The following is a 72089-nucleotide window of genomic DNA, read 5'->3' as shown; positions in this document are numbered from 1 at the left end:
GAACATGGTGGGTGCTAAAAATTACATTGGTTGGCCCAATTCAATTAATAGACGAATGACCACTTGGGGAAGGGAAGCAAAGTTGCAGAGTGGATTCAAGCTTTGGAAGGATGGTTAGACTGATAAACTTCCAAGTCCCTCTGACTAAAAGATTCCATGATTGTGTTTATTTAGGCAAATAGTCTTTAGTAATTAAGTTCAGTGGCTACTCTGTATTTTTGTATACTGTTTTTAGAGTTAACCAAGCTCTTTTACATGTATATCCTACTTTATCCCCACATTAGCTCTCTAAGGCATAGAAGGTGGGGCAGCTGAGATCAGACTATTGAGTATTTTTTCAATGTTACATCAGGTAAACAGCAGAGGCAGGACTCCAACCTATGGTTTAAAAGATATTCAACTTCTTCTTTATCAGGTAAAATAATTCCAATTTTATCAGCCCTTTCCCAAGGGTCCTGGTTTTAAATCCTTCCCACAGCTATCTTAAAGAGCATAATTAGCCAACTATGGAAAGTAGAAAGAATAATACTTTTTAGATCTTTCATCTCATTTGCACTGATTATTAATAAATTTTCTCATGTGGTTATATACCTTCCAGGGACATGGTGTTCTGAATAATTAAAAGAGTTGCTAAAACTTGTTGAGAATGTGTATGTGTCTGATGCGGTTAGGCCTTTTACCTGCCTTATCTGAGTTTATCCTCACACAGTCATATGAAAAAGGTACCATTATTATCCTAATTTTACCCCTGCCAACAAGAAAATAGAGGGTAATTTGCACAAAATTACACAATTAAATGTCAGAGCAGGGATTTCAACTCAGGCAGTCTTACCCTAGAAACTGTGCAGAAAAACTTTTTTTCCCCCAGGTTTATTGAGATATAATTGACATATTACATTGTGTAAGCTTAAGGTATACAACATGTTTATTTGATAAACTTATATATTGCAAAATGATTACCACCATAGCTTTAGCTAACACCTGCATCACATCACATAATTACCATTTCTTTCTTTTTTTTTGTGGTGAGCATATTTAAGATCTACTTTCTTAGCAACTTTCAAGTATATAATATGGTATTATTAACTTAATCACTATGCTGTACATTGGATCCCCAGAACTTATTCATCCCAAGTTTGTATTCTTTCACCAACAGCTAGAAACTGTACTCTTAAACCCTACATAATTTTAAGCTGCTGTGACAATCCCTCCCAAATCTCCCATCAAATAAGTCACTGATTAACTGAAACGCTGAGTCTCCGGATCTTAAGTGTGGCCTAGTGTAATCACCGCACATGTGCTGGACAGGATATGGACAGTAGTATCACTGTCTGGTTCTATTACTCGCTGCTTCAACTCTGACTTATCTTCCCTGGCTTTTCAATACATGGAACAGACAACAAACATTGCAAAAGTAACTTGCAAATTCAATCTGCCTAGTTCATTTAGGTATTGGGTATTATCCCATGAGCCCTGCTGGGTCTTGGACCCAACTCTAGTTAATGCAGGCAGTGTCACTGGCCTATTACCGCATCTTATAAATAAGAATGGCAACTAAAGTAACGTGGAGAAAATAGCTGATGTCTAATAACATCTTGGAAAACACAGCTTTCTGATTTTCCTTTGCACGTGAACTAAAGAATCCTTCTAAAGTTAAAATCCTAGAAGGAGAATATTGTCAGCGTTTATCCTCTCATGAAAACAGTATTGACACTACTTAGGCTTGACTTAAGGAACATCCTCCCTCACAAAATATATTTCTAGATAATGGCCTTGCCAGAGGTCTTTGAAGCAAGCATATGAGCTTATAAATGCAAAGGTAAAGTTATACACTACAATTTTACCTGCTGTTATTGCTGGCTTGTGAAATTGTGTTTATTATTTTCTCCTTAATACTCCTCTGTATGTTTTAAGTTTGTCAGTGATTCAACATTACCCTTGTAGTCACACATACGTTATTAAAACAAGAAAGTGCTTACCCTAACCATGCACTGAACTGTGCAAACCTATAGAAGAAGAATATTCTTTGACACTAGAAATGGTAGAATAAAACACATAATGAGAGCATAGCATGGATTTAGGCGCTACTAGGATCTAAAGATAAAAAGCTGAAGACATAGTCTCTACTCTGAAAAAAACAAGTCTAACAATTCTTATTCAATTTTCCTCCTACCTTTTCTTCTGTTGCTATTAATATCGCATCATTCACTAAAATTTGTCAATCTCTAAGCTACAATCTTTTCTGTTATTTCTTTCAACACTTTTCACAGATGTTATCAGGGATAATATCATATTTATTCTACCTTCATAATTTTCCAAATACTCCTTCTCTACTTTATTCCTAGTTCACTAGTACCCCATTAATTATTGCTACAATTTTCTAATCATAGAATATTTTAACTAAAAAATAGGGTAATTTTAAATATAGATTCTAATGTCTTTCTGGAAAAAGTAGAACTCACCAAAATTAACCTTCTTGACTCTTAACTAATAAGTGGAAATACCACGTCTTGAACAATTTCTCGTGACTCCAGATTTAGTGATCTCTTCACCACACCATAATATACGGTATATAGAATAATTATAGATTATTTACAGTTTTGCTCTGTGTTATACTCAGATGATACTATTTTTTCAAAGCATACCCCATGTTTTCCTGCTTTTATAATTTGCTTAGACTGTTCTCTCTAATTGGAGTATCTTTATAGTCACCATATTATCTTCAATTGTAGAGATATGACTCACCCTTCAAGATTCAGACTACATAACACCTCACCTTTGGAGCTTTCATTGTTTTTTTTCCTAGCTGGAAATAAGTTATTTTCTGAACTTCCATAAAAAATTTTTCTTACCTGTCTTACAGCACTTTTAAGATACTACCTGGTTCAAGGTATTTTAGTATCTCTTCTATCTATCAGTATTCTTTTATGTGTTTTGATGCTAGATCTGTATCTCACTAACCTTATATCTTCCAAGCCTCCTCATAAAAGGGAAGCATTATAAAGCCAGATAGTTCTGTTTTAAAGCTTAAAACAGTGTGAACTACTTAATTTAAGGGTCCTACAGTTTAAAACAATTGTCAGAAACATCTTTATCCTGATTATTCTCAGCTGGGTGAAATAAATGCCTAACAAACACTTGGAGACACATGACAAAAGTGAGGAAATCAAAAGAGAAAAAGAGGTGCCCAGGGTGAGTAGGGGTGGCTTGTTAACACTGACTGTCACCCAATAATACCTGAGTCACACATACTCTGAAATTCAACAGGCAACACATCGGCCTTTATTCTCTCTTGCTGCAACTGACAACGCTGCCGATTCCCCAGCTTCCATCCACCCACGTGAATCCAAATACGACTCCTACTGCTGCTCCTTGTCCTACAGCTGAAAGCATCACTGATTATAATTTAGGGTCACCTGGGCACTCCTGCACTGCTCCTCGGGAACAAGTGCCATGAGTGACAGATGTTAGCTAGAGTCTGCACTTTTCAGAGATGGAAGTAGACCTCTGAGGCCACCATTGCAGCAGCACACACACTAACTTTACAGGACAGTTTCCCCCCCTCTTGAAATAAGCAAGTGTGAGAACTATCAATATTTTTTTTTTCAGACAAATTACACAGAGAAAATTTTACCCAAGGGTCTGGCACGGGCTCTCGAAGCCCCTTTTAGAAGCCATGAAGAATAAGGTGCTTCTCTTTCTCTCCACACATCTTCCCATTAGGATTTGTTCACAGATATGTTGAAGATAAGACAAAGCAGAATTATTTAACTATAAAATTTCTTCCAGATAAAATACGTTCTAAACATATAGGGGTAGAAAAACCATAATTCTTTGTACAGAAGAAGCCTTTGCAGTTCAAGATAGTCCCCTGACTTGAAATGTACATGAAACAACAACTCCAAAATCTCAACTGACCTTTCCTTCCCATGCCAGAATGAATGTAGTCTTTTGCAAGGAAGAAATTTCTAAGTTTGGATTTCATCTGTTTCTGTTAATCAGGTTAAGGTGACCTAAGTGTTACAAATGCCCCTTTCAACTCTTAGTTTTCATCCCTGCAAACCTCTGTTATTGGAAGTTTCTGTGGGTGGCTGGAAGTGGGGACCTAGAAAAACAGACTCCAGAAGATCTTAGTGAGCAAACTCTGATTGCTTCACAAAAGTCAGGCTCAGTAGCGGGAAACGAAAATCCAGTTTTGTGGCAAGATAACACAGAAGGTGCTGAAGACTTTAAAGTTCGTGGCATAATTTAATTTAATATGGTAATGAGAAATGTGAGAATTAAAAAGAAAAAAGAGCCAATTATACATAGGAAGGGGGAAAAACCCCTTTAAATACAGAAAGTTGCTTATAAGATTTTCCTTTTGGTTAAATCTAAAGTACAGATTTGCCTAAAGAACAGAGTTATGGCTTTGGGGCCATTATATTCTATTTGATACATCTTGATTAATAAATGGTACTTAAAGGTAGACTCAAAATCTCCTACGTTTGAGAAGTGCCCCATCAGTTAAACAAAAGGCCTTCAAAGGTTTAAATTCACTGGTGGGGATTTTATACAGACTCACCCAAAGCACTGCTTTAATCCTGATTTTTTTTTTTTTTGCTAATAAAATAAAATAAAAATCCTTCCTGTGATCAGAGACACAGATCAAATCCCAAGGATTAAGATTTAAATGAGTGAGCAATCAAACTAGGCACTCTGACAGAGGTTTAAGATGATAAAGGAGTTGGACGCATTAGCACTGAAAGAGACTGAATGTAAGCTTTTAGAAATATTATTGATTTTCCTCCAAAATAATAATGGTTCTGAACTTATAAAGCTATAAAAATCTCTGTGAGAATAAAGTGATCACTGGGACAGCTGAGGCCCCTATTTAAATTTCAGTGAGTGAACATAATGCACCGTCACTCTTGGTTTAATTTCACACATTTTATTACAAGCACGATTTTCAGAATGCCATAAAACTGCTACAAATTGGCATGTATGAGGACATTGGTACTAGTTAATTGAATTCCACGGCTAATGTAGGACTCACTGACTAAGGCGTCTGAGTTTTATTTTTTTACGTTAAACACTGCGAATTTTTAAAAATTAGCTTCTTTTCCAGCCTTAGTAGAAGAATATAAAAATACTAGTGATGATGATGGTGAGGCTAATTATCCTTAGATAGAGACACATCATACCATCTTTACTTTTTGTGATTCAGATATATAATTTTTGATATATTAACCATAGAATAGTGATCTTTTTCCAAAATTCAAGGTATTCCTGTAGATATCTTTTGTAAACCAAACTTCTTATACCAGTCTATTTTCTTGTTATTCTCCAAAGTAGAACTTAGTAATTAAAAGTTCTGGTTAGCTGGCTTCCAATTGGTTCAAGGTTGACTATATGATCCCCTGGAATTGATAAAGATAATAATACAATAAGTGGCATAAACAAAGAAATTAGGAACTTTATCAGAGAGTGCTTTACATCAAATGACCTAAAGTTAACCTTGAGTCCAATCCTTCTGCTGTTATCAGGGATGAATTTAGATTAGGTACAAAGTAGGTCCTGAAAGTTTCGTTCCATTGTTGTTAGGTTTTAGAAAGTGAGGAGGGAATATGGAACAAAGATCAAATATTTGATATCTTTCATGAAAAACGATGTGCATAAAAGTCAAACAAAATGGGGGGTAACGTTTGTAGTATTACAATCCTAGACTGTGTAAGACCATGCAGATCTAAACTGTCATTTTATATTGCCAGTTATGTCAAACTGAAGCCAGGATAGATGAGAAGGCAGAGGAGAAATATTCTCTGTAGTTTCCTGACAGAGGCAACAGGGCAGCCTTAACACAAGAGTGTGTCAGGATAGGGGTGGGAGCTGAAAGCACAGCATCAAGTGGACCTCTTCATACCTGCCTACTTACCTTTGTTCTGGAACAGCTCCCCACATCTCTCTCTTTTTCAACTCATGTGGTGCTAACTTCACCCCAAGCCTTCAGGGATGAAGATACGACTAGGCTGTGCCAATGACAGCATCACAGTTTGTGCTGAAAGCAAGGAATGATTCTAAGAAGGGTAACTGTGTATAATACGAGCTTGTGATTACTGAGGGGCTTGCAGGGGCTGCTCCTCCACCAGCTTTTGCAGAGTTGGTATTTAGTGCTATATCACGTAGGTATCTATCCATCTGATTTGTCTCGTCTTCCTTATCATTACTGCTGGAGAAGAAATCTTGAAGTCAGGAATGCTGGACTGGGGAAAAAGATGTTCTCTCCTGATGCTCTAAGTAGGGGTTCCGAGAAATCCAGGAGGCTTGGTGTTTAATGTGCCCCTGCCTTCATCCTGGGAGATGGGATCCACCAAGAGGGAATAGTACGACATGTAGTCGACAAGTACAGCAAAGCAATCTAGCAAGGAATGGGTAACATCTTGAGAAGTCTTCACTTTTGTATCAGGAGCCATAAAAAGATGTCTACTGTGTTAGTACTTGAGGTACTGACCAATATAGCACCACAAGAAAAAATGAAGAAAACATATGTTTGGAAAGGAAGAAATGAAACTGACATTTATCTCAGGTCACAATTGTCTACATAGAAAATCCCAAAGAATTAAGATTGCTGAATATAAATTCAGTGCACAAAAGTCAAGAGCATTCTTATACACCAATAACTAGAAATGTATAACTTTAAAATGTCATTTATTGTAACAAAGAAAACTATAAAATACCTAGCATCTAACAAAAGATATGTTAAGACCTTTGCAGAAATATATGTATAAGCTCTATTAAAAGACATAAAATAAGACCTAAATAACTAGAGAGATACGCCACACAGAAAGACTGAAAAATGCAAAATCATGAAGATATATTGATTCTTGACAAATTAATCTATAAATTCAAAGGAAATAAAATCAAAATGCCTGCACAATTCCTCATGGAAATGACAAAGGGTTTCTAAAATTCTCATGGAAAAGAAAATGATTATAGACAAAACACTCCTAGAGAAGATCGATATAGGTAGCTTGCCTTCTCAGCAATCAAGGGTCATTATGGAGCCATAGTAATTAAGGTCAGTGTACTGCTGGGCCAGGGACAGGTAAACAGAACAATGGAACAGAAGAGGGAACACAGAATCGATGGTGCTGAGCAAGTGATTATTCAAATGTACGAAAAAAACATCATGTTTCCTACCTTTTGCCATATACAAAAGTAAATTCCACATTAGTTAAGAACTCAAATTTGAAATGTGACTTTCAGAAGGAAGTATTTAGATCTAGAGAAGAAAAGGACCCCTTTAATAAAGATACAAAAAAAACTGCAATCCTTAAGAAAGAAAAACAATAAATTTACTACTTTGGAATTCAAAAATATCTGTATAAAAACATAATAAGACCATTAAACTGAAGTGGATGGGGAGAAGATGTTTACAATACTTACTAATAATCAAAAGCAAAGAGTCTCTGGAATATACTAAAAATTTTTTAAATCTGTAAAAAATAATAGAAAGATGGATAAAGGATATGATTGGGTAAGTTAACAAAAAGGAAAGCTAAAATTGCCAAATTATAAAAAGGTACTCCATCTGACTCATAAATAGGAAAACTCAAATTTTTTTAAAAGATGGCAATTAGCAAGTGAGTTTTGACCTGTTGTATTTCTGATCTGGGCCAGTTAATCTTTCCTTAGGCAACATGGTAGTCCTCCAGTCTGGGAGGTCACATGTTGATACAGAACTTAGTGTGCATACCCAATCAGCATCGTGCACTATAGCCCAGAACTCCTGGGCTCAAGAAATCCTCCTGTCTCAACCTCTCACGTAGCTGGGAGTACCGACAGGTACCACCCAGAAAAGGAAAAATTATGGAGAAAGTACAAAAATCAGTGGTTCCAAGGGATGGGGTGGCAGAAGGGATGAATAGGCAGATCAAAGAGGATTTTTAGGGCAGTGAAAATACTCTGTATGATACTGTAATGATGGATAAATGTCATTCTACACTTGCCCAAACCCATAGAATGTACAACTCCAAGAGTGAACCCTGATGTAAATCATGGAATTTCGGTGATAGTGATGTGGCAATGTAGGTTCATTATGGAGGGGGATGTTGATAATGGAGGAGGCTATGCATGTATGAGGGGAGGAGCTTATGGGAAATATCTGTCTTTCTCTCAATTTTACCGTGAACCGGAACCTGTTCTAAAGAAAGCAGTCTTAAAAAAAGTCAAAGATTGAAAATCATTACAGTTCCAAACTAGGAGGCAAAGATACTAAATTTTATTATAAAATGCTGGAAACATGTTCTAATGTCTAAATATATGTCATTATTAGATATATTCCTAATAGTGGATCTTTAAAACCTGTAACTTGATATGTGCTTAATATTTTTGAAGAAAACGTTAAATATTAAAAAAAAAAAACCATGGTGATACTATTCACTAATACTACCCATTACATTGGAAAAGAAAAAAAGTCTGTTGACACCAATGTTGACAAAGATGATGGAAAGCAAGAACACGTATAATGTGTTCTTGTATAAATGGCGGTATAATTATAGAAAGTAATTTGGAAATTGCCAGTAAACTTGAAGAAGAATATAATGTGTGACTCAGCACTTCTCCTTCTTTTACCCTAAAGAAACATTCACGCATTTTCAGAGGGAGACACATACAGAGAAGATAATTACAGAGCTGTTTGTGATTGTGAAAACAAAGTGAAAAAATGGCCGCACCACCCCTCTGAGCAAAATAGAATACCTTAGTAACCAAGAAGGAGAAAAAAAAATATTGGGTAGGCAAATAACAATGTCTGATGCAAAATGTGTTCATAAAAATTATAAATTTGTATGTTTAAAATTGTATATAAATTAGATCATTCTGAATCTATCTTTTGAAACATGCTTTTCCACTCAACGTTATGTTTTTAAGATTTATCTATGTTTATATATGAAAATGTAGCTCATTTAGGGACTTCCCTGGTGGCGCAGTGGTTAAGAATCCGCCTGTTAATGCAGGGCACATGGGTTCGAGCCCTGGTCCGGGAATATCCCACATGCCAAGAAGCAACTAAGCCTGTGTGCCATAACTACTGAGCCTGCACTCTAGAGCCCGCAAGCCACAACTACTAAGCCCGCCTGCTACAACTACTGAAGCCCGCGCACCTAGAAGCCCGCGCTCCACGAGAAGCCACCGCAATGAGAAGCCCGCGCACAGCAACAAAGACCCCAACGCAGCCAAAAATAAATAAATAAATAAATAAACTTATTATTAAAAAAAGAAATGTAGCTCATTTATTTTCATTGTTGATGGTATTCCATAAAGCTATTACAACAAATTCTGACTTCTATTAGAGGATTTGACATTCTGTACATTTAAAATCGTAGAATTAGAAAACAATAATGATGATAATAAAACAACAATAATGGCTGCCATTTATTAAGCCTTCACTACATGCCTGGCATTATGCTAAACACTCTATGCCATTACATTTTATCCTCAGGACCCTCCTACACAGTATTATCAACCTCATTTCACAGATGACAATACGAATCTTGCAGTGGTAGGACATTTGACAAAGGTCACACACTTCATACCTTAAAGAGACAGAACTTAAACACAGTCCTGGTTCCAGAACCTGCACTGGTAACTAACATACCATCCTAGGAGTGCATTTCCCTTCTTGACAGCAGGACATTTTCATATAAGCTTCTAAGTTATTTTTAAAGACCTCCATGAAATTGCAATATCAAAGATAAACAAAATCTGTATTTTAAACCCATCATGGTTTTTATACTGTGACGATTCAATTCTTCTCAGCATATTTGAGGCAGTCTGTTATGCTGAGCAGGCAATTGTTGCACTTTCTCTTTTTATCTCACCCTTGGCAAGCATTTTATAGAGAGAAGTTGGATTAAAAATGCATCTATATGCTGACCATTAATTCTGTAAAAGACTGCATGTTAAGAATCTCAGCTGGCAAAGCAAAGGATCTCCCATCATCAGGTAAAACTGCTGACGGAAGAGGTGTTCTTTGTAGCTTGGCTCCCTTCCCGAAGCCTCTGTCATAATTCCTGTTTCCTGCTTTCCTTCTATTACAGTGAATATCCTTGGGATTGCATCTGGTTTCAAGTGACTTCCTCTATTCAAAGGTGTCAGCTACTAGCAACCATGCTAAACTCCAACACCCTGTGACTCTCTGAACTTCGTGGATGGAACCAGGGTGATATTCAGTTTCAAGCTAAACTAATCAGATTCTGGCTCCCCTGAATTTAGAAATTCTAAATAGAGGAGAGTCAGAGACTGATAGATGTTAGTAGCTGAGTCACTTTAAACAAACTAGTTGAAACAATCTAGGAAAAAGGCCCACAGATTCATAATATCAAGGTTAGAGATCCAATCTGGTTTTGGTCCTTTCTGAGATGCTGGGTCAATTTTTCCCTATACGTATTTAATCTAAGTGAAACAATCCCTAATCCTTCCTTTCTATCCTTCACCTATCTTCAAAAACATGAGACAAGGACTAAAAACATTTTCATATACATTATCTTAATTGATCCTTAAAACAAGTCAAGGAGGTTGGAACATTGGATGGGTTATACAGATTATATAAATGAGTAAACTGAGGTTGGAGAGGTACCCCTTTCACAGAGGGGAAGCAGGAATCTGGCTAAAAATTCACTATGGACAATCTGCAAACAGGATGTTGGCTATTCTTAGAAAGAACCCGGCTTAACTCTTCCTGAAATGATTGGTGATCTGCCAGCAACGCTTAGCAAAGATTTATGTTTCTTTGGGCCCTTTAAAGATTCTTCTACCAAATATCAAGAGACCTGGCTTTAACAATAAACACTTAGTAGTTAACAGATTTTATTATCATCACATAATCTTCTCCCCTCTATTCTCTTTGTATCAAAGTGAAGCCTCAGGCATCCTTCCAACCTTTTTCTGCCAGGGCTAGTATTTACCTTTCATGAATGTCCTTGGAAAAACATGTTGGATACAGGAGAGAGACTGGATCTCCCTGTTACCACTTACCACCCTCAAGACTCCTTCAGCCCTACAGTTGAGAAGCGATAGCTGGGTCAATAGGAATCACTTCTCAAGAGTTTCTAGATACCGAGTAGACTCTAAATGTCAAAAGAGCAGAATTTTTTTTTCTTTTGCACCCAATGCTATACTCTGAGCCCCTAGCACATAATAGGAGTCAATGAATATTCAATGACTGAATAAGTGAATTCTAAGTACTGCTGAACCAAGCAAAAGCAGAACAAAATTTGCAAGGAGGTCAGGATTAGAATACCCATTTTTTACTAAATATTTCTGTGTCTTAAGCAAGTAATTAAACCTCACTGAGCTCCAATATCAAAATGTAAAAAAATGCCTTCTAATTAACAGGAACGTGTGAGTGTTAAATAAAATATGGGGATGTGCCTACTCTATAGCATGTGTTCAATAGATGTGTTGAATGAATGAATAAATGTATGCATACACAAATAAATGATTTATCTCAATTTAATCACTCAGAACCAAAATTTTACTTCATAATAATAGAGAGGTAAAATAGAAATATGACCTTAATTGCAAACTTCTACAGACCAGAGCTAACCACATATTTCTCTCTTCAGAATGTCTCATTGGCTATCACAGTAAAACTCAAAATCCTTACACCTGGTTCTTATTGTCCCTGAGACCCTACACTGAGCTGCACCCAACTACTCCCAGATACCGAAATGCATACTATGCTGTCTCATGTTTCTCTGCTTAAAATACCTTCTGCACACCTATTCTTCAATTATCTACTTTTTAAAGACTAAACTTGTGTGTCACCTCCTCTAGGAAGCCTTCTCAGATTGCTCCTTCTAGCCTGGATTAGGTCTCTTCTTTCCTGTACCTATAGAGTCCTTACCTCTTTCATTATATTTGCTAACTACAATGGGAAAGGGAGAGAGGGAGAGAGAGATAGAGACAGAGAGAAGGAGAAAGAGAGAGAGAGAAGGAGAGAGAGAGAGAGAGAAGGAGGAGAGAGAGAGAGGAGAGAGCTCTTACAACAAACAAAATCAAACATTACAACAAAATCAAATATTATATTTTTTCCTTGTCTCTCCTATGAGACTGTGAGTTCGTTGAGCCCAAAGACTATACATTATTCAACCTTGAATTCTAAGGATTTACTATTTATCCACAAAATGGAAGCTAGGTGCAATGTAAAATTTATTGAAAGGAGAAAAAAAAAATTTCTATTTAATAAACAAAATTATAGGCCAAGTAATGGACTACATTTAGATATACAGAAATGAACAATGCAGATATAGGCCCCTTAATCTCATAGAGAACATAAATAATAAACATAAACTGAATGTGATGGTTATCTGGAAAGGGGAGGGACAGGGTACTATGCCACAGTTGTTCTATGGCAACAACTAACCAAGGAAGTTAACTTAGTCTATGGAAGTGATTCTCCAACTTCACAGCTCATAACAACTGCCAGGGGCATTTGCTCAAAATGTAGATGCCTAGCCCCTACCTTCTTACTCAATAGGTCTGGAGAGAAGCCCTGAAAGCTAAATTTTAATACACACCTCCAAGTGATATCAATACAGGTGATGTGAAAAACACACTTGAAAGAACACTAATATGGGGGCCAGGGTTTCCTTGCTGAGAAAAGTAATTTTAACTTGAGATTTGAATAGTGAGTATGATTTAGCCAAGTTTAGGAGTTTCTGGCAGAGGAAAACTATGTGAAGACCTAAAAGAGAAAGAGGGGAAAATCATCATAATGCCCCAAATAAGAAGTTTGAATGATAAGTAAGGGACAGAGGAGAATGAATAGGTCATATCAAAGGTCTGAGAGGCTGTGTTAAGAATATTGAACATTAACCTAAAGGCAAGAGAAAATCATAGAAAGGCTTGAAGCCTGGCAACTTCTCTGTGACTCAGCTACTTTATAATTATACCATCATCATCGTAGACTCTTTGTAAGGATCACAGTGGAGCAATGTCTGACATAGAGTAAGCATTTAATAAGTGTTATATATTATCATCATGATACTGCTTACATTTGGATCATTTTAAAATCTCAGATAAAGCTGTGGATGGGGTTCAAACTAAATGAAATGCTGAATAAATTATATGGCCAAGCAACTTGGTGAGTCTGGAGAAAGCAGGGGCATTAAGACAGTAGTGTGAATGCCAAGAAAATAAGCATTATTTAAAGAAACAAAAGGTCTCGTAGGATGAGCAGAAATTTCTCAGGCCACGAATTCTTGAGAGCAAGACATAGGACCAGAAATTATTTACTACTGAAACTGGCACAGTAGGCACTGTTTAATTAGCAGAATGAGGAGAGTACTTAAAGCTGGCTTTGTGAGAAGAGTTTAATTACTGTCTTGGAAACTACAACCCGTAAGTCAGTAAGAGGTGGCTCAGCAAGAATGTGGCTCTAAGTCTAGACCTAATTCTCAGTCAGGCTGAGTTAAGCCATTACAATGCTGGCTGATCCTTGAATATGTCCTAGGATTTCTCATCACTTTTCCTCAGGTGAATCCCAGGAGAATGCACCTTAGGATTGTGGGCTACTTGCATCTCCTCCCTTGTCCTCCCATCTTTCTATCTTCCAAGTGCTCAGTATAGACCAAGTGAGCAAAATCACGTGCAAGTGAGCAGCATCCAGCATTTGGCGGCTCTTACCTGAAAGCAACTTAAAACACTCCCTTCCAGGTAGCAGCCAGAGATGCCTAGCTTGGAGAAAGCTGGCCTATTGGCATGAATTTTGTGCATCAGAAAAAAAAATGGGTGATACATTCCATGTTTTCTATCTTCAGTTATATCAGTAGTTATTAACCATGGCTATTATCTGGAGAGGTTTGGTTGTTTCTTTTGTTTTGTTTTTTGTTTTGCTTTGTTTTGTTTCATTTTAAGATGACAATATTCCAGCCATAAGAGAATCCAGAGATGCCAGATGAGAATGAGAGTATAAAGGTTCTTATTTCATAATTATGGAGTCTGGTCCAAGATCTGTTTTTGAAAGTTGGCCAGATGATTGCTAATATCCAGCCAGAGTTATAACCACTGAATTATGTAAAGTTTGCTTAAGGCTCTCTTGGTTGCACGTACAGAAATGCACTCAAAGCAGGAAATTGATGCAAACTTGGATTCTCAAAGCGCTCAAGCAAGTGACATTAATGAGTAATGCAGATATGGTTTGGGGGCTCTACAGAAAGCTGGGGAGTGTAAGACCCACGCAGAGGGGTAGCACTTACTCAGCTACAGCCAATTGTCAGGATGTGGAAATGCTTGCCCGGTGTTGTCAGATCTTCTCATTTTTCAAGAGCAGCTAAAATTCTGGAAGTCTATATTATGTAAAAATCCTGACACTTAAATGTTGACAAAGAATTTTTAAAATGTTTCATGGGATTTATGCTGTAACATAACACTTAAAGTCCCGATTCCAAAGTGACTCTGATAGCCCACCTAGCATCAGGCATCCAGCCCTGGTCTTTTGATTATGACCAATGGGTATTGTCTCTTAATAAATGGCTATCACTCCTCCTGGGGAACTAATGGGCAAGCAGTTTTCAGACAAATAGGAGAGGAATTAAATTACTCAAGTGTATCCATTATAAAGACCCAGAAAATTCAATCTTGAGACTAGTCTGGTGTATTTCCTAATCCAGAAAGCTAGAGCTCAGTGAGTGAAAGTTACAGAAAGGGAGACTGTGACTCATTAGAGTTCCCCACAAATACAACAGACTTCCTCAGGAGATGCTGAGTTTTCAGTCACTGCAGCATTCAAGCACTGGTTGAAAGATCACCTAACGGAGGTGTCCCCATATGTGCCCATCCGATGACTAGTATTGCCCCTCCCAGTCTAATGTTCTATGACTATATATCCACTCTGCCTGATCAAACTATGAATATCCCTAACTCCCAGTCTTGTGGAATTGAATGTCTCCTACAAGAATGTACAGCTTAACTTTTTCAATCACAAGAGACTTACAGTAGAGATAATAATCATAAGTAAAGAAACCTGTAGGAATATGTTCCAATATACGCAGGAGAAAACTTGCTTTCAGTATAACAGGCTTCCCATTTTATCATGTGTTAATTTTTCCTTAACACTTCCTTTTAAATCCTGGCAATTCCCATCACCAGAGGAGATCGCTAATCTCGCTTTTAACAGAGAATCCTTGTCTCCATCCAGGCCTTCCTACAGGATGCATGAGAAAGAGGAAGAATCACCTCTGACCACTCTGCCAGATTATAGGTCAGGATGGAAAGGGGCTCTCTCTGAAAAGAAAAAGATGACCAAAAGCTCTTTGCAATAAAAAGAATGATTTCCAGACTCCATGACGATTAAGCCAGTTGCAAAGTTTCCAAAACAGAGATGCAGCCTGCCAAATATGTCTGGAGCTCAGAGGATAACATCATAATTAAATTTATAATAACACTAAAGACTGAATGCCTCTATTCATTATCTTATTTAACATTTGCCCCAAACCTTGAGAATAAGCATTATCATCCCCATTCTATACTCGAGTAAAATGAAGCTTAGATAGACCCTAAGATAAGAGTGGTTTGGGGGCAGAGACCTGGGTTTGTGTCCTGACTCTCCCAGTTACTAGCTACATGATATGATATGATATGATATGATATATGATACGATACATGACATTTCTTAACCTCTCTACACCTTAGTCCCTCATTAGTAAGGAGAAGATAATAATGGTTCCTACTGAAAAGGAATTTTGTGACCATTGAATTAAGTAAGATTATCTTGGCACATAGAAAACTCTTGATAAATATTAGCTGCAGCTGTAACTGCCAGTAAATGGCAAAATTGAAACACTAACTGATGCCCAAATCAGTTGTCTTGGCTATTAGTCTCCTTCACTATGGTTTCAGACTCTGTCAGAATAACTTCTCTACAGGGAAATATACCACTTGTTGCACTGGTTTGATCTGAATCTCTTCAACTTAGTGGACCAGACACCTCTATCTTTGGGACTGACTTGCTATTTCTATTTATCTAGAGGACTTTGATACAAGTCTTGGCCACTGACCCATAAATGGTTTGATCTCATCTCTGCCCTATATGTACGTCCTAGGTGTATCAGTTATCTCTCACCATCATAGTGCTGTGTAACACAACCACAAAAGCTCAGTCTACAATCATAAACATTTTTTATGCTCACAAGGCTATGAGTTGGCTGCATCTTTCTGCTGTTGTGGGCCAAATCTGTCTGGATTACCCATGAGTCTGGTTGGCTGCCATATTGTCTGTGGTCTGGCTAATCTAGAATGGCTTTACCTGGGATGTCTCTCCTCCAGATGGACTCCAGTCATTAAAAGGGGAGCCCAGGCTTGACTTCATGCAGAGCCAGGGATCCAAAAGAAAACAGAAGCCCAATAAGCCTCTTGAGATCTAGGTTCAGACCTGAAATATAATTTCACTGACATTCTATTGACCAAATAATTCATAAGACCAGACCAATTTTGGGGACTGAGCAACTAGGTTCTACCCTTTGATGAGGGTATCTGTCAAGTCACATTGCAAAAGACATTACAGAAATGGTGCCACTTACGAAATCTATTACACTGCTCCATCAATGCTTGGGGTTATCAGTTCAGTGGCCAGACCTTTTTTCCCAAATGGGAAGAGAAGGCAGTGAATCTATTATGGCTTGGTAGAAGACACTGGAAATATTTTCAATCATGAATTTCAAAATCATATATGCAATGGATTTTTTTATACTCTTATCTCAAATGTATTTGCTCTTCCAAAAGAAATATCAAGGTATACTTTGATAGTTAGTACCAGAAAAACTAGTGAGTACCAAAAATCACTGCAAGGATCACCTTTAAAATAGGGAGAATGGGAGGAGGTCATAATGGCTTCGGGCCTTTTTAAATTCTACCAGTATCAAGGAATTTTCCCCTGAAGCGAGAAGATCAATCTTTCCATTAATCTGGGAGTTTCATTCTCATTCAATTACATAGTCACCCGGTCCAGGAAGAATCAAAATGTTATTGACCTATGATTTCTAGGAACAATTAATACAAATCTATTGGTTTAGGATTATTTGGGGTCCTCAACATAAAATAACCCTGTTAAATATCAATCCAAAACTTGAAATAAATTTGTTATGAAAATTTAGTAGCTTAAACTTTGACTCCTGAAGTATGGTGTCCACATAAAAATTCGCTAATTTCTCAGTTTCCCAGGCCCAAAATTCATAAAACACATAATCTCAGCTGTAGAACAAAATCTGCCTTTAATTTACTAGGGGACATCAGAAATTATTCAACTCTCTTAACGGCTTTTCTTATACCAGTATAAAGTTCAGTCTATTTAGCAAGTACAGTATTAACAATACAGCTTAATAAGTGCTTAAGGCTGTGTAGAAGATGATGCAATACCTACCCCTAAAAAGTTAAAAGTCTCAAAGATTTTATTTTCTCATAATTTATCATAGCTGTTCTTCTATCTCTATCTCCTTTAGTTCATAATCTGGCTGTCTTTCATTGGACGATGACGAGATTCCCCTAACTGTTCTTTCTGCCTCCAGGCCTAACTCTTTACAATCCGTCCTCCACACTGCTGCCAGAGTGATCTTAGAAAACACAAATCTGACATAGAAAACCACAATAGCCTCCTACTGACCACAGATTATGTCCAAGTTTCTCTCCATATTGAACAAAGCCTTCCACAATTTACCCCCCGTCCGACCTTATTCTTAGTTCACCTGACTCCTATCCCATTTCACAATCCACAGATTTCTCTATTCAAAACTACTTGTCCTTCCATGAACACATGTCTGCACCAGAGCCTTTCTTATGTTTAAGCCCTCTTGGAATTCCTCTCCCTGTTATCACCCTTTCCTCCTTACTTCTCTCCATTCTCTACCACCTAATAAACATCTTCTTGTGTCTCCTTCGAGGCTCACCTTTTAGGTCTCTCTTCTTCCCAGGTAGTATTGATTAGGTCCTGCTTTGTATACCCAATGTGTCCTGTTGACATTTCTATCATAACATCTATATCTGGCTGTGCTTATTCCCATGCCCTAGTCAATTGTAAATAGGATTTCATTCATACTTGCATCTCCAGCATCTGGCACAGTACCAGATATGGAATGTGTACCCTTGGAATGTTTCTTTAATTAATGCACGGACAAATGAGTGAATAAGTGAATACATGTTGTGACAATGAGACATATAAAGATATTGTCTTCAGTGTGTTGTACTTGTCCTACATATTAAATATCAATAGGCAGTATGGCCAGTAAGACGGGGAGGGTTTCAGATGAAGGGGAGGAGGCTCTGGGTTAAAAAAAGGATATACGACTTGAACTAGGTCCTGAAAAGTAAGTAGTTAATTCATATATAGGGAGAGAACTGGGAAGAAAACTCAGATAGAAGAGAAAGAGTAAGAGAAAAGGTGGGGGCCTTCTACCTGCGGGCTTCCTGTGGGACACTGGTGACACATAAATGGGAAGATAAATTAAAGTGCGGTTTTGTATATTAAGCCTTTGTAAATTGAAAATTATATATACATATATATATACATATATATGAATAAGCCACGCTATACTCTATTTTGGTTTAAGTTTACTACTTTGTTCCTTTCTACATGCTAGATCTCTTGCACACTGGTTGGCATAAAAACCAAGGAGGCCTCCAAATTACAGCCTTTGGAATTTAATGAGAACAGAAGAAACTGATAACATTATTCTGCTCTCGTTAAGATCCTTTACTTCTAGGGGATTAATGTGGACAGAGGCCATTCGGGATTCCTCTCGGATTGTTAGCCACCAAATGAGATATCAGGCTGCTAATGGCTTTTACACTCTCCCTCAGACAGCCTGTACATCTCTGACCTTTCAAAGTTTGGCAACATGAGATGTTTTTCCTTTCCCTCAGGGTTAGTGAAACTCTCAAAGACAAATAAGAGAAATGGAAAATCAAATATTTGCCCCAAAAAAGAAGCCAATCACAAAAGATCATGGATGAATCAGAATAGGACAAATCTATCCCCACCACTGGAAAAGCAACTATTTTCTCAAACAACTCCATCTTATAATCTGCAAAGCCTTGGAAACATGATCTATGTATCACTTGATAGCTACCTATTAATGAATGATGTATTTCAGTAAAACATTAATGCAAGTACTGAGAAAATGGAGGATTTTGAGTAATAACATCTTCTGATTATTGTTTCACTCAGGGCAATCAAAGTCTCCTTTCTTTTCAATCATCATGAAAAGTACTGTAAACTTCATTAGTATATAAAACACTGAATAACTCATTCATTGAATGAGTACTATTTTTTATTTTCTAAAGAAAATAGAATAACCTTTTTATTTTGGTTGATGAGTCGGGATTTTATTAGTATATTGGGGGATGGTGTTCTGAAGAATAACTACCATTCTCCATAATTATACATATTTAGAAAATAAAGAGATGGAAGCTTACAGAGTCTCCCTGATTTGGAGGGAGGCAAGGGGATAACAAAACCGTGTGCTTAAAACTACAAACAACCACTAAATCCATGACATCATTTAGAGCCAAACCCATATTTTGAGGGTTTGGGTTGGATTAATTTTCAGGTACTTGAGACTGAACTGCATTAAGAGAAAGGTAGGAGGGGAACATGATGGGTCCTGCAACTCACCAAGTAAACATCAGTGTCCGTCCAGTGTGGCTCCCACAAAAAGCACAACTAAAAGTGAACAGGAACTCTCTAGGACTTTCTTTCAGAAGGAAATATAACCATTCATCTAGATGGTAATGTTCACTAATAATTTAAACAGAAATTTTCTTTTCTTTTAATATAGTCTTAAACCACTTAGGAATGCAGGTAACTGCAATAACACAGAGTCATCCATTCTGGAATGTTTATATGGGAAAGTTAATTTTCTCCTTCAAATAAGACTTTTCTAAATTATGTGTATGGATCTGAGGTTCACAGGATGCTGGGGAAGAAATAAGGACTCTCCTGGGACTTCCCTGGTGGTGCAGTGGTTAAGACTCCACACTCCCAATGCAGGGGGCCTGGGTTCGATCCCTGGTCAGGGAACTAGATCCCACATGCAAGCCGCAACTAAGAGTTCGCATGCCACAACTAACAGTTCTCATACCATAACTAAGGAGCCCGCGTGCCGCAACTAAGGAGCCAGGCGAGCCACAACTAAGGAGCCTGCCTGCCACAACTAAGACCCAGAGCAACCAAATAAATAAATATTAAAAAAAAAGAAAAGAAATAAGGACTCTAACTCAGATGTTTATTTCTTAAACTCTCATAAGAGATTAGAGTCTGGAACAATTGAATCAAGTTATATACGTATCTGTGGAAGACTGTATTTACCAAAAATGGCTCCAATAACATCTCCCATCCCACAGCCTCTTCTTACAATGTGACCTTGACACTCAACATCTAGTGGAGTGGCAAGCCCCTCCCCTTGAAACTAAGCACACTTTTGCAGCTGCCTCTTAGGTCTCAGCCAATAGCCCATACCACCTGCCAGACATGTGAGTAAAGATGTCTCTGAATGATTCCAGACCCCAGCCTTTGAGCCACTCCCAGTCTCTTGAGTCATCCCAACTGGATCCCAAGACTCCACAGAAGAAAGACAATCTGTCATCACTGTACCCTATTTAAATTCCTGACCCATAGAATCTGTGGGCATAACAAAATGGCTGGTTCCCCTGCTAAACTGGGGGTGGTTTTTTTCAATTCAGCAATTGATAACTAGAATAACTTCAAATCTTAATCTCACTCTTTCATTTACTCCTTTTATAAATATGTATTGAAAAACTACCATGGACCAGGTATGGTGCTAGACACTGGAGATGAAGGAGCTCAAAAAGGCAGATGTGATCCATGCTGTCATCAAGATTACATGCTGACTGAGGGGAGACAGATGCAGACAAGATAATTATAGGCTGGATAAGTGCAATTAAGGAAATAAACAGCTGAAAAGTTACTTCATGGTAGGTGGGATACTTGGATAGAGGTCTTTGAGGAGGTAATATTTCAGCTGGGACCTTGAATCTGTTTTAGGCTACGTCTTGTTTTACACGTATGGAATACGTGGCCCATAGTAGGTGGGAGCAAGGACAGGGATCCAGGTCTCCAATTCCTATTTAAATGTTCTCTGCTGGTCCAGCCTCTTCTACAGAAGGGAACACTAACCTATAAAGAGATCTTCGTTTTTCCATGAAAGAAAGTATGGAAGCACACAGTCCTTTCAAATTATTTTCTTTGTGTCAAGGCTTCCAAAACTATTTGGGAAGGAGAATAGTAGGAATGACAGTTAACATTTACTGAATAATAATTCTGCTCCAAGCATTGTGATAAACAGCTTCTGTTTTTCAATGACAGTACTTCAAAGAAATATTGCAGACATGAATCATTGGAGACAAAAGCTCAGCCATGCTGAGGGAGGGGTCTGCAAAATGGAGGAAACAATCTGAAAGATCTGAGTAGAGAACCAACAGAAACCACTACAATCCACCTCTTCCAACACTCAAATGGGCTCACATCTTATCCTCTCCTGGTTTCTTCAAGATGGTAGTTGGCCATAGTTTCTAGAGAAAAACTGATAGTAGGAGAGTTAGTGATATGAACTACAGTCTCCTCTGCTGCATTTAATTCTGAGGCCTTAATTTACATCCAACATCTCTCTCTTCTACATCCATGTGGGATTCTTTCCATTTCTGGCTAACCCTTGTGCTGGTCTAGGTTGTCTGACTAGTGGAATAACCCTGACATTCATCCCTGAGGGGTAGGAGGCCCTGATTACTATGCATTTATCAGGATGTGGTTGCAGTAATAACCCATTCATGGATAAAGCTGGGCAGGAGGAATGAGGAACGAGAGATACTTCAGTTCAATGTTTTCAAAATATTATCCTCAATACACTTAAATTCCTAGCAATGAAGTGAAGTTGGGGAAAAATTCAGAAGTGTTCCTGCTTGCCTCTATGACTTTCATTATTATGCTTCTATAACTTTACTATACATTGTCATATGGAAGGGGATTAGAACTGTTCTGCTTATTGCCCAAGGGGAAGAATTAAACCAAAGTCAAAGATACAGGGAAACAGGCTTCAGCGCAATAAGCAGTAAGTCCTTTCTAAAAGTCAAAGCTTTATAAACCTTGAAGTAAATTGACATAAGAGGATATGAATTCTTTATCGCCTTATATTAGTATGTCTCAGGAGAAATCACTGGGAGGAAACCCCCTTAAAGGACTTCTAACCCATGAGTCCAAGATTTTAAGAATTACTACTTCGTTTAACATCATGTGCAAAACCAGAAAAAGCTAGTTAGATAGATGTAAGCAAAGTAAATGTGACATTTCTATCTGAGGCCTGGTTTCCCCCAAACCAGAAAAAAACAAACAAATGAAAACAAGAGGAACTGATCAGAAAATGGAGTTACGGAAAAAGAGATTTAAGCTTGTTAAATTTCTGACTCGGGTGTCTTTCTATTACCAACCCAGAAACCTTGCCATCTCAGGATAAATAAGTGTAATAAGACATTACATAAGATAACCAAGTAAATAAGGTTTATAAGGTATAAGATAACTAACCTTAAAAAAAAAATTAGGGGGGAGCGGATTCAAGATGGCAGAAGAGTAAGATGCAGAGATCACCCTCCTCCCCACAAACACATCAGAAATCCATCTACATGTGGAACAACTCCTACAGAACACCTACTGAACGCTGGAGGAAGACCTCAGACCTCCCAAAAGGCAAGGAACTCCCCACGTACCTGGGTAGGGCAAAAGAAAAAAGAAAAAACAGAGACAAAAGAATAGGGATGGGACCTGCACCAGTGAGAGGGAGCTGTGAAGGAGGAAAGGTTTCCACACACTAGGAAGCCACTTCGCAGGCGGAGACTTCGGGTGGCGGAGAGGAAGCTTTGGAGCCACGGAGGAGAGCGCAGCCACAGGGGTGCGGAGGGCAAAGCGGAGAGATTCCCGCACAGAGGAGCGGTGCCGACAAGAACTCACCAGCCCAAGAGGCTTGTCTGCTCACCCGCCGGGGCGGGCGAGGCTGGGAGCTGAGGCTCGGGCTTCAGTCGGATCCCAGGGAGAGGATTGGGGTTGGCGGCGTGAACACAGCCTGAAGGGGCTAGTGCACCACAGCTAGCCGGGAGGGAGTCCGGGAAAAAGTCTGGAACTGCCGAACAGGCAAGAGACTTTTTCTTCCCTCTTTGTTTCCTGGTGCGCAAGGAGAGGGGATTCAGAGCACTGTTTAAAGGAGCTCCAGAGATGGGCGCAAGCACGGCTATCAGCGCGGACCCCAGAGACGGGCATGAGACGCTAAGGCTGCTGCTGCCGCCACCAAGAAGCCTGTGTGCAGCACAGGTCACTATCCACACCTCCCATCCCGGGAGCCTGTGCAGCCCACCATGGCCAGGGTCCCGTGATCCAGGGACAAGTTCCCCGGGAGAACACACGGAGCGCCTCGGGCTGGTGCAACGTCATGCCGGCCTCTGCCGCCGCAGGCTCGCCCCTCATCCGTATCCTTCCCTCCCCCCCCCGACCTGAGTGAGCCAGAGCCCCCGAATCAGCTGCTCCTTTAACCCCGTCCTGTCTGAGCGAAGAACAGATGCCCTCAGGCGACCTACACGCAGAGGCGGGTCCAAATCCAAAGCTGAACCCTGGTAGCTGTGCGAACAAAGAAGAGAAGGGGAAATCTCTCCCAGCAGCCTCAGGAGCAGCAGATTAAATCTCCACAATCAACTTGATGTACCTGCATCTGTGGAACACCTGAATAGACAACGAATCATCCCAAATTGAGGAGGTGGACGTTGGGAGCAACGATATATATATTTTTTCCCTTTTTCTATTTTTTGTGAGTGTGTATATGTCTGCTTCTGTGTGTGATTTTGTCTGTATAGCTTTGCTTTTACCATTTGTCCTAGGGTTCTGTCTGTCTGGTTTTTTTGTTGTTGTTTTTTTTTTTTAGTATAGTTTTTAGCACTTGTTATCATTGGTGGATTTGTTATTTGGTTTGGTTGCTCTCTTCTTTCTTTCTTTTTTTTATTACTTAAAAAAATGTTTTTACTAATTATTTTTTATTTTAATAACTATTTTATTTTATTTTATCTTTTTCTTTCTTTCTTTCTTTTTTTCTGCCTTTTATTCTGAGCCATATGGATAACAGGCTCTTGGGGCTCCGGCCAGGCATCAGGGCTGTGCCTCTGAGGTGGGAGAGCCAAGTTCAGGACATTGGTCCACCAGAGGCCTCCCAGCTCCATGTAATATCAAATGGCGAAAATCTCCCAGAGATCTCCATCTCAATGCTAAGATCCAGCTCCACTCAATGACCAGCAAGCTACAGTGCTGGACACCCTATGCCAAACAACTAGCAAGACGGGAACACAACACCACCCATTAGCAGAGAGGCTGCCTAAAATCATAATAAGGTCACAGACACCCCAAAACACACCACCAGACATGGACCTGCCCACCAGAAAGACAAGATCCATCCTTATCCACCAGAACACAGACACTCGTCCCCTACATCCAGGAAGCCTACACAACCCACTGAACCAACCTTAGCCACTTGGGGCAGACACCAAAAACAACATGAACTACAAACCTGCAGCCTGCAAAAAGAACCCAAACACAGTGAGTTAAGAAAAATGAGAAGACAGAGAAACACACAGCAGATGAATGAGCAAGGTAAAAACCCACCAGAGCTAACAAATGAAGAGGAAATAGGCAGAATAATGATAGTAAAGATGATCCAAAATCTTGGAAATAGAATGGAGAAAATATAAGAAACTTCTAACAAGGACCTAGAAGAATTAAAGAGCAAACAATGATGAACAACACAATAAATAAAATTTAAAATTCTCTAGAGGGAATCAATAGCAGAATAACTGAGGTAGAAGAACGGATAAGTGACCTGGAAGATAAAATAGTGGAAATAACTACTGCAGAGCAGAATAAAGAAAAAAGAATGAAAAGAATTGAGGACAGTCTCAGAGACCTCTGGGACAACATTAAATGCACTAACATTCGAATTGTAGGGGTCCAAGAGGAAGAAGAGAAAGAGAAAGGGACTGAGAAAATATTTGAAGAGATTATAGTTGAAAACTTCCTTAATATGGGAAAGAAAATAGTTAATCAAGTCCAGGAAGCACAGAGTCCCATACAGGATAAATCCAAGAAGAAACACGCCAGGACACATATTAACCAAACTATCAAAAACTAAATACAAAGAAAAATATTAAAAGCAGCAAGGAAAAAACAACAAATAACATACAAGGGAATCCCCATAAGGTTAACAACTGATCTTTCAGCAGAAACTCTGCAAGCCAGAAGGGAATGGCAGGACATATTTAAAGTGATGAAAGGGAAAAACCTACAACTAAGACTACTCTACCCAGCAAGGATCTCATTCACATTTGACAGAGAAATTAAAACCTTTACAGACAAGCAAAAGCTAAGAGAATGCAGCACCACCAAACCAGCTTTACAACAAATGCTAAAGGAACTTCTCTAGGCAGGAAACACAAGAGAAGGAAAAGACCTACAATAACAAACCCAAAACAATTAAGAAAATGGTCATAGGAACATATATATCGATAATTACCTTAAATGTAAATGGATTGAATGCTCCAACCAAAAGACATAGACTGGCCGAATGGATACAAAAACAAGACCCATATATATGCTGTCTACAAGAGACCCACTTCAGACCTAGGGACACATACAAACTGAAAGTGAGGGGATGGAAAAAGATATTCCATGCAAATGGAAATCAAAAGAAAGCTGGAGTAGCAATTCTCATATCAGACAAAATAAACTTTAAAACAAAGACTATTACAAGAGACAAAGAAGGACACTACATAATGATCAAGGGACCAATCCAAGAAGAAGATATAACAATTGTAAATATTTATGCACCCAACATAGAGGCACCTCAATACATAAGGAAAATACTAACAGCCAAAAAAGGGGAAATCGACAGTAACACAATCATAGTAGGGGACATTAACACCCCACATTCACCAATGGACAGATCATCCAAAATGAAAATAAAAAAGGAAACACAAGTTTTAAATGATACACTAGACAAGATGGACTTAACTGATATTTATAGGACATTCCATCCAAAAACAACAGAATACACTTTCTTCTCAAGTGCTCATGGAACATTGTCCAGGATAGATCATATCTTGGGTCACAAGTGAAGCCTTGGTAAATTTAAGAAAATTGAAATCATATGAAGTATGTTTTCTGACCACAACGTTATGAGACTAGATATCAATTACAGGAAACAATCTGTAAAAAGTACAAACACATGGAGGCTAAACAATACACTACTTAATAACCAAGAGATCACTGAAGAAATCAAAGAGGAAATCAAAAAATACCTAGAAACAAATGACAATGAAAACACGACGACCCAAAACCTATGGGATGCAGAAAAAGAAGTTCTAAGAGGGACGTTTACAGCAATACAATCCTACCTCAAGAAACCAGAAACACCTCAAATAAACAACCTAAACTTACACCTAAAGCAATTAGAGAAAGAAGAACAAAAGAACCCCAAAGTTAGCTGAAGGAAAGAAATCATAAAGATCAGATCAGAAATAAATGAAAAAGAAATGAAGGAAATGATAGCAAAGATCAATAAAACTAAAAGCTGGTTCTTTGAGAAGATAAACAAAATTGATAAACCATTAGCCAGACTCATCAAGAAAAAAAAGGAGAAGATTCAAATCAGTAGAATTAGAAATGAAAAAGGAGAAGTAACAACTGACACTGCAGAAATACAAAGGATCATGAGAGACTACTACAAGCAACTATATGCCAATAAAATGGACAAGCTGGAAGAAATGGACAAATTCTTAGAAACGCACAACCTTCTGAGACTGAACCAGGAAGAAACAGAAAATATGAACACACCAATCACAAGCACTGAAATTGAAACTGTGATTAAAAATCTTCCAGTAAAAAAAACGCCCAGGACCAGATGGCTTCACAGGCAAATTCTATCAAACATTTAGAGAAGCTTAACACCTATCCTTCTCAAACTCTTCCAAAATATAGCAGAGGGAGGAACACTCCCAAACTCATTCTACGAGGCCACCAGCACCCTGATACCAAAACCAGACAAAGATGTCACAAAGAAAGAAAACTACAGGCCAATATCACTGATGAACATACATGCAAAAATCCTCAACAAAATACTAGCAGACAGAATCCAACAGCACATTAAAAGGATCATACACCATGATCAAGTGGGGTTTATCCCAGGAATGCAAGGATTCTTCAATATACGCAAATCAATCAATGTGATACACCATATTAACAAATTGAAGGAGAAAAACCATATGATCATTTCAATAGATGCAGAGAAAGCTTTTGACAAAATTCAACACCCATTTCTAATAAAAACCCTCCAGAAAGTAGGCATAGAGGGAACTTACCTCAACATAATAAAGGCCATATATGACAAACCCACAGCCAACATCATTCTCAATGGTGAAAAACGGAAACCATTTCCACTAAGATCAGGGACAAGACAAGGTTGCCCACTCTCACCACTATTATTCAACATAGTTTTGGAAGTGTTAGCCACAGCAATCAGAGAAGAAAAAGAAATAAAAGAAATCCAATCGGAAAAGAAGAAGTAAAGCTGTCACTGTTTGCAGGTGACATGATACTATACATAGAGAATCCTAAAGATGCTACAAGAAAACTACTAGAGCTAATCAATGAATTTGGTAAAGTAGCAGGATACAAAATTAATGCACAGAAATCTCTTGCATTCCTATACACTAATGATGAAAACTCTGAAAGTGCAATTATGAAAACACTCCCATTTACCATTGCAACAAAAAGAATAAAATACCTAGCAATAAACCTACCTAAGGAGACAAAAGACCTGTATGCAGAAAACTATAAGACACTGATGAAAGAAATTAAAGATGATACAAATAGATGGAGAGATATACCATGTTCTTGGATTGGAAGAATCAACATTGTGAAAATGACTCTACTACCCAAAGCAGTCTACAGATTCAGTGCAATCCCTATCAAACTACCACTGGCATTTTTCACAGAACTAGAACAAAAAATTTCACAATTGGTATGGAAACACAAAAGACCCTGAATAGCCAAAGCAATCTGGAGAAAGAAAAATGGAGCTGGAGGAATCAGGCTCCCTGACTTCACACTATACTACAAAGCTACAGTAATCAAGAAAGTATGGTACTGGCACAAAAACAGAAATATAGATCAATGGAACAGGATAGAAAGCCCAGAGATAAACCCACGCACATATGGTCACCTTATCTTTGATAAAGAAGGCAAGAGTATACAATGGAGAAAACACAGCCTCTTCAATAAGTGGTGCTGGGAAAACTGGACAGCTACATGTGAAAGAATGCAGTTAGATCACTCCCTAACACCCTGCACAAAAATAAACTCAGAATGGATTAAAGACCTAAATGTAAGGCCAGACACTATCAAACTCTTAGAGGAAAACATAGGCAGAACACTGTGACATAAATCACAGCAAGATCCTTTCTGACCTACCTCCTAGAGAAATGGAAATAAAAAGAAAAATATAAACAAATGGGACCTAATGAAACTTAAAAGCTTTTGCACAGCAAAGGAAACCATAAACAAGACGAAAAGACAACCCTCAGAATGGGAGAAAATATTTGCAAATGAAGCGACTGACAAAGGATTAATCTCCAAAATATACAAGCAGCTCATGCAGCTCAATATCAAAAAGACAAACAACCCAATCCAAAAATGGGCAGAAGACCCAAATAGAGATTTCTCCAAAGAAGATATACAGATTGCCAACAAACACATGGAAGGATGCTCAATATCACTAATCATTAGAGAAATGCAAATCAAAACTACAATGAGAAAAAAAAAAAAAAAAACTACAATGAGGTATCACCTCACACTGGTCAGAATGGCCATCATCAAAAAATCTACAAACAATAAATGCTGGAGAGGGTGCGGAGAAAATGGAACACTCTTGCACTGTTGGTGGGAATGTAAATTGATACAACCACTATGGAGAACAGTATGGAGGTTCCTTAAAAAACTAAAAATGGAACTATCATATGACCCAGCAATCCCACTACTGGGCATATACCCTGAGAAAACCATAATTCAAAAAGAGTCATGTACCACAATGCTCGTTGCAGCTCTATGTACAATAGCCAGGACATGGAAGCAACCTAAGCATCCATTGACAGATGAATGGATAAAGAAGATGTGGCACATATATACAATGGGATATTACTCCACCATAAAAAGAAACGAAATTGAGTTATTTGTAGTGAGTTGGATGGATCTAGAGTCTGTCATACAGAGTGAAGTAAGTCAGAAAGAGAAAAACAAATACCGTATGCTAACACATATATATGGAATCTAAAAAAAAAAAAAAAAAAATGGTCATGAAGAACCTAAGGGCAAGACGGGAATAGAGATGCAGACCTACTAGAAAATGGACTTGAGGACACGGGGAGGGGGAAGGGTAAGATGGGAGAAAGTGAGAGAGTGGCACGGACATATATACACTACCACATGTAAAATAGATAGCTAGTGGGAAGCAGCCGCATAGCACAGGAAGATCAGCTCGGTGCTTTGTGACCACCTAGAGGGGTGGGATAGGGAGGGTGGGAGGGAGGAAGACACAAGAGGGAAGAGATATGGGGATATATGTATACGTATAGCTGATTCACTTTGTTATAAAGCAGAAACTAACACACCATTGTAAAGCAATTATACTCCAATAAAGATGTTAAAAATAAAAAGAAGAAAAGAAAACAAAAATTAAAGAACCAGCAAACATCTACTTTAAAGAATAGTTTTGTGTGAAGCACTGGGTTTTGTATGATGCCACAAACATCCCCTAAACGCTCTGTCCAGGGTTTGATTGGTCCCATACAAACACTTCTCATTGGATAGAGTAAAACGTGAGTTCCTGGAAAATGGAAAAGATACCAAGATGTATGGCAGAAATGCACTGGAAGTCAAACATAAAGTCCAAACACTGCCACTGTGTAGTTATTTGAGCTTACACAAACATCTGACCTCTTGGGATTTAGACAATACAATCTCCAGCTTCTGTGCAAGCTTTAGTGTTCTGTGCTTCAAAGTACAGCTTCAGACCAGTCCTGTGCTATAATCTAGTTCCAGAAATCTATATCTGAGCTGTCAGTTCATGAAAAGAACATATATAATTATAAAATGAACAGTCTTAAGTTTCTAGGTTACCTCATTCTGGAGAATTCTGCCCTACTTTTAGCATGGAAGGAGAAATTTCATAAGAATTCTTATGCCTTAAAATGTTTTTACACTTCTGTCATCATAATAAGCATGAATTTTATTCATTCTTATAGAATCCTCACTTATTCTAGCATATGAGGTAACGCCAATTGTTCTAATTGTTGGGAAATCATAGTGATTCCCTCTACTTATTTTGTCTTCCTCAATTCTTTAAACTCTTCTTTCGTAAATATACGAAGTAGAAAAAGACCGTATTTGATAGTATTCCAATCTACATGAAGCTCCAATCTTCTTAGCACAAAAAGACTTGGTAAATTTTTGAATGCAGGAAAACAGTTTAATGACCATTCAGATTCACTAGCTGTCAGGTACAAAAGAAAAACAAGTTATTTCCTAATGTTTTGGCTTTTAGGGTATTGCCTCTGGGATTAATGTATACACTCTCCCCTTTACCTACTCTCTTCAACTGGCTAACTCCTGCTTATTGCAAAGATCTCAGCTTAGACATCACATCTTGCAGGAAGTCAAGGCACCCTTTGTTTAACCCAATGGTTCTCAACTGGGTGCAATTTTGCCCCTCCCCTCAGAGGACATGTGGCAATGCCTACAGGCATTTTTGGTTGTCACAACCTGGGGGAAGGTTGCTACTGGCATCTAGTGGGTAGAAGCCAGGGATCCTGCTAAACATCTTACAATGTGCAGGAGAGCTCCCACAACAAAGAATTGTCTGTCTGAAATGTCAGTAGGGCTGATATTAAGAAACCCCAATTTAAGCCATCATAGCATTTGTCACACTGTATTGTATTTGCAGGGTTTATGCACCTGAGAACAAGAGCATGCCTTGATTTCCACTGCATGTTCCTTGCGTACCTGGGACTCATTAGGCAGATGGTAAAAACGGAATGACGGGCCAGCTGATTAATAAAGGAAATTACAAATAGTATACAAGGAAGCAAGAATAAGACCATAGCATATTCATTGTTAACAAAATATTTTTTTAGATTGCCTAGTTAAAATGTTCACAGTTTACAAAGCGCTTTAAAACCGTGATCCAACAACTCAGCTAGGCAAGTAGAGCATAACTTAACTCAGTTTTTACAAAGAAGGCACCAATTCTCAGAGAAGTTAAGAGGCTTGCAAATGTAAATGATAAATAATCTAGCACTGGAGGTATCTTACAAAGCCTTTACTGATTTGTGACAAAGTTTTAGGCACTTAGAAATAACCAGTTGGTTGTGGAGTGGATGTCACACTGTCCCTTTTATACTGCCAAAGAAAAGCTTTAGCTTTGTTCCATAGGAGCCCAATAACCAGTCAACTTCAGCTGACAAAAGCAACCAAGTGCCACTGACTCTTGGGAGGTTTGGCCTAATAAAAGAGTGCAATTATGGGATAATGTGTCACTTCGCAATTCCCTTACAGGTGGCTCAAAGGCACCAGGGACATAGCCTAGGTAATGATGAAAATAAACTGCTCCTTGTTAAATCTCTAATCAGCCAGATTGCCTGCACGTTTAGAAACACAGAATATATAGAACGTAGTTTTCCAAAGGAAATTCCCTTGATTTGAAACTCATCTCTGCATACTTATTTGCTGCATTTCTTTGGGCAAATATCTTAACATCAATGTATGTGCCTCAGTTTCCTCAACTGTAAAGTGAGGATTATAATAACAACCATTTCACAGGATAGTTGAGGGGGTGAAATGTCTTCATACACATGAGGCACTTAGAACAGTGCCTGAAATGAAGTGTGCCCAATAATTTTTATCAATCTACTATCTATCTATCTATCTATCTATCTATCTACCTACCTACCTACTTACCTACCTATCCATCCATCCATCATCTATCCATCCATCTAATTTGATGCAAGTGCTATCTTGTTGAAGTTTACCATAGGGTAAAAGACCCCATACTCTGAGGGAATTTCTCTATGGATGTGACATCCATCAATCCATCTGTCTGCCTATATATATATCATTGATCTATCTTATCTGTCTATCTATCTACCTATCTAATCTATCATTCATTATTTCTGTATCCTTTCCCAAGTAAAGAATTCTTCCTGGAGATAAATAAGCCACATCAATATGCTTTGTGTCTCATACACATCAAATGTCTATGTAAAAACCTACCGAACTACTCTGACTAATGTAGTCAACACATGTATTTCTTGGTTCCCCTGCATCCTATTCAACTTAACTTCTTTGGTAACAAAGCAAATTTTGGGGGGGAGAATTGTCTTACTCAAGAATGCTATGGGAACCTTTCATATCTCAATTTACCTATTTCTGTAACTTTTTTACAAAGCAAATGTATTACTCTGGCAGAAAAAAAATCAGTGTTACTCATACTCAAACAATATAAAGAGTCTTTTTAAAAGAAATTGCCACTGACTCCTTCTCCAGCCTTGACCTATATTATGTTAATTACAGTGTTGTATAAATGCACACAAACATAAAATGAAGCTAGGTATTAAGGCATTAGGTTAAATAAGTTGAATGTAAAACTAAAAATGGGATAAAATGTTAATGACAGTGAAAAATTGGTACTGTTGGGTTTAGTAGCATGTGGCAAACAGTGAGCTGTGCCACCCAGATTGCCCTTCAAGGAAGGACATGCTGACCAGCTGTGAGGACTGTAGGCTCCGGCTGTCACCTTCTTCAAGGTCGGCCTCAGCTGCAGCCTCCCGGCCCAAGGTCAAGCCTTTCCTGGAGCAGCCTGCATCTGGCAACTGTGCAAGGTTGGGGTATAAAGGCCCCCCATTTCAGCTTGATGGGGGACAGCTCTGACAAACAATGCTCACCCCAGAGCTCCCTGCCAGGTTGGCTGAGGTACTACTGGTCTGCATCAGAGTTCAACTCCTTCACTCTATCCAGACCTGTTCTCTCTTCCTTTCTTCTACAGAGACTGATCTCAAATAAACATCTTACACCCCAAGCTCTCTGTTTCCAGAGAATTTGATCTACAACACGATAAAAAGAAAAGAGCCTATGCTTCTATATTTTTAGTTTGATGACACAAATACCAGAAATGAACATTTAATGAACAGCACAAAACAGTATTAATAGACTCAAGCCTGTATTTGCCCATCTTCAATGGAGCAATGAGTGAGGGCAACTTGTGTGCTTAAGAATACAATCCTTTGTGTGTTTCTGTTACTCAATAAGCTATACAGCTACACCTAGTAATTAAGAGCTCCAGCAGCTCATCTTTCCATTATGCAGAATAGAAAATCTTTAATGAAATATCACACAAAAGAAGATTCCAGGCAACTGAAAACTGCAAAGCATAAACAATTGCTGGGTGACAATATTGCACTAAACAGGCAGTTATTTCAATAAGGCATTGTACTAGCTACCAATTATTTCATAAAACATTGCACACAACATGGATGATAATTCCAAAACATACCTCACAGGATAATTATTTAAGGCTGTTCAATAAATGTTTACTCCAAATTGGCAATTATTCCTTTAACAATGATGATACATTCAGAAGGAGTTTGCAAAACCTGGCATAAATAGATAGGCTGAAAGAAACTAGCAAGTACCAGAGTCTAATGTTCTAAAGCTTTTAAGAGAGTAAACACAAATGAAAAAAAATTTTTTTTGCTCAACAGCCATTTCTCTTCTATTTAATCATCTCTTCAATTCACTTATTCATCAAATACTTAGGTGTCACCTACTTTATATCTTGAGCTGTGGAATGAAAAGAAAGAATCCTGTGGTCAAGGAGGTGCTTGCAACCTGTTAGAGCCCGACGTGATTGACATGTATTTCAAGGCAGGCATGAAAATTTGCCCCTGTCTCTCTCCCCATCTCATCCCCTACCCACTGCCCTTTCCTCCAGCCATTCTGGACTGTTTTCTTTTTCTCAACTCTCCAAATCCGACCCTAGTAGAAGCCATTTGCCCCTGCTGTCTTCTCTGTCTATACCTGCACTATCCAGTAGGGTAGTCCCTAGCCACACGTGGTTATTGAGTACTTGAAATGTGGCTACTCTAAATTGAGATGTGTTTTAAGTGTGAAATAAACACTCGATTTTGAAGACTTTGTACAAAAGAATAATGTAAAATGCACCACGAATAATTTAAGATAGTTATGGGATGAAATAATATTTTGGAAATATTGGGTTCTATAAAATACACTATTAAAATTAATTTTATCTGTTTCTTTTTTAATGTGGCTACTAGAAAAATTAAAATTACTTATGTGGCTCACACTATATTTCTATAGGACAGCTCTGGTCTAGAACATTCTGACGTGTTCATGTTTTCTTCTTGGCATTCTGGCATCAGCTCATTGTCTTCGCCTCAAAGAGGTTTTTTTCTGACCATCATTCTAAAGAAGACACACCACCCTCACCCACTCAGTCACTCTGACATTACCCCATTTAACCTTTTTTTTTTATTATAGTAAAAAATATATAACGTGAGATCTACCCTAACAAAGTTTTAAGCATACAGTACCATGTTGTTACTATATGCAGATTATTGTACAGTAAATCTCCAGAATCTTTTTATCTTGCATGACTGAAACTCTATATCCATTCAACAATTCCCCATTTCTCCCTACCCCCTAACCTTGGCAACCAACATTCAACTCTGTGCTTCTATGAATTTGACTAACTTATTTACCTCACATAAGTGGAATCATGTAATATTTGTCTTTCTGTGACTGGCTTATTTCACTTAGCATAATATCCTGAAGGTTCATCCATGTTGTAGCACATGACAGGATTTCCTTTTTTAAAGCTGAGTAATATTCCATTGTCTATATCACATTTTCTTATCCATTCATTCATCAATGGAATTTGGGTTATTTCTACCTCTTGACTAATGTGAATAACACTACAGTAAACAGCCACTAAGGAAAACATTGTAGAGCATCTCAAAAAAATTAAAACTAGAACTACCACATGATCCAGCAATCCCACTTCTAGGTATTTATACAAAAGTATTGAAATCAGGATCTTGAAAAGATATTTGCACTCCTGTTTCCATTTAGTTTTCTTTTTAGCACTTATTATTATTTGAAATTACCTTATGGACTTGTTTATTTACTTTTTTAATCATCTCTGTCAGAATATAAGCCCCAGGAGAGCAACTAATACATCTTCTTTACCATTTAAACTACAGCAATAATACAATGCCTGAAACTTAGTAAGTGTTCAATAAATAACTATTGAACAAGTGAATGAAGATGCAACACACACCTAAAGGAGCAGCCAAGTGTGCCAGGGAAGACAGCGAAGGGAGCACTCTAGGTTGAAGGTATTTGGCTAGGTTCTCTAGAAAGAGTAGATTCAATCCACGCTTCTATCTAGCCAACCGTCTTTTTATCCATCTTTCCAACATTGATCCATTTACTCAAAATACATTTCTTTAGCACTTCTATGTTTCAGGCACTGTGCTAGTTGCAGAGAAATATTGTATCATATACAATAGTGAATACGATTAAACAGGGTCCTACCATTATGTAGCTTACAATCTAGAAGGAAGACCAACTAGTATGAATAGTTACTTAATTACATAAACAATTAATTGTAATTTTGATAAGTGCTAGGGAGGGCAATTTGTCTAGGGGATCAGAAGAGGCTTACATAGGTGAGCAATATTTACGCTAAGACCTGAACAATAAAAAGGAGTTAGACTGAGCAGAGCCCTAAAGGGACAAGGGAGAAAGGGAAGTTCAGAGAAATCCAAGCAATTCAGTTCTTCTGGGGCACCAAGTATGTATGTGAGACAGACAGATTGCCAGTATGAATGTAAATAATTTTATAGAAAGTATATTCATCAGCTAAACACATCTATATTGATGTAGAATGAAAAATTCAGCAATGGTTCCAAATTTTGAAGGCAATGACACATAACACCTTACATGGAATTTTAATCAATTTTTAATTCTGATGAAATAATCAATATTTATTTTTAGAAAATTTGAAAAGTATCACTAAAAGGAACTTAAGATTAGCCCTGATATTATTTTCCAAAGATAAGTACCATTAATATCTTAGTTTACCTACCTTGATTTTTTTCTATTTGTATACATACATTTTTTTTTCTACTTGCATATACTTCTTCAACAAAAAGACCTAAGTATAACAATTCTTATGTTCTTATAGGTACCTTTAAAAGAATAGTAGAACCAAGACTCTGAAAGTAACTAACTTTCATTTTTCTAGAAACATAAAGAAATTTTAGAATCTGTTTTTAAGTACCAAACTCTCCCCTAAAATTTAGAAAGTAAAATCAGTAGCTTTCACCACATTCCCACAAAACCAGTAGCATCACAGGAAGTCTCTGATTGAAAACCAAGGAAGCACCTCAATATATAAGGCAAATACTAACAGCCATAAAGGGAGAAATCGACAGTAACACAATAATAGGGGGGGACTTTAACACCCCACTTTCGTCAATCGACAGATCATCCAGACAGAAAATCAATAAGGAAGCACAGGCCTTAAATGACACATTAGACCAGATGGACTTAATTGATATTTGTAGAGCACTTCATCTGAAAACAGAAAAATACACATTCTTCTCAAGTGCACACAGAACATTCTCCAGGACTGACCACATCCTGGGCCACAAAGCAAGCCTTGGTAAATTTAAGAAAACTAAAATCATATCAAGCATCTTTTCTGACCACAATGCTATGAGATTAGAAATAAACTACAAGAAAAAACCTATAAAAAACACAAACACGTGGAGGCTAAACAATATGCTTCTAAACAACCAACGGATCACTGAAGAAATCAAAGAGAAAATCAAAAAATACCTAGAGACAAATGAAAATGAAAGCACAACAATCCAAAACCTATGGGATACAGCAAAAGCAGTTCTAAGAGGGAAGTTTATAGCAATACAACCTTACCTGAGGAAACAAGAAAAATCTCAAATAAACAACCTAACCTTGCACCTAAACAAAACTGAAAGTTAGTAGAAGTAAAGAAATCATAAAGGTCAGAGCAGAAATAAATGAAACAAAGAGGACAATAGCAAAGATCAATGAAACTAAAAGCTGGTTCTTTGAGAAGATAGACAAACTTGATAAACCTTTAGCCAGACTCATCAAGAAAAAAAGAGAGAGGACTCAAATCAATAAAATTAGAAATGAAAAACGAGTATAAGAGACTACTATATGTAACCATATGCCAATAAAATGGACAACCTAGAAGAAATGGACAAATTCTTAGAAAGGTACAGACTCCCAAGACTGAACCAGGAAGAAATAGAAAATATGAACAAACGAATCACAAGCACTGAAATTGAAGCTGTAATTTAAAAACTCCCAACAAACAAAAGTCCAGGACCTGATGACTTCACAGGCGTATCCTATTAAACATTTAGAGAAGAGCTAACACCTGTCTTTCTGAAACTGTTCCAAAAAATTGCAGAGGAAGGAAAACTCTCAAACTCATTCTATGAGGCCACCATCACCCTGATACCAAAACCAAAGATACCACTAAAAAAGAAAATTATAGGCCAATATCACTGATGAACATAGATGCAAAAATCCTCAACAAAATACCAGCAATTCGAATCCAACAATACATTAAAAGGATCATACACCATGATCAAGTGGGATTTACCCCAGGGATGCAAGGATTTTTCAATATCCGCAAATCAGTGTGATATATCACATCAACAAATTGAAAAATAAAAACCATATGATCATCTCAATAGATGCAGAAAAAGCTTTTCACAAAATTCAACACCCATTTATGATAGAAACTCTCTAGAAAGTGGGCATAGAGGGAACCTACCTCAACATAATAAAAGCCATATATGACAAACCTACAGGTAGCATCATACTCAACAGTGAAAAGCTGAAAGCATTTCTTCTAAGATCAGGAACAAGACAAGGATGCCCACTCTCACCACTTTTATTCAACATAGTTTTGGAAGTCCTAGCTACAGCAATCAGAGAAGAAAAAGAAATAAAAGGAATCCAAATTGGAAAAGAAGAAGTAAAACTGTCACTGTTTGCAGATGACATGATACTACACATAGAGAATCCTAAAGACACTACCAGAAAACTACTAGAGCTCATCAATGAATTTGGTAAAGTTCCAGGCTACAAAATTAATACACACAAATCTGTTGCATTTCTATACACTAACAATGAAAGACCAGAAAGAGAAATTCAAGAGACAATCCCATTTACCATTGCATCAAAAAGAATAAAATACCTAGGAATAAACCTACCTAAGGAGACAAAAGACCTGTACTCTGAAAATTATAAGATGCTGATGAAAGAAATCGAAGAAGACCCAAACAGATGGAAAGAAATACCATGTTCTTGGATTGGAAGAATAAATATTATTGAAATGACTATACTACCCTAGGCAATCTACAGATTCAATGCAATCCCTATCAAATTACCAATGGCATTTTTCATAGAACTAGAACAAAAAAATCTTAAAATTTGTATGGAGACATAAAAGACCCCAAATAGCCAAAGCAGTATTAAGAAAGAAAAATGGAGCTGGAGGAATCAGGCTCCCTGACTTCAGACTATACTACAAAGCTACAGTCATCAAAACAGTATGGTACTGACACAAAAATAGAACTATAGATCAATGGAACAGAATAGACAGCCCAGAAATAAACCCACACACCTATGGTCAATTAATCTATGACAAAGGAGGCAAGACTATACAATGGTGAAAAGACAGTCTCTTCAACAAATACTGCTGGGAAAACTGGACAGCTACATGTAAAAAAAAATTGAAATTAGATCATTCTTTAACACCATACAAAAAATAAGCTCAAGATGGATTAAAGAACTAATTGTGAGACAGGACACCATAAAACTCCTAGAGGAAAACATAGGCAGAACACTCTCTGACATAAATCGCAGCAATATCTTTTCCGATCCACCTCCCAGAGTAATGGAAATAAAAACAAAAATAAACAAATGGGACCTAATTAAACTCAAAAGCTTTTGCACAGCAAAGGAAACCATAAACAAAACGAAAAGATAACCCACAGACTGGGAGAAAGTATTTGCAAATCATGCAACCGACAAGGGATTAGTCTCCAAAATTTACAAACAGCTCATACAGCTTAATATCATCAAAACAAATAACCCAATCAAAAAATGTACAGAAGTCCTAAACAGACATTTTTCCAAGGAAGACATATGGCACATGTCTTGGCAACAGGCACATGAAAAGATGTTCAACATCACTAATGATTAGAGAAATGCAAGTCAAAACTACAATGAGATATCACTTCACACCAGTCCAAATGGCTATCATCGAAAAATCCACAAACAATAAATTCTGGAGAGGGTGTGCAGAGAAGGTAACCCTCCTACACTGTTGGTGGGAATGTAAATTGGTGCAGCCACTATGGAGAACAGTATGGAGGTTCCTTAGAAAACTAAAAATGAGCTACCATATGACCCTGCAATCCCACTCCTGGGCATATATCTGGAGAAAAACAGCATCCAAAAGGATACACACACCCTAATGTTCACTGCAGCACTGTTCACAATAGCCAAGACATGGAAGCAACCTAAATGCCCATCAACAGAGGAATGAATAAAGAAGATGTGGTACATATATACAATGGAATATTACTCAGCCATAAAAAAGAATGAAATAATGCCATTTGCAGTAACATAGATGGACCTAGAGATTGTCATACTGAGCGAAGTAAGTCAGACAGAGAGAGAAATATCATATGATATCACTTATATGCACAATCTAAAAAGTAATGATACAAATGAACATTCTGTATTTACAAAACAGAAACGGACTCAAAGACTTAGAGAATGAACTTATGGTTACCGGGGGGGAAGGGTGGAGGGAAGGGATAGTTAGGGAGTTTGGGATTGACATGTACACACTGTTATATTTAAAAAGGATAACCAACAAGGACTGTATAGCACAGGGAACTCTGCTCAGTGTTATGTGGCAGCCTGAATGGGAGGGGAGTCTGGGGGAGAATGGATACATGTATATGTATGGCTGAGTTGCTTTGCTGTGCACCTGAAACTATCACAACATTGTTAATCAGCTATACTCCAATATAAAATTAAAAGTTAAAATAAATAAAATAAAACCAAGGAAAAATGTTGTTCCTCCTCTCAAATATATGGCCAGACACCTATTAGAGTATTATGAAGTCTTACTATAAATAATTAAACATAAGCTGCCAATGCCCCTAGTAAAATATATGAACCAAATATATTTATGGGATGTAGTACCTAAGCTGATTATGATGTGCTTATTCACTTACCTAATCAAGACTGGTTTGTAATTCAAAACAAATGTCACAATCTTTAGAGCAAAGGAAAATTAATGAGCATGAATAGTCTATAACTCTAACTTAAATAAATTAAACCAGGCCAATCAAACCATTCTCAATCAAATCATAAACCCCTAAAAACTGAACACTTGGGAACCAAAATAATAAGGCTCTCAATAATTTTCTATATTTTATTCTACCCAAATGTGCAAAGATACAGTTTATGACCCCCAACTTTCTTTCCTTATTGACTATAGTATTTATCATTCTGGCCATTAACTAGATTAATAGCCCCCATTTTTCACCCATCTTTTATTCATACACTTTGCCATATAACTTTGCAATGCTCTCCTACTTTGAGTGAGATGTTCTGCCCCACCCCTTGACTCTGACTCAGCCATGTCAACAAGCAAATGTGAATCAACAGGGGCTTGGAAAAATGCTTGAGTGTTTTAGTTTGTTCCATTGCTTCTCTGTGATTGCCATGAACACAGACTTGAGCTAGCTTGCTCCAGTCATGAATAGCTCCAATCATCACAGCCAAAACTATCCTAGATCAGGCAATAGCCAGTTGATACCAGGTGGGCAAGTAATCCCGGCCCAGATTCAAAGAATGGCCAAGCCAATGCCAGACTAAATTGCCAACGTCCAGACTTGTGAGCAAAATAAACGGTTTGGGGTGATCATGCAAAACACACTATTATTGAGGCAATAGATGACTGATGCAGCAACAAATATCTTCATTAGTAGCATTATTTTCACTTCTGAAAAGAAGTCAGAGTATATTGAAAAAGGCAATATATAGCTATGAATTTTCCTTCTTTCTTTCTAATTAAATTTTCTACAAAAGAAACACCTCAGTCATAGATTATAATTAATCTATGGTAAAACCTTTCTAATGGTTACTATCCATAATATTTTGACCACTTCCAAATTTCCACGATGAGTGTATAAGAAGAGAAAAAGAGCTTATTATTCCTATCAGAATGATAAAGTTACTTTTAACAACTGCTGCTCTTCCAAGTTGATTTTCTTTAAAATTAAGAGCAACATTCTGGTCATCAATTTGAAGTTAGGATTGTCCAAATACATGCAAGGAAGACATGTTTAGAATAACTCTTCTAACAAATTCAAATAAAGACATTCTCAAAAGTATTACACCACTATTACACCATTAAAATCTGTGGGAATAGTAAAGAACCTAAGTAGAATCAGCATTATGAGGGCTCTAACAAGATAAAGTTTATCAGGAATAAATGTCATATTTCAAGCTTGGGACTAATGAATCACTTGTACTTGTAAGTATGGTGTGGGAGAGATGTAACTTAGCACACCAATTACTGAAAACTCAATTACAGTTAATAACACAAAAAGCATGAGGGAGTAAATGTGATTAAATGGAACTGATGTTCCAGCATTGCTGGGAAAAGGAAAAATTACTAATTTATATTTGACTATATAAGTCAGGATGCATGTTCTAAGGTAGCCACTAAATATGTTAAAGACTTTACAACTAGTAAGTTAATAAAGGGAAAATATGGAATTTAAAACATCTGATTAGTCCACAAGGAGACAAGAATGGAAAGAAAAAACTTAAAGTGGGTGAGACAAATAGAAAACAGATATTAAATATTAACATAAAAACCCAAATATGTTAATGATTGCATTACACATAAGAAAACAAAATTCTCTAGTTAAAAGGCAAAGATTGGCAGACTGCATTAAAAAAATTGTTTGCAAAATCACACCCTAAATATAAGAACACAGAAAAGAATTAGGGTAGAAGAAGATACGCCAGACATCTCCACTCAGAAGATAGCTCATGCAGCAAAACTAATACCAAACAAAGTGGATTATAAGGCAAGAATCATTTCTAGAGATAAAGGCAATGGGGTGGAGGGTGGGAAAGGATGTTCACAATGGCAAAAGAATCAAGCCACCACGAAGATATAACGGCAAAAAGTATATGCAACAAATAGCAGAATAACAGATTCAAAATATATAAATGAAAATTGAGAGAAATAAAAGAATATATAATAGAGAAAATTAACAAAGCCAACTATGGTTCTATGTAAAACCTAGTAAAAATGATTAACTGTTAACAAGACTAATAAAAAACATAAATTATTAATATCAGGAATGAAAAGAAGGTCATTGCTTCAGATCTACACAAGCCAAAGAAAATAAAAATATATAATAAACAACCTTATTAAAATATCCTTAGAGTTTATACATTTTCCCTTATGTATATTATACTTCAACAGAAAGTTTACTTTCAAGAATGTGAAAATATTTAATTTATTGTCATGCTCAAGCAGCACATTTCTTCCCTACTAAACCCTTAATTTCTCAAAGGCAGGTAGAGTGCATTATTTTCTATTACTATCTACAAGAAGGCAGGGGAAAATATATCCTTATTTTTAAAAATTCTACTGTCTCTATTTGCAAATGACATGAAATAATTTTCCAAGGGCATTTTTCACAGAATTAGAAAAAAAAGAACTTAAGTTTGTACAGAACCACAAAAGACCCCAAGTAGCCAAAGCAATCTTGAGAAAGAAAAACAAAGCTGGAGGCATCACACATCCTGCTTTCAAATTATATCGCAATGTTATAGTAATCAAAACAGCATGGTATTGGCATAAAAAACAGACACATAGATCAATGGAACAGAATAGAAAGACCAGAAATGAACCCATGCATATATGGTCAATTAATTTATGACAAAGGAGCCAAGAATATACAATGGGGAAAGAATAGTGTCTTCAATAAATGAGGCTGGAAAAACTGGACAGCCACATGCAAAAGAATGAAATTGAACCCCTTCTAACACCATACGGAAAAATCAACTCAAAATAGATTATGAACTGAAATATAAGACCTCAAACCACAGAACTCCTAAAAGAAAACATAGGGAGTAAGTTCCTTCATGTCAGTCTTGGCAATAATTTGCTGAATTTGACACCAAGAGCAAAGGCAACAAAAGAGAAAATCTACAAGTGGAGCTATACATCAAATTACAAAAAGTTTCTGAAAGCATAAGAAGCCATCAACAAAATGAAAAGGCAATGGGAAAACAAAACAGAAAGGGAGAAAATATTTGTTAATCATATATCTAAGGGATTAATATCCAAAATATATATAAAGAAGTCATACAACTCAATAACAAAAATCAAACAATCCAATTTTTAAAATGAGCAAAGGAACTGAATAGACATTTTTCCAAAGACAGCATACAAATGGTAAACAGGTGCATGAAAAGGTGCTCAACATCACTAATCATCAGGGAAACAGAAATCAAAACCATGATATCACCTCATACCTGTTAAGATGGCTATTAACAAAAAGATAAGAGATTCGTGTTGGTGAGGATGTGGACAGAAGGTAACAACTGTGCACTGTTGGTGAGAATGTAAACTGGTGCAGCCACTATGGGAAACAGTATGGAGGTCCTTCAAAAAATTAAACATAGAACTACCATATGATCCAGCAGCTCCACTTTTGGGTATTCATCTAAAGGAAACAAAACCACTTTCTCGAAAAGATATCTGCACCCCCGTGTCTATTGCAGCATTATTTACAATAGTGAAGACATGGAAACAATCTAAGTGTCCACCGAAAAATGAATGGATAAATAAAATGTGATACATATATATTTATTTTTATATATATCTCACATATATGATCTATCACATACATATATATACATAATGAAATATTATTCAGCATAAATATGAAGGAAATCCTGCCATTTGCAACAACACGGGTGGACCTTGAGGATATTATGCTAACTGAAGTAAGTCAGACAGAGAAAGACAAATACTGTATTATCTGACTTATATGTTGAATCTTAAAAAAACCAAACTCATAGGTTACAGAGAATAGACTGGTTTTTACCAGAGGCAGGGGGTAAGTGGTAGGTAAAATTGGTGAAGGTGGTCAAAAAGTATAGACTTCCAGTTATAAGATAAATAAATCCTAGGGATGTAATGTACAGTATGGTGACTATAGTTAACAATACTGTATCGTATAGTTAAATGTCGATGAGAGAGTAGATCTTAAAAGTTCTCAACACAAGAAAAAAATTGTAACTGTGTGGTGATGGATGTTAACTAAACTCATTGTGGTGATCATTTCCCAATATGTACATATATCAAATCATTATGTTGTACACCTAAAACTAATACAATGTTATATGTCAATTATATCTCAATCTGAAGAATAAATATTAAAAAACCACCTAAAAACTTCTAACTAAAGACTAAACGTCCTCTTTTCTCAATGTGCGTAACACAGAACAGACACTAATATTAGCTCAATAAATTCTTATTCATTCAGACTCCAGTTCAGCTCACTCACATTGTAAGTCTCAGTAAGCAAAGCAATATGAATCTGAAAGTAGTCACTTGCTAATTTGGTGGCTAGAAGAAACTGAACCGCAAAGAGAGAAGTCAAGACTTAAAACGGTTAATGTTGCAAAAATATTCTTTTGGTTGATTATACTTTTCAACATATGTTCAACAAATATTTATTTCAGATGAGAATAATGTGCATTCTTTCATCCATCACTGAATCCCCTCTGCCTATCATAGCCCATGGTACATTTGTATTCAACAAATATTTCTTAAATAATAAATATTTTGTTTTGTGTATCTCCACATACGTTAATTTCTAACATGGAACATCACTGCATTCATGATAATGATTTAATTTGAAATATTTTACTAGTCACACCTTTGTATACTTCTTATTTCTCCAGGCAAAAATACACATCTGTTCGTCTAATGGCACTTAAGAAACTCCTGAATCTGTTAAATGATTAAATTATCTGGGAAGAAACTGAGACTATATTCTGGGACTATGTCCCCATCCAGGATTGAACTGATTTACCAATCCAACCATATAAAAATATAGTATTCATGGAGGTAGTGAGACTTTCAAAGCTAAAAATAAATTTGGATAAACTTATTTTTTATAAAATTTCAAAGATTATATGGCTAATGTATACCTTCAGTGAAACAATTTGCCATCACTGTGAGCGAAAGTAATAATACAGTCACTAAATTATTTTTAAATAAATGCATGAGCTTAATTTCTGTTCCCAGAAATAAAAATGATAACACAATTCTAACTTTCTAAGGAAAAACTATGATAAAATATGATTTAATATATCCTATAAATATTTATATTTTATATTTACAGAGAGAGAGAGAGCACACTAGACATACAAATATATTTGCCTTAAGCAAAGCTAATGTATGGACAAAAATTAAAATTAATTTATAAAACAAGTTAGTGGTTGACTGTTTATGTTTCTAAGATTTACTACAGGGTTCATGTAAATAAAAGGTAATCCCAGCTCACTTAAATATAACACGTTCATTCATTTGCTTCAGAGTCAGCTTTTCCAGAATTACTCTTCCATCACCAGAGGTGAGCATGAAGAACAGAACAGGAAGTGAAAAACAGCAATTTCTCTAAGTTCTTGGATTTCATCATTATTATATATTTCCCTGAGAACAGATCCTGTGTCTCATTCACTTAATATTCTTTAACTTGCTTGACACACAGTAGGACCTTAAAAATTATCTGTCAGCATCAGGGAATTGTATGTCTGTGTGAGTGGCCTTGTAGCTAAGTTGTGAAATAAGGCTTTAAAATCTGTCGATGTGCTGTGCTTTTTCTGTACTACCTGCAATTCAGCAGAGACATCCTTTGCCTCGGGAAGAATGAGGATTGTGAGAGAGGAAAAGCCGAGCGAGAGAAAGTGTCACTATTCAGTATCTGACTTCCAAAACAGTCACCTGAAGCCTGTTTCAGAGACAATACTCTTGAAAGCCAAAGCACTTAAGTGAGAACTGAAATGTTACAAAAAAAAAAAAAAAAGAAAAGCTGAAAAGGGATTTTGTGTCCAAAAAGAAAGCCCTAAAGAAGCAGAGCATAAAATTTATTCACAAGGAACAGATCAGAAGAAACACAGATGAAAAGCTAAAGGACCCCACCCAAATGGGAAAATTAAGACAGCTCTGTCCAGGAGTAGAGAAAGGGAGAGCCCTAGGAAGACAGCCAGGAGGACGAGAGGAGGGATGACATGGAGGGGCAAGTGTAGGATCTCCTACTGGTCCGCTGCGGAGCCTTATGATGACCAAGGCAACGCCCCCAGGCCACTCTTTGTCGTTCCAGTGAATGCCCACTTAGCCTGGGTTAGTTCTCCCTATAATGGTGGTGTTCCTTTTCTTTGCCAAAGGATAAGAGTCTCTCATCAACAGTTGCCTGAACACTGTACAGCAACTGCCCAGCAGAAGTGGTGGTCAACTATTATTGGCTTCAGATTGGAAGGTAGCAGATCTAATAAGGAGGGGAATTTACATAGGAGGCTTGTCTTGGGCAGTCGCAAGACGAGTAGATCTCTGCCCTGGCCTAAAAGAATCTTAAAAGTTTATATAGAGGTCTTAACGGGGTTCAGCCACATACGCAGTCCAGAGGGTCTCAACAACACATTACTCTCTCAAGGCTGCATCCTTGAAACAGCTTCTCTAGGGTGGGAACAGGGGACAGAACGTACATTCCAAGGACAGGGAAGGGGATAAGGAGCCTCCCATCACCTGGGTCCAGCTCGCCAGTCAGCAGGAGGTTACATCCTCTCCATGACCTCCTCCAACTAAGATGCAAAATTTTGTTCAGCCTGCTAAAAAATCTATACTTACAATGCCCTCTTCCATGTCCCGAGCTATTCTAAGCCCGTAAAACACGCATAGGAACTCTGAATTCTTAGAATGAGCAGTGTGAACAACAAAGCATCCAGCACCTGCACTTGGCTGGGACTGATCAGAACCAGTTTGAGACTCTTCCCCACTCCAAACCTGGACAGTGTGAAGCTGCCCCACACCGCACTGTTATTTGAATATGGACATTGCCAAGTCTAGAGACTTAGAATCCTTGAAGATCTACAACTCTATCACATTTTATATAAAATTGTAATGTAAGAGCAGTAAAAATACTTTTATCTTTTTTAACGTAAGTGAAAAAAAGATCAATACCATGGACAAAGAGAGGGAATATTCTAAATAATAAAAAGGTCTCATAAGTTAAGAGAATGTATGTCATAACTGGTCGAATTATCAGACACCATCTCATGCACCAACTTTACAAATTAGGGAACGAAAGCTTGGATAGGTTAATCAATTTGCCTGAAGTCTAGTGGAAGAAGCAAGACAGACCCAAGAAACCACTCTTCCCTGCCACTTGTTACTTAAATTTCAAAAACTCAGCTTTTTTCTTTGCATCTTGCTTAATTCAGCCATGTAAACAGTTCAACTGCAGTCTTTGCATACCCTATTAACCTTAATTTGCTACATAAGGATAAAACCTAGTACCATGTTCTTTTGAGCTTAGTTGGTGAGACTTTTCTTTTGCAAAACAATCTCTATCTCTGTTCCCTTCTGGAGTGACATTTCCTTTGGTTTCCCATAAGTAACCTCCTGTTAACTCCAATTCCCATTTGCTTTTTATTATGGTTCCATATGAGGTCACTCCATTACCCCATCTGTCTCTAATTAACCTGTAGGCTATTTCCCTGGAAATTATTCAGTATGATTTAACAACTTTAATTTCTAATAGTGGCATGCTAGGATTGAACTGGTATATCTTGAACATAATCAACTTGCCTCATGAAATAAATATGCATATGCCATTTCATAATTTATAAAGTGACTTTGTGTGCATTACTTCTTCACAAATATGTAGGTATACTTACTACTTTATTTTTAAAATACAGCATCTAGAGCTCAGAAGACAAGCCTGCAATCCAGGTTTCTCTGATTCAAAATTCCATATTCTTCCTACTAGGTCATACCTTCTTCAGAAAAATTGCTAACAGTGGCCCATGTGTCTCTGGAGAATGAAAATGTACAGAAGCTGAATAAATTCACATGCAAGCTTCTAATTTGGGGCAGTGAGCAGCCCCAATCATAATGCTGGTCTGTTAATTTTGATGAGGAACAGGAAAGGCGGCCACATCTGGTTGCCAACATTAAACCATCTCCGTCATTAACAGGGCAACAGGCAAGTGGCTTGTAAAGCACTGAGGTCAGATAGGAAAAAGGGATGAACAGACATCGCATAGGAGTAGGCAAGGACCGGAGAGGAAGCTTCAAGGCAGGTCATTCACTGCAACGGAAGTTTGTGGGGAGAACTGAAGCAGAGCCACTGCCTACCTGCGGATGGCCCATAGCAAGACATGGCCCTGATGCGCCTGTAATCTCCTCCTACTTGCCTCCTCGACTGGCTCAGAATGGACCGGAATATGAAACAGACCTTGCGACTGAAGACAGGAAGTGATCCTGAGAATGTGAAGGAACTGCATTTGCCGGCCGATCAGAGAGATTGAGCAGGAATGCCTGTGTGGAGGGAGGGCTCTCACGTTGCACGCATCCTCCCCCATACATGGCATTCTGTGAATTTACCCGCTGTGCGACTGTCTCACACAGGACAGAATTCGGAAAACTGATCCAGAAAAAATAAGGGGGCACTTTTTCTCTCTTACTGTCCCACCATCTCTCTCTGCTCTTTTCCAAAATCTGACTTTGTTTGTCCTAGTACTCAAAGGGAACACAATCAGAAAGTTAAAAACTGCTTCTAAATAGGCGCATTCTAATTAAATGGGCTCTGCCACCATTAAGGTGGATGGGGTTGAGTTTCCCATTGGAACACCCTGAAAAAGAAACTACACATTTTCTAAGGCTGTGTGATACATGGTTCTCATTCTGGACTTTATGTTTTTCTTAGACCATAAGATCAAAGTGGCATTATTATACACTGTCCATGTATCATACATATAAACAAATCAAAAAGAGAAAATAGTTTCTTTTCCCCCAGGAAATTTGTAGTTAAATCTAAGATCCATTTCCTTCCAGTCTTTGAATTAGTGACTGGGCTCCCCCAACTGGAGTTTTACAGTACTGCAGTCATCCTTAATGGCTGTCATGATTTAAAGGAATGCTTATGAAAAAAGTGTTTGATTTTTCTTTATAATCTTCATAAACAAAATGACCTCATTAGGGAATTTCAAGGCTCTACATTTTCCCACTCTTATTCTTTGATTTATTGTAACCTTTAATAATTATTTTCTGAGCATCGCTATGTACTAGGTCCTATGCTAAACTCAGTAAGAGCACCTATGGAATTTTTTTGCAATTCTGAACATGTAATTACGAACAAGACTTTGAGAAATTAAAGAGCGCCCCAAGGAGGGACTCTGAGGACTGCACCCTGAGAACAACAATTGAGCTAATTACAAGCGTAATTACAAACTAATTACTACATTGAAACTAATTACGAACGTGTAGTCTGAGCAAGAAAAGGCTAAGAGATTACATACAACTGTCTTCACACGTCAAAATGTGTCTCATGCAGAAGAGGGCTTAGACTTATCTTGCATTACTCTACAGCAGGGTTTCTCAACCTTGGCAATATTGATATTACGGACTGGATAGTTTTTCGTTGTCCTATGCATTATAAGATGTTTAGCGTCATCCCTGACCCATTAGATGCCAGGGGTGAGAAATTCCAAATATCTGCAGACTTTGCCAAGTGTCCCCAGGAGGGAAATATGATCCACATTGAAAACTGTTGCTCTGGAATCTAAAATGGTGGTTTCCAAAGGGATTTCCAGAGCGGGTATTCAATTAGCAGGACTCTAGATACCCTCTTACCAAAGTGGCTCCATTCTTATGTATTTTCATATGGGGATGGGAGACGCTACAGAGAACTTGTACTCAGGTCAACTTCAGGAAAGAAGTTCAAAACCCAGTGTTTGAACAGAAATGGAACTGTGAGGCTCATGCCACATCATGTTCCCCTTCCCTGGAGGAATTCGACAGAAGCATGGTAACATCAGTAGGAGAATCTGTAAAGAAGATTCTAGGCAACAAGTATGTGGGAAGAGGTGTCATTTCTAAGGTCTCCATAATTATGATTTCTTGCCATGATTACATATGGTTGTGTAATCCAGACACAGAAATGGTGGCCACACAGAATACCATTAACTAATTAGCTAGAAATTTGATTAGCTGTTCCCTTTAAGAATTTGAAGACATTTACGGCCATAATTTAAACTGTACCATTTATTTTTGTACCGATCATCCAAAAAACCTAATCCTTTTTAGAATCTATGATTAAAACCCATCTGCCTTCTTTTCATGTTATCCAAAATAGTGAAGACTATTTTACTTTTTCTGGCTGCCTCAGAATTTGTACTGGAATTACAGAAAGAACAAAACTGTGCTCACTGACCACTGAATGGTGATTGTTTTGGGTCATCAATGGCCACATGTCTTAGTTAGAATGTATTTTAATATCTTATTATGCTGCTAATGGTACTATGATTTCATAACATTAAGTTAGATATGATCATACGCCTTCCAATGGAGAAATATCTTTGTCCATTTCACAATACCCTGCCTTTTATCCAGGGGATGAATCTATTTTTTTGAAAACTACCCTAATCCGAAAGGTATTTCCAAGAGGTAAGATGCTTCTCAACATTTCCCAGCATTTCCCCAGAGCAGAAAAGTCAGAAAGACACAAACCTGTAGGGTTGCCTCCAGGCTATGTGTTATTTTGAATCATGAGCACAGTTTAAAGGGCTTTTTCGAATAGCCTAAAAAGAAGCCATTTTAAACTGGTAATTAGAAGCTTATCTGCATACCATTATTTTTTTAATTAATTTTAAGCCCCAGAGGGCTTTTGAATGGTTGACTAGCCCCGTTACTGAGTTTTTATAAATGCTTCGGTTATTAGATAATTTTTTTTAATTAAAAAGACAGTGGAGAGCTCCACTGATCAGACCTATATTAGCTCCCCAGATTATTTCTAAGCCTCGAAGGTTACTTGTGTAGGTTGGCTTTCCTCAAGTCAAAAATGGCCCTTCTGCAGAAAGTACAGATCAAGTCTATATGCCTCCTTTGAAATCTGACCACCGATTCCCATCCCTAACCCACAGGATATCTGTGAGAGTCACTACCAAAATGTTAACCCATCAGTTTATTTAATAAGGGCTTATTCATTTCTAAGATACTTATTACACTGAGAATGCCTACATTAAACTTAATGCCTTACAAAATGGGTTTTGAATATTAAAAACACTGGATTGAAATTAAAAGAAAATTAAGGTCACAGCACCTTGAAATTCACTCCCTTTCTATTATCAATGAGTTGTGTGATTTTTGAACAAGCCAAGCCCTCCTCCTAGGATTCAGTCTTTCCACCTTAATATTATTAGGTAGTTCTTATTTTTAAATAAAGTTATAGAATTCCGTATTCTGTAGGCAAACTAGGAAATAGAACATCTTGTGCTTTTTAAAAATAAGTACCACAATTATATCTCCATTCTGAAAATATTTGCTATGGTCCACTCATTCACTTAACTCCTGTGTTCTTCCATTGACTCAAGATACAGAAGAAACATTTGAAACATTAAAAACAAAAAGTCAAGAAAAAAATCTTCCACTGTGTTCCAAATTAGTTTATTGTTATTTGGCTTATGTTGTTGGGTTATAGTTTTAGATGAAGAAGGCTGTGCTTATTGGTGCTTTCCACTCTGGCTGGGCTATATATAGCTGGGTTCTCTTCAGTGGATTCAGACCGATCTGCTCAGGCCAAGCAAAACACCCTGTGCCCTTATTCTCAAGGATGTCCTGAGTAAGAGTGCTGAGCTGAACAAATTAATCTATATCTTCACCCACTACTACGGTAAAAACAAATTTTCTTATACAGGACAACCTATGCATTTAGCATAATTTAACATTTCAGATACGGTTATCAAGGAGGGGAATTCACACACTCCTGCTTCTGTATCTTTGGAAAAATGTTGCTGAATGCCTAAGGTAAAAACAAATTCATCCTCAGATAAAAGTAAATAGACGTTTGAATAAAATGAAGTGACAGCAAGTTCATCAAAATAGATGTTGTAGCTGCTATATAATTGCTCCATCTCCACAAAATGCTCACTAGTTTTTGTCTTTACCCTAAACTCTGCTATGCTTCTTCATAGGCATAGGGGAAAAAACTTCTGACTTAGCAAGATTTGATTAAAAAAAAAATAATAATAAGGCTTGAGTAGGAAAGATGCTTGAAGTGTTCTGACTCATAAGAGAGTCAGAAGACCTATAAGAGAGCTGCTCATTCCATAGCAACATTGCTCCCACCAAACCCAAAACTTAAGGTCAGCTTCAAAGCTTGAGAGGCAGGACATGATAATTAATACTGAGTAATATTGCATGCATATACCTAACCACTTTTCATGTATTACATCATTTAATCTTAACAACTGTGAAGGTTAATTTTATGTGTCAACTTGATTGGCTGAGGGGTTCCCAGATGGCTGGTGAAACATTATTTCTAGGTGTGTCTGTGAAAGTTTCTCCAGAAGGGATTAGCACTTGAATCACAGACTGAGTAAAGAAGATCACTTTCACCAATGTGGGCATCATTCAATCTAAAGAGAGCAAAAAGATGGAGGAAGAGCAAATCCCCCTCTCTGACTGAGCTAAGACATTGATTTTCTCTTGCCCTTAGACATTGGCACACCTGGTTCTTGGGCTTTTGGACTCAGACTGGGACTTACTTGCACCATCAACTCCCCAATTTTCAGGACTTTGCACTTGGACTGAATTACACCACTGGCTTTCCTGGCGCTCCAGCTTGCAAATGGCAGATCTCAGAGCATGGGACTTCTTGGTCTCCATAACCATGCAAGCCAATTGCTATAATAAATCTCCTCTTTTATATATATATTTATATATATACATATATATATCCTATTAGTTCTGTTTCTCTGGAGAGCTCTAATACAATAATCTTATAAAGTAAAATCAATTATTATCTCCAATTTATGAATGAAGAAACACAGGCACATATAGGTTCAATAATGTGACTTTGGTTGCAGTGTCACAAAAAAAGCAAGGATTCAAGTTCAGACCGTCTAGTGCCTTAGTCCTCATTCCTAACAAGTAACTAAAATAACAAAACAACAGTAACAACTAATATTACTATTAACTATTATTGCATGTCTGTTACATGGCATTCACTATGTTGTATCTTTTCTCACTTTCTCCTTATGAACCAAGGGTTAGTACTCCCTTTATAAGATTCTAAGAGGTTAACTAAATAGCCTGATGTCACATAGCTTGTAAATGAGAGCGCATGAGCCTAAGCTTCTGCTTTTAAAGTACTATCTGCCCTGTTTCATGAGCATATGAGGAGTGCCATATTCTGTAGTTGTGAGAAAATCTAAGGATGATGAATAAAGTTCCAGGCGGCTAAGAGCTAATCAACCAACAGAATATGAACAGACTCAGCATACACCAATATAGAAGAATAAAAGCTAAAGCAGAGATATGAATTAAGCAACTTTATAGTTGAGACAAATTCACTACTGTTTTTAGACACAAGTACGACCCTTATCCAGCCAAGTCTCACTCCACGTGCCAAGAGGACCTGACCACCAAAAGCCCATGTTCTCTCTTCTAGACCATGTTTTAGTTATCCAGGACTTCATAATTCCGTACCCAAATGGTCTTGAGCCCTGGATCCAACCTCCCCAGGACCAGCTACACCAACAATGTGCACACCCAACGATGTGTGGCTGGGGCAGTACTTTTTTTTTTTTTTTTTTTTTTTAAAGAACAGGCAGTTGTATACAAAGATAAATGCTTATTTGTGCCTGGCAGTTAAACCTCCTCAGGTGTTAACTCTTTTTTTTTTTTTTAATTAATTAATTAATTAATTTATTTATTTTTGGCTGTGTTGGGTCTTCGTTTCTGTGCGAGGGCTTTCTCTAGTTGCGGCAAGCGGGGGCCACTCTTCATCGTGGTGCGCGGGCCTCTCACTATCGCGGCCTCTCTTGTTGCGGAGCACAGGCTCCAGACGCGCAGGCTCAGTAATTGTGGCTCACGGGCCTAGTCGCTCTGCGGCATGTGGGATCTTCCCAGACCAGGGCTCGAACCCGTGTCCCCTGCATTGGCAGGCAGATTCTCAACCACTGCACCACCAGGGAAGACTGGGGCAGTACTTTAAGGGGTGTAAGTGGAGCTTGGATATGCAAGCTGGGGTATCTGTCTGAAGATGGAAAGACATATCAAGCAATGGGCTAGGGCCTGTGGCACTTACACCATCAGCACAGGATTATGATAAATCCAAGAATTTTAAACTTGAACCTGGTCTTCCAGGATAATATAAAGTTATATTTGTCAAGAAAAGGACAGAGCATATTTTATGTATTAAACGTTTGTAAGTCTGATTTATAACTTTTAAAGACCTATGTCCTGTAGATCTCCATTTGCACTCCTACCTTGAGTCCCAAAATGCCAAGGGCAGGCCTGAGCCGGCTCATTTCTTTCTTATCCTTTCCCTTCCCAACAGAGGCAAATATGCTGCAATGAGCTCACTGTAGTGTTCAACTGGCAGTGGTTAACAAACTTGGTCTGGGGCCACTGAGGACACTTTCCAGAGAGACTCATCAAATCTTAGTTAAAGATGACTTCCTATAGCGTCACTCCTCAGTCTCTTCTGAAGACAAGGAAAAAAAAATCACCTGTTGTTGTGTAGGAACTGCTATTTACATAACACTTCAATGTTTACTTCATTGGAAACAGCTGTTTCATGGATTTATTTCAATGTTCATTAGGTTGACACATAAGATTATGGTGTGCTGTCTACATGATGCCAGAACAACCAGATGATTTAATCAAATTCAGTCCAACAAGCAGACAATTTACTTTGAAAGAGAAATTAGTCCATTTTGTTTGCTTGTTTTTTTAATTGTTTGTTTCTTTAACTATCAATTCTACTAAATCAACAGGGAATCAGTCATCCTCTCCACTCCAGCCAATACAATTCACGTAGCAATAAAAAAAAAAAAAAAAATTCAGGCACAAAGTCAGGCTATTAGTCAATGAATTTGGTTTTAGTACTTATCTTCATCGAGCATCTAAGCTCATACTCCATAATGATGAGACATCTGCATGGGAATGCTACCCAGCATGGGTCAGAACGCCAAAGATGACGGACACACAAGATGCACTGGAACAGACACCCACTCGAAGAAGGAGTCTTTGAGGGAGGTGGCTAGGCTAGACTTAACAAGTCACGGTGACTGTAGTCACTTCTCATTCTGACATGTGTGAGTTCACAAAATCCAAAATACCTCCATACCACATTCCTACAAGCTTCCAGCATTCCTTCACTAGTAAAGCATAGGGAGAGCTTAAATAAAGGTGACCTTATAACCATCTGCACCATCATCTGGTGCCCCGGGATCAACTGCCTCAACCCATTTCCTGCTTAAAAAGAAGGGGCAGGATGTCCTGTAGCAGGAGATACATAAATAGACTTTGAAACCCAGAATCCAGTTGCTTAACACTGTGTGAGATTCCCATCACTGACAACCACGCTGTGGCATATTTATAAATTGAGCATCTAATTGAAACCCATGTGAGAATATACCTGATTCATTTTCCGTGGGTGGCTGCCAGAAGCAACATAGAGCAATGGGAAATCATTAAAGAAGTAGCCTCAGCAGCCCTGGAGAAAGTGCCTGCTGATTTGGGGAGGGCACCTTAGAGAAGTGATGCTCTCCCATTTAAAGATAGAAATTCCTCTGGCCATAGAAAGCAAGCTACTTTCCAATCTAACCTACAAGTCACTTGGGTCATAGTACAAATTTGGAAGGCCGGATGCAAGGAGTGAATTTTACTGATCATTTCCCCTTCCCAAACAGCATGATCTCCCAGAACTGCTTTGTTAGAACACAGTAGATCACAGCTTGTGGTAGGTAAGGCCGCAGCCCAAGCTAAACAATTTCATTAGGCACATGCTGACTTAGCCCAGATTGTTTCCTTCGGGTCCTGCATCCTACATGGAATTGAATCATCCTCCATCATAACTACCAGAAGCACCAGAAGCAGCTGTTGCTTCCTCCCCACTGCTAGTACCGGACAGCAGGCAGCCTGAGGGTCCCATCATCTGACAATGACACACTTCATTGCAGTGTGCATGCCTGTGCATTCCACAGCCTGAGCCAGGAGCTGTTACCTGCCCACTTGCTGCAGAATATGGTGTGGAAACTTCTCTCCACATCAACAGAGCATAGCGAAGACAGGAATACTACTCTCACTAAACACAAAAGAGTTACAAACACTAAGTTTCACTGAGACATGAACTACAGAGTACTACTGTCAATATTAGTCATCAGTTATTTATCCCCACTATGTGCTAGGCACCAAGCTAAGCACTCTATATACACGATTTCACTTCTTCCACCATAAACGTCTTTGGGATTAAAAAGTTATACGGTCAACCATCAGAGCAGAAGGGAAAGTATAACACACTCTCTTCTTTGCACGGAGTCTTTGAAAATAAGAAGGAGGGAGAAGACATGGAGCCACTGCTCCAGAAATTGTAGACTGAGGGGGGATAATTTCAGGTACTCACTAAACATTTGTGGTCACCTACTATGTGGTCTGCACTAGATGCTGGGGACACAATCAGAGACAGTGACATGGGCTTTACACTAGAGGAATATAAAGGGGGTGATTTTTAAAAGTGTTTTGAGAAAGAGGAGGGATGCTATTTGGTAGAGAAGGTGAGGAGGATGAAGGGGCTAACTAGGCATTGCAGCATCCCCAGGGGAGGAATTGAGTCCAGAGATGACACTTGCCCTGAGCGGGTGGGGAGCGAGGGTGGGGAGGGAAAAGGGAAGGGAAGGGAAGGGAAGGGAAAAAGGAAGGGAAGGGAAGGGAAGGGAAGGGAAGGGAAGGGAAGCAGGAGAAATGAGATTTTATAAAGGTGTGCTTCCACAGACCCACATTAGAAGAGAATCAAGAACTAGCTCTTCCAAGATCTGTGCCCCCATGATTGCTGTAGGATACTAAACATCAGCTACTCTGGATGGGTCTTAATGTTTTGGAGGGCAGATGACAACCTGAGAATCTGATAAACTATGTACATAAAGACACATGTATACACACATGCACAACTTTATATAAATTCTCTGAAATCTATCCATGTTCTAAGATCTCTAAGACTGGAGAATTGGGGTGGGACAAATATGTCCTCAAAGGGGTTGAGAAGAGCCCAAGTACAAGAAGGTGTGAGATACATGGAGACAGCCATAGTCCCAAGGATCTTAGTATTGGTGGGTATTCATTATACACAGTAGATAATTCAGAGACAAATATTAGCCAGCACCCTTCAGCAATAAAGGAGAGATCCAGAAATGACCTACTGATCAAAGAGGTGAGAGAAGCCTTGGAACAGCTTAGAAGAGTGGCAGTGTAAGTAGCTGTCAGCAAAAAAAAAGTCTTATTAGTTAAGGAAGCCCTGTATGCTTTCTACCATGAAGTGAGTCACTGTGGAGGCAACCAAGATCATCAGTCCTTATTCACAAACATCTGGGGGAAAGGCTAACTTGTAAAGTTCTTTTATTGTACTCCCTGTGTATAATATAGGAATGAATGTCAGAAGACCTGGAGGAACTGGAGTCTTGGAGTCTTGGCGGCTGAGTCAGCTATATATGCCTTGAAAGGAAACCACCTATGAGTTCCCACTGGAGGGTGTTGGCCAGGAGTAAACAACAAAAACAAACCAATTTAGTCCTTATGACAGACTGAATGAGATTATTACCACAATCTTAATGAGGAGGAACAAGCCTGCCTAAGGCTATACAGCTAGAAAATGAAACGCTCTGTAAACCGAGGTCCCCACGTCTCCAGAACCTGTCTTCTTAATCACTGCACTCGACTGTCTCCCAGGCAAAGGATTCCAGGCAAGTGAAAAATTACATGGAAAAAGTGGGACAAGAATCTTACTCGGAAAACATCTGCTCTCTTCAGTCTTTGCTTCTCTGCGGAATAGACGTGCTGGGGGAATTTTCTGTACTCCAGTTACCTTCATCTGCCTTACCACCAACTAGCCCTCTGGTATTACAAAGCACGCTAGAATGCTACCTTACCCCGGACTACTTTGTTTATCCCTGCTGAATGTTCTTTCTTTTTCTTTGCAAGGAATGCTTATCATCAATGCAGAAATTCAATTACTGTTTGGATTTATTTATTCATTTGTTTGATGCATGTCACGCCCCATTCAGCGCTACGCTCTGAGATCACCATATCCGACAAAGGGAGACAGTTTACATGTTCAGCCTAGACATAAACCAAGCTCAAGCTGACTCTGGCTCAACAATCTCGTATTACCGCCTCCAGCGCGCCGTGCTCATCACGTGACCTGTTCTTTACGCGTAGGCAGTGATCAACGGTGACAACAAATACCACGGCTGCAGTAGCGGAGGCTGGAGCAGGAAACGTCCTTCCAGAGGCTACCTTTCGTATTTGGCAAATGAAACAGAACCGGCCTTGCCCAGCACTTAACTGGGAGAGCCCCCGGGAGAAGGTGAGCCTTTGCCCTACGAGGCTTATGGGAAGTAGATTGTTTTATTTCCAAAGAACAGGTTGATACAGTCATTGTCTCACAGGTTACGGCAAAAATAAGAGAGGAATTCTGATTCTGTCTAAGTTGCCTTCACATTTATTTAGGACTTTGCTTGTGTACTGGACTCTCTTTGCAATTCTCACCGGAGCACATGGAGCATTCCTGTCTGAATTCCTGGCACAAACAGACTGCGGAATATACTGAGTCATCAAGAGAGTGCAATTAATTAGTATCAGACACAGCAGTCTGGGGCCAGCAGAGGTGGCACCCAGAGTCATTTATGTAGAAGTAGTACTGTGAGGAGGGAGGAAAAAACCATAAGTCAGAGAGTCAGATATACCTGGGTTCAAATATCTGCTCTGCCACTTATTTGCTGTGAGACTTTCAGCAAGTCACTGAGTGTTTTTCTCTTAGAAGCTGGTGATAAAATCTACTCTGGATGGAGTGTGTGAGGGCTTGAGATGGGCATAGGCATGCCCTCAATTATTCATTGTGATGATGATGATTCCACGAGGAACCATCAAGAGCCACTACAGAAAGGAGACATAAATCTGAAGTCTGGGAGATGACCCAGAAATGTGAACCAAAGACCATAAATCAATGAGTAAAAAAGTAATAAACCAACAACAATTCACAGAAAGAAAGGGAAGGGCAGTTCATTTTATTCACCGTTCATGGGGCGGCTTATTTTAAAGGAGTCCGGTTGCCTTCTGGAGCCCCTGGTGTTCTGTCTCTCTACCAAGATGTCACCAATGAATTCTGATCCCTCTGAGTCCTGCAAGCTCACCTGGGCCCTGGTGGTAGCTGTATGATCAGTCTTTTTCCTTCTCTTGAAAGCAGAAGCCCTTCATTACTCTGAAATTGGGAAAAGCAAAGAGGCACAGTAAGGATGCCTCTTTTCTCATAGAATTCACCTGCTAAGTTTCTGAGGTTTTAGCCATGGTTTTAAATGATGCTTGCTCTAATTGGATTTGATATTTTCCAAAATTCTTTCTGGGTCAAAATATATAATTTTATGCTGCTATGGCATAACTCTTAGCTGTGTCAAAGGCTTTTTTCCTTCTTCCTATTTATATCTGTACAAGAACTTGATTATAGTATAACTCCTATTACATGGCAATCTTTATTTGTACCTCTGTCCATCCACATGACTGTAAATTCCTTGAGGGCAGAGACTGGATTTTATTTCCCAAAGACCTAGTCTGCTTTTTAGGAAAAAAATTGTTGTGCAATAATGTGATTGCTATTATGTGAGTGGATGCTATGAACCAACACATGGCAATATTGTGAATTTATGTCCCAGTTTCCTTTTCAAGCAAAATATCTAAAATTACCTTGGGGAAAAGGCACTCTCCAGATTATGTTAGTGTGAAAATGTTACCTACTTGGTCATTACTATCAAGTTAAGCTTTGAGAATTAAAATCGTGCTTTCAAGAAGATAAAAGCTGTAGTTTTTACAAGCAGAGTTGTACAATATGTTTACAATGGAACAGTTCATATGAATTACCTAGAAATAGCTGAACTGAATGCTGAATATCAAGCATTCCCTTCTAAAATGATTTTTTGGGGGGGTTGCCGTTTCCCTTACTAGTCCCACTGGTAAGTAACAACTCAATCTCCAGTTAAACTGTATAATTCCAATCTGCTGTAAGGCTACACATTGTATCCCTAACCAACGTCGGTCACCTTACAATTATGTATCAGTCAACCACAAGGTGAATTAATAGTAGTGATAATAGCTATCATTTACTAGGTGAATATGATCTGTATATTCATTACTTGACATGGATTATCTCATTTTCTCTTCAAAACTACCCTCTGAAAGAACACTACTGATATCCCCATTTTATAGCTAAAAAAACTGAAACCCAAAGAGGCTATGTCACTGATCCAACAGGCATGCAGATGTGTTCATCCCAAGTCATCCACCATATCTGGGGTGGAGGAGAAAGACTTGGAGGGCATGCCTGAGTGACAGTGGGCTAGTGACCACCTTCATTTATTTTACAGAAACTCTCTCTGCTATGCATTTGATATCACTTTGTTATGATGATCTGTCTTGGTATTTGCATATCCTGTAAGAAACAACCCTCAGTTAGAAGCAAAGAAATGATGCATTTTAATATGAAGCAGTACACATCATTAGTTATCATTGTATTTGTCTACGAACACCATAAGGAACCAAGTTTCATAATTTCCAAACTTCCCAGAAAGATAGCAAGAGAAATACATGAGAGAGAAACACAGTGTAAAAACACATAAATCTCCAGACCACTCTGCAGAGGCACTACTCTTGGACAGTCAGGGAAGGAAAGTTGTACTTGAAGTGAAAAGAAAGCAATACTTTATACCTAGTCCATCTATTTTTATGTGTATGAGAATCATCATTATTTCTGAGTTTGTGCATTACAGTTCCAAAACCTTAAAGTGATGATCTCTGATACTGAGTGAAGTTTGTTGTTGCTCTGAAAATGATGATGGGTGGGCCTGGTTGCAGGAGTATTATCTTTGTATAGAGAGGTGACACTGATGGCCCACAGTGAATTTCAATGGTACGTTGCTTTCTTGGTTTTAAAAAGGACTCTTTCTTGATCTATCAGCAATTCTTAAGAGACTGCTTGGCACCCACAACTAGGAAAAGAAAACTGGAGCTAATGGAATTGAACCTGAAAACATGGCTTAATTCACCCAAACTCTAATACAGTTTCAAGAGACAAGTGTAGCAGAGTGGAAGAGAAGGAGGGATGGAAATCAAGTCAGCTGTATAGAAAAAATGTATTTCTTTGCATAATCACCCCTGAGAAACGCCTTTGTCTAACTTGCCCTTATGGGCATACCTTGTTTTACTGTACTTTACTGCACTTTGCGGATATCGCGTTTTTCACAAACCGAATTGTTCGTCACAACCCTGCACTGAATATTCGATCAGGTCCATTTTTCCAACAGCATTTGCTCACTTAGTGTTTCTGTGTCACATTTTGGTAATTCTCACAATATTTCAAACTTTTTCATTATTACCGTATTTGTTATGGGGATCTGTGATCTTTGATGTTACTATTGTAATTGTTTTGGGACACCACGGACCATGCCCATATAAGGTGGTAAGCTTAATGGCTAAATGTTGTGTGTCTGCTCTGACTGCTCCACTGCCTGGCAATTCCTCCATCTCTCTCCTTCTCCTCAGACCTCCCTATTCCCTGAGACACAATATTGAAATTAAGCCAATTAATAACCCTACAGTGGCCTCTAAGTATTCAAGTGAATGGAAGATTCTCACATCTCTCACTTTAAATCAAAAGCTAGAAATGATTAAGCTTAGTGAGAAAGGCATGTTAAAAGCCAAGATAGGCTGAAAGCTAGGCCTCTTGCACCAAACCATTAGCCAAGTTGTGAATGCAAAGGAAAAGTTCTTAAAAAAATTAAAAGTGCTCTCCAGTGAACACTCAAATGATACCCGGTCTTCAGTCCATGCATCAAGGAGTCATTTTGACCTTCAAGTCTTGTTAGTAAGAAATATATTTCATAATCAAATTAAAACAAACAAGCAAGTAAAAGTGACGTAGATGCCCAATGTCAAAATAAGCCCAGGAGGTAATCAATGGGTTGTGTGATGTCAAAGTCATTAGCTGGGTATCAGAAGGGCAGATGTTACAAGTTCTGTGGGGTGCACAGAACTGAAAGGCCAAACCAGGGAATATGAGACAACAGAAAATGTTAAACAAGTAGGAGATTCTGGCAATACAAAGATTTTGCCAAATGGTGCTTAATTTATATAATAACAGTAACACATACCATTTATTAGGTGCCTATTAGGTGCCAGACATTGTTAAGCTTTTTACATAGTTATGTGATTTAATCCCTTCATTAGCTCTATGAGAGAGGAATTATTATCTTGATTTTATATATGAGGAAACTGAAACTCAGAGAGATGGAGACTCTTGTCTAAGGTCACACAGCCATAAAATGAGAATGAGAGAAATAAATCCCGATTCTGTTAGACTCGGAAGCCCACTATTCTTAACACCATACAAAATCCCTTTCTTACGTTTTATACCACTAAGTATAATGTGTGTCCTTTTAAGGATGTATCAGTGGATTCTTCAGACAATGTTACAATCCATCTAAATCTATCTAAAGGTTCAAACCCTTTGGCTTAGGTGGGCTCTTGGTCCAGCTCCCTCCAACCAGCCTTGCCCCTTTAGCAACTGTATTTTTTGGCTTTTAGTTCTTTATTCAGAGGCTAAACCCAAATCCATATCCACATTAGCCAATGCCATGTGTTTAGTGCTGTGAGTTGTTCCCTTTTCTTGTTTCCTGGCTCCCTTCAGAATCTTTATAGTGTGTTATTTCTGGACCAGTTGCTCACTGTGACAGTGTGGAAAGACTCAGAGCATCTGCCAGCTTCCTGCCAGATGGCTGAACTCCAGTGAATGGCCACGGACCTATGGACTATGCCTAATGCTTTTCTGCTTAATGCAGAAACTCTTGCAGAATGTCGCATGTTGCAAGCCTGGGATTCGACTAATCTCTAGGAGATGCTAAAATCTCAATAATAATGATGGTGATGATAATGTCCAAGTACTCTGAGTGCTTCCTATGTGTCAAGCACAGCTTCAAGCACTTTAAAAGCATCATTTAATAATGTTCATAACAAGTGAAGGAAGCAGGTATTATTACTAGCCTTGTTTTACAAGTGAAGAAACTGAGGCCTAGAGAAATTAAGTTACCCAAGTCCACAAAGCTGAAAAATAACAGAGCCGAGTTCCTGACTGCTTCCTGCACTGTGTTCTGGGAAAGCAAAAGTTTGGGATATATTTGTTCCACAAAAGGGAGCTAAGACCCAAAGCATCAATCAGGAGGAGCAAAAGGCCCCTCATGGAAGCCTTGTTGATGATGGTTCATTCATAATGGGAAAGAAAATAGTAACAACTAGCTCATATTGAGCTCCTTCTTTGTGCCATTTACATATATCCAGTCACGTAATCTCACAATAACCCTGTGAGATTCATCTTAATATTAACTCCAATTAAAAGAAGAAGAAACCTAGATTTTGAGATCAGTATGTTCTGCAAGGACATATTTGGTAAAAAACCAAGACTGTATCAGATGGTTACTACCATAGTAATGCTGTGTAACAAACCACAACAAAACTTACTTGCTTAAAACAATCATAATAAGTTTAGCTTACATTTTTCAAATTGACACTTTGGCTTGATTTGACTGGGCAATTCCTCTGTCCTTCCTGGGATTCCTCATACACCTGAGGTCAGCTGTGGGTCAGGCAGGCAGTTTTACTGATTTTGACTGGGCTCTTTCATCTCTGTAACTCAGCTGGAACAATTGAGTTGACTCAGCTCTGTTTACATGACAGAAGTAGAGTCTCTAGAGAACATACAGATATGTACAAGGCCTCTTGAGGGCTATGGTTGGAAATGACACACCATGCTTTCTACCGCTTTCTGTTAGTCAAAGCAAGTCACAATGCCAGCTCAGATTCAGGGGTTGGAAAACAGATGGGAAGGGCTGCAAAATCATATTGCAAAGAGCACAGGTCTACGAAAGCAAGAACAATCATTGCCCTTTTTGTAATCATGTACTGCAAAGCAGAATTCAAACCCAGTTCTAACTCCAGAGTCCTTATTGCTATAAACTACCTCCAATACAAAATTCAAGTTTGCACACCCTTAAATAGAACATTCAGGAAGTGCATTTATATCTCTTTCCTCTAAATATTTTAAATATTTCATGCCACCCTCTTTTTGCTTACGTGTTTTCTAAGGAGAAGTTACATGTAATTCTTATCTTCACTTCTCTGTAGATAAGGTGCCCCCCACCCCCGCAACCCCAGCTTCTTTCAAGATCTTTATCTTTGATTTTCTACATTTGAATATGGTATGCCTGGGTGTAATATGTTGGGGTTTGTTTTTATTGTTGTTATTTGTTTTTATTTGGCATTTATCCTGCTCAGTGTTCTCTGAGACTCCAGAATCTGTGGCTTGGTGTCTAACATTAATTTGGGGACATTTTCAGTCATTATTACTTCAAATATTTCATCTCTTCTTTTCTTTTTCTTCTCCTTCTGGTATTTCTATTACCTATGTTACACCTTTTATAGCTGTAACTTTCTTGGATATTCTGTTCCACTTTTTCCAGTCATTTTTTTCTTTGCTAAAAAGCAACTAAAAAGTTTTGAAAGTTTCTACTGACATATCTTCAAGCATAGAGATTCTTTCCTAAGCCATGCCCAGTCTACTGCAGAGTCCACCAAATGCATTTTCATTTCTATTTCATTGTTTTTGATCTATAGCATTTCTTTTTGCTTCTTAGAATTTCCATCTCTCTACTTACATTATCTACCTGTTCTTGCATTTTGTCTACTTTTGCCATTAGAGCCTTTAGCATGTTAATCATAGTTGTTTTAAATTCCCAGTCTGAGAACTCAACATCCCTGTCATGTCTAAATCTGGTTCTGATGCTTGCTCTGTTTCTTCAAACTGTGTTTTTTGCCTTTTAGTATGCCTTATAATTTTTTGTTGAAAGCAGGACATGACAGAATGGATTAAAAAAAAAAAAAACTCCAGTAAATAGAGCTTTAATGATAGGGCAGCAGCAGGTATGGGAGGGAGGGGAAACATTCTATAGTCCTATAATTAGGTCTGTCTTTGAACCCTGAGGCTGTGAATTTTACAAGTATTTCTCAATTTCACCTCCCCTATTAGGTGGGACAGGATGGCAAAGGGGGGGATGGGAAATTTCTTCCCCCAGGTCAGTTAGGCTCTGATAGAACCCCAATAGGTTAGGTTTCTGGTAGAACAGTTTCTCTTAAGGGCAGGCCTTGTTAAGAAGAACAGAATTCTCTGACATATTGCAAAATGGTTCCTTTTCCTCTCCCCCTACCAGAAGGATGAGGGAATTTTCCTCCAATATTCACTATGAAATACTAGTAGAGCTCCTAGCAGTAAAACTCACAAAAGTGTGGAGACTCTCCTCTATCCCTCATAGAGTTCTTAACTCTCAAACTTGTCCACACTGAGCCTCCAGCAATTTGTCAATTATAGCTTAGGTTTTCCTACGCATACTAGTTCCTGAGGAAGTTTCCGCCCTTGGGATTCTTATCTGGTAAGTTACAATCCTCTGTATTACCTCTCTGTCTCTTCAATTTTAGGGGGCACTGGCTTGTCCTGTGACCTCACAACTCTGAAAGATCTAAGAAGAGATGTTGATTTTTCAGTTCATTAAGCTTTTTACTTGTTAGAACAGAGTGACAACTCCCAAGCTCTTTACGCACCTGCCAGGCCGGAAACCAGAAGTCCTGGATCAGAAACTCAAAGTTATCTTTTCAATTATCATGTTCCTAGTATATACAAGTACCTAGTGAGCTGGGTTTACCTTTCGGTTGTCTTGTTAGAGGACCGGAAGGAAAGGGAAATGTGAGGGGTATGAAGATGATGGCAGCTTTGAGGAGGGAAGATTTTAGGTTTGCAGGAATGAATCTGAAAGTGTCTCCTATGGACTTTGCATGCTTTCTGGAGCAATGACCTGGCTCTAGAGATAGTGTATTGAGACTCTCATTACATTACAGTGTAATGAGAGTATAATTTTTCCTAGTGGGTACTTATTTTGGATCATAGTGGGACTAAAGTAGCATATTCTGTAGGGACCCAAGAAAACCAAAATTCCTTGAGGCCTACACAAAGAAGTAGCAAAAATCTCATGGGGTTTCCAGTTTCCTGCCCCTTTCTCATCCTCTATCTGTGCCAAGAATTGAGCTAGATTTTTCGCATTTGTACTCATCATTTTAACTTATCTTTCATGTTCATAAACAGCCACACTTAGACAAGAGACAGCCCAAGAACCCAACTGACCAACTGATATATGGGTTTCAACATGGTTAAATCCTCCAATCTTCCTTTGGCTTTAAAAGCCTCAACTTGGACCATCCATTGCTTGGGTATCACCCGGAAATATTTCCTCAGCCTTTTCATAAAAAGGAGAAGGAAAGCAGCAAGCTAATTTTGTTTAGTTCATTTCCATTTTACTCTTTCTTTATTATTAGTTACGGTTTCAGTGCAGAATTCTTCAAAGGGGAAGTCAGGCTATGAGAAAACAATCTCTTGAAATTCAAATAATAAAAAAGTAACCAATGAAGGAGAGGAAATAGCTTCCTTTACATCTAAGTTTGCTTTTCTCTGAAGTTTGTGCAAAGTCTCCTTTAGCTGACAAATATTTTCATTCAACGAAAGGAACAATTGTTTCAGGTAATGTTCTTATTCCTGAAGGAAAAGGAAAAGGAAATTCTGAAGTGAAAGATATCCTGAGGAAACAGTTTGGCAAACGATATGACATTTTCCTGTTCTCGTTTAATATCATAATGGAATAAATATGGGTAACATGGAACCAGGTGGGGAAAAAAAAGATTCTTAGTATAATAGAATGTGAAATCAGAATAGTTCCTGAGAGATTACCTGGTCCAAATGCCCAATTTTTCTGAAGAGATCTGAGACCTAAAGAAGTAAACTTCGTTGCCCAAAATAACCCAGATGGTTAGTGACAGAACTGAAGCTAGAATCAAAGCTTAAAATTCCCAGTTCATTGTTCTTTCTAATCAGGATTCAAGAATCTTCTAACAAAGTCTGCCTCTATCAGTCCATTATCTTCTGTTCTCTTCTGCCAAGCCACAGAAGGGCCTACTTCCACCCTCTAGCAAAGCTTTGTGAGGCTCTGGTACATGCTGTCACCTAAAGAGGGACATGATAAAAATTCAGGGTATGTTGAACTTCAATGTTATCTTCAGTAACCTGTAAGTGAGACTGAGCATTTTCTTCAATTACAAATGTAGTCAACAAACCACAGTTGTATTAGTGGTTCCTGCAACTTTGTCACCATGGAACTCAGATGTTTTCACATCCTTCTATAGTTTTTCTACTTTTTGAAACATCATTTATGTTCATAATGATTTTGAAATTATGATACTCATCAGACTTGCTCCTAGATATTAATATTTAATGTCTTCATAAAAAGGCACATACATTGCCATTTCATAAATGTGCTCTTTAATATTTTGTCATTGGTTTCCTTAGCAACTGTATATAATTTATTTTATGGCAGGCCTTGAACAGGCAATTATATGAAGTTGTACAGTCCTCCCCCAAAGGTCTTCTGAATCACAAGATACCTACAAACACTTCTAGGACTAGCCACATCTCTCATTTAAAAGTGGCCCCATAGCCCCATGGCAGGCAAAAACACCCTAAAATGTATCTACACTTGGGGAATAGACCAAGGTGTGAGCTCCTGAGACAAAATCATTGAGTAGTTAAGAAGTCTGCTTGAATTAATTAACCAGATTCAGCAACAAGGCTTGAATGTTAGGGTGAAGGGCTGGACTTCCAGGTTCAAATCCGGGCTGTGCTTGTCACCTTCTCTTGGGCAGTGCTTCCTGATACCCCTCCCCATCGCCCCCTACCCTATGATGCAATACATCTGTAAAATTACTGAATCCCTGGGAACCAAGTAGTTCTGCTGTGAACACCATTGTAAAAGCTGGACCCAAGATTAAAGAAGGGTTTCCCCTATGGCAAAGAGGACATCAGCAGCAGTATGAGCTGAAGCCTTGAGCAACCCAGAAATGGGCGAGTCAAACGAGAACAGAAACAGTGTGGATGGTGGCCCACAATTAGCAGACTATCAATTGGGCAGAAAAAAAGCAGCAGCATCAATTATCACAGCAGGCACCATGTCACACACTGCAGAGTGCACTGCTTAGCAAGTCAGATGCAACTCCCAGAGTGTCCGGGTTTGAACTGATTCAGCCTCTTAGGCAAGTTACTTCACCTTTCCTTGCTGTAAAATATGAGTAATAGTTGTACCTACTTCATAGAGTTTTGTGAGACCAAAATAAATACATTTGAGAAAAGTGTATATAATAGGCCCTGGCCTACTATAAGCACTCAATGAATGTTAGATATTAGTTGTAGCAATCGCTCTGAATATATACACAGGACGACTGTGCTCTCCATTGTATTGTGGAACTCTTTTTGAAGGCATAAATTGTTGACATAAGAAGCATATGCACGGACTTCCCTGGTGGCGCAGTGGTTGAGAATCCGCCTGCCAATGCAGGGGACATGGGTTCGAGCCCTGGTCTGGGAAGATCCCACATGCCGCGGAGCAGCTGGGCCCGTGAGCCACAACTACTGAGCCTGCACGTCTGGAGTCTGTGCTCCGCAACAAGAGAGGCTGCGATGGTGAGAGGCCCGCACACCACGATGAAGAGTGGCCCCCGCTTGCCACAACTGGGGAGGGCCCTCACACAGAAATGAAGACCCAACACAGCCATAAATAAATAAAATAAATAATAAAAATGAAGATTTCTTTAAAAAAAAAAAAAAAAAAGAGTAGCCCCCGCTTGCCACAACTAGAGAAGGCCCAAGCACAGCAAAGAAGACCCGATGCAGCCAAAGATAAATAAATAAATTATTAATTATTAATTGCAAACGAATCAATGGACAAAGGATTAATCTCCAAAATATATAAACAGCTCATGCAGCTCAATATTAAAAAAACAAGCAACCCAATCCAAAAATGGGCAGAAGACCTAAATAGACATTTCTCCAAAGAAGACATACAGACGGCCAAGAAGCACATGAAAAGCTGCTCAACATCACTAATTATTAGAGAAATGCAAATCAAAACTACAATGAGGTATCACCTCACACCAGTTAGAATGGGCATCATCAGAAAATCTATGAACAACAAATGCTGGAGAGGGTGTGGTGAAAAGGGAACCCTCTTGCACTGCTGGTGGGAATGTAAATTGATACAGCCACTATGGAGAACAATATGGAGATTCCTTAAAAAACTAAAAATAGAATTACCATATGACCCAGCAATCCCACTACTGGGTATATACCCAGAGAAAACCATAATTCAAAAAGACACATGCACCCCAATGTTCATTGCAGCACTATTTACAATAGCCAGGTCATGGAAGCAACCTAAATGTCCATCGACAGATGAATGGATAAAGAAGATGTGGTACATATATACACAATGGAATATTACTCAGCCATAAAAAGGAACAAAATTGGGTCATTTGTAGAGACATGGATGGATCTAGAGACTGTCATACAGAGTGAAGTAAGTCAGAAAGAGAAAAACAAATATCGTATATTAACGCATATATGTGGAGCCTAGAAAAATGGTACAGATGAACCAGTTTGCAGGGCAGAAATAGAGACACATCTGTAGAGAAAAAACGTATGGACACCAAGGGGGGAAAGTGGTGGTGGGGGGGTGGAGTGGTGGTGTGATGAATTGGGAGATTGGGATTGACGTATATACACTAATATGTATAAAATGTATAACTAATAACCTGCTGTATAAAAAAATAAATAAAATTCAAAAATTCAAAAAAAAGCATAAATAAATAAAATAAAAACCTAAAAGAAATTGAGTTCCAATTAAAAAAAAAAAAAAAGAAGCATATGCAGCTTACATATGTAAGACCCCCTTGGAATCCTTGGGGATTTCTGAAGGACGTATTTCCTGGAAATAATTTGACTCTTTTTAAATATCAAAATTGAGTATATTATTAGAAAGGTGAAACATGAGACACAGCAATTAACCCTTCATAATGATTCTGTTATTGTTGTAACCTTTTAAGATTTAAAAAAAAGGTAATTATGTGTACAAGAAGAATATTTACCAAGTTCCTGAATTTACCTTCAATTTTAAAGACTAAATTTTAGTATCCTAAGTCATATATTATATCTCAGTCACTGATGCCTATAAGAAAGCACCTAGTACCAGGTCTGATCCATTGTAAGAATGCAGTAAATACCTCTGAATAAATGAAAAACAAGTTCATGTGAGGGCTTTCTCTGCTGTCAAAGGTAAGTCTTACAGAATTCACAATACCTATGAAAGCTAGATTATATTTCATTTTTAATGCTATTGATGCCTTGGCACAATATACATTCCAATAATATAGGCATTTGTCTGAGGTATAAATAAAAGTGCCATTTATTAATTTGCTAATTCTTCTTCCCTGCTGATGTTATCAATGGCACAGTGATCGGGGCCTGGATTTTTATTCTAAACTGGCACTATCACATAACTTTGGTCACAATATTTTATGGATCAGTTTCTCTAGAAATAATAGCCTACTTATTATATGCAAGAAGGACATGCACTCACACTCCCCTCCCCCCGCCCCCCGCCAATTCCCATGGTAACTTCCGTTTCTTGTCCACGCAAGAGTGACGGCAGCAAGTCTAAACCAATTTGTTATCCACTTCTTGGTTAGATATCCAGGGAGACCCTAGTGCTCACAAATGTCCAGGATTATAAATTGGATACTTAATCTCCTCGGCTGCTGGGATGCCTGATTGACTGGAAGATTAGTGGCTTTTATTTCTAAAGTGTTTGTGTGGTCGAGAAAAAGTTGCAGCATCCCTGGGAAAGGCATCATCTATAATGCACAGTCTGGAATGGTCCCCTAGTCAGCTCCCTGGCTCTATGTTTCCCCACAGCTGTCCTCTCCCGGTTGAGGGGTTGGTGGTCCTATCCAGTGTCACCGGCTCACCCTAAACTAGATGCAACTGGGACTCCAAGTTCCTAGAGAACAACTCGGGCAAACGTGTTACTGTTTAGTCTCCGTGCTGCTTGGAAGACATGCAAGTCTTTACAACCTTGATTAGTGAGGGCAAGTGGAATGGGTTTAACCCACGGGTTCAGTCCCCCCATCTTTTGATCATTCCTCAATCTGGAGGGAGAGGGGCAAGGATGGCTCAGGCTACTTCCTGCTGATAAGGGGTGTAGACCCAACAAGGGCTTGGAATGAAACTGGCTAGCACTCGTTTGACAGTATTTTCTTATTTCTGGTTTCAAGTTCACATTTTATCCCAATAAACAAATACCACCTATGTGCCAGCTGTCAAGGCACTCATAGACCCAAGATTGGTAACAAACCCCAAAGATACACTCTTGGGGGCACACAGAATGCCAGACATTGTCAACATTTAGGATTTTTAGAGGTTTTATAGAGGACATGGTCAAGCAGGGATTGTGTCCCACGTTT

This window comes from Balaenoptera ricei, chromosome 8 (genome assembly GCF_028023285.1).
Source record: "Balaenoptera ricei isolate mBalRic1 chromosome 8, mBalRic1.hap2, whole genome shotgun sequence".
In the NCBI taxonomy this organism is placed as follows: Eukaryota; Metazoa; Chordata; class Mammalia; order Artiodactyla; family Balaenopteridae; genus Balaenoptera; species Balaenoptera ricei.
The sequence above is the reverse complement of the archived record's forward strand: the minus strand, read 5'-3'. Positions refer to the sequence as shown.